Source organism: Ovis aries, chromosome 13 (assembly GCF_016772045.2).
Source record: "Ovis aries strain OAR_USU_Benz2616 breed Rambouillet chromosome 13, ARS-UI_Ramb_v3.0, whole genome shotgun sequence".
NCBI classification, from domain to species: Eukaryota; Metazoa; Chordata; class Mammalia; order Artiodactyla; family Bovidae; genus Ovis; species Ovis aries.
The window spans coordinates 59,604,621-59,676,317 of record NC_056066.1 but is presented as its reverse complement, the minus strand read 5'-3'; the positions used below and the strand labels follow the sequence as shown (position 1 = coordinate 59,676,317).

General features: G+C 44.9%; 2 protein-coding genes across 3 annotated transcripts; one reads left to right on the top strand and one right to left on the bottom strand.

Annotated features, from left to right (window-relative positions):
• The first annotated feature begins 13,348 nt into the window (after positions 1-13,348).
• PSMF1 (proteasome inhibitor subunit 1) lies at positions 13,349-53,233 on the top strand. 2 transcript variants are annotated; one of them, XM_027977033.2, is made up of 7 exons: positions 13,349-13,627; positions 18,672-18,824; positions 20,356-20,438; positions 23,011-23,193; positions 50,543-50,596; positions 51,785-51,943; positions 52,472-53,233. In XM_027977033.2, the coding sequence occupies exons 1-7, from the start codon at positions 13,499-13,501 to the stop codon at positions 52,521-52,523; spliced, it is 813 nt and encodes a 270-aa protein (XP_027832834.1). In that variant the 5' UTR covers positions 13,349-13,498; the 3' UTR covers positions 52,524-53,233. The 2 variants fall into 2 exon arrangements, with proteins under 2 accessions (XP_027832834.1, XP_042085884.1); XM_042229950.2 differs by lacking the exons at positions 50,543-50,596; positions 51,785-51,943; positions 52,472-53,233 and adding an exon at positions 44,412-45,961.
• A 1,591-nt stretch (positions 53,234-54,824) lies between these two features.
• TMEM74B (transmembrane protein 74B) lies at positions 54,825-71,073 on the bottom strand. Its single transcript, XM_060397004.1, has 2 exons — positions 71,059-71,073; positions 54,825-67,190 (listed from the first exon to the last, which is right to left on the bottom strand). Exon 2 carries the CDS (start codon positions 67,147-67,149, stop codon positions 66,448-66,450), a length of 702 nt encoding a protein of 233 aa, XP_060252987.1. The 5' UTR covers positions 67,150-67,190; positions 71,059-71,073; the 3' UTR covers positions 54,825-66,447.
• Between the last annotated feature and the right edge of the window lie 624 nt (positions 71,074-71,697).

The following is a 71,697-nucleotide window of genomic DNA, read 5'->3' as shown; positions in this document are numbered from 1 at the left end:
GGCTAAGGCCAACAATTTCTCCTTCTAGAGCTGTTTGTGTGTCCTGCCTCCTTGACTAGACTGTGAATCCAGCTCCAGGTAGAGTCCAAGAGATGTATTTGGAAATGTTCTGGCGCATGTGACAGGGGCCAGGCGGTGCTGTGGAAACAGGGCAGCTCTCAGAGCCTGCGGCAGGTCACTCTAGGGAATGAGGCTGCACCACTACAGCTGGCTGTGCCTTCGGCCCTTCCAGATCCTAAAGAACAGTCCAGGCCTATGTGGTGGCCCACTCTGTCCCTTCCTAATCTCCCCTGAGAAGACCACCCATGGTCAAACAGTTTGCAAGTGCTGGAACCCAGGAAGTCCAACTTTGCATGCTGCAGGCTTCATACTAGGTCTCCAAGACCTAGACTCAAGCCCAAGGTTTTCTTCTCAACCAGCGTGTGACCTGGGCAAGTTATTTAACCTCTCTCTCAGCTAGTTAACCTCTCATGAAGTAGTTAAGATAATTAGATAATGTAAGCCAAGTGCCAGACACATGGTAAGTCCTCAATAAACAGTGCTATTTCCCAAGGCCTCATTATCTCAAATAATGAGCCATCACTTAGGAGCCCCTGCCACGTGCCACTGTGGGAGGCACTTTGGTGACATCATCTCCAGGAATCCTCCCAACGACCCTTGGGGAGAGACCACTGTAGCCACTATCTGACAATTTGAGAAGTCATTTGCCCAAAATTGCACAGAGTGAGCAGTGAGGTTGAGATATAAACCAAGTTGCCTGACTCCAAGACCTGGACACTTTCCCCTACTCTATGCATTCATTAATTCACTCAATTCAACAAGTAGGACATCTACTATGTATGCAAGGTAACATTCTAAGAGGTAGAGATACAGCAGTGAATCAAACAGACACAAATCCCTGTGCTCCAAAAACTGATGTTCTAGCTACAGAAATATCAAGAAAAGCTTTGGCCTTTCGGGGTGAGGCTGGTCACCCATCCCCACCTGCCTGACCAAGGTGTGGCAAGTACCTGATGGGACTTTGGGGATGGAGCTGGACACGGTTGGGTAGTGAGTAGGGGGAAGGATCAAGGGCCAAATCTATGAAAAGATGAATGTGAATATGTCTGCTAAGAGAAGTGGGGGATGGCTTCAGAAACAGCAGAGCAGATTCTCTGCGCCCCCGGGACTTGGGTCCCTGAGGACTATGTCTCTCTGAAGTCAGCAATGCCTACAGCTAAAAGCATGTATTTCCATACAAGAAAACTCTGACTACACTGTAGACAAAGCCTGCTTTGGTGTCTCCGATCTAGGGCTCCTCTGAACCTCCAAGTACAAAGAATCAGGATGAAGATGTATACCTTACTCTGCATGGCTGTCTTTGGTGGACTTTTGGGTAGGCCCAGGCGCCCCCTTGTGGCTTCCCTTGTCTGTGCATGGACCCTCCATGTGTCCCTTGGTTGGAGGGCCTAGGCCATTTCTCTGCTCCCAGTTTGAACCCCTTTCCCCTATTCTCAGCCTTTCCTGCCTTCAGCTGAGGCCTGAAAAACTTAGTCACAGTTTTCTCACACTTTACTGTGTAGACCTTGGAACACAAACTTGCTTGCAAGCCCTTGTGATGCTATCCGCAGGCACAGCCATGTGCTGGTGTACCACGCAGACATACCTTTGGTGCAAATCCTGACTGTGTCCACACTTAGAAGCAACTGTACAAACTTGCTGCGCCTTGTGCATGTGTGTTCAATTGCTTCAGTCGTGTCTGACTCTTTGCAACTCTATGGACTGTAGCCCGCCAGGCTCCCCTGTCCATGGGATTCTCCAGGCAAGAATACTGGAGTGGGTTGCCATGCCCTCCTCCAGGGGATCTTCCCAACCTGGGGATAGAATGTGTGTGCCTCTTGCATCTACTGCATTGCAGATGGATTCTTTACCCACTGAACCACCAGAGAAGCCCTGCTTAGCCTTACTTTTCTTTTAAAAAATGAAGATCATAATAGTTTCTACCTTAAAGAGCTATGAGAATTAAATGAGATAATACTCATTGGCCAATTTATCTGTTAAAGCCTCAGTACCATTCCTGTTCTACACACACTCACACACACACATGCATACACAAAAATTCTGTGCTGACTTGCCATCAGAGTTCTAGGTTAGCTTCAGACAATGAGAGGCAGCAAAGGCACGTTACTGCTTCTCCAACAGTAGCAGCAGAATCAAGAGTTCTAGGATTCGATTTTGCAGACACCTCTGCAGGCTTTTCTCTGAACACAGCCTCAGGACAGGAGGCAGCTGCCACTTCCAGACTCTCTGAAAGCTACCTCCAGCCTGATCTTTACATCTCAATGCACCCAATGGCTTTGTAAGCCCCCAATTTTTCATATCAGATCCATTCCAGCTGGATGTGGAGTAACTAGGGCTCTCATTCATGGTCCTTGGAGTCAACTATAGCACAGCTACCTTGGCAGTTTCTTATAACATACACTACTACCATATGACCCAGCAATCCCACTCTAACAATGTACCCAAGACAAATGAAAACATATGTCCAACCAAGACCTGCATTGTTATTGCTGTTCAGTCACTAAGTTGTGTCTGACTCTTTCTGACCCCACGGACTGCAGGGCACCAGGCCTCCCTGTCCCTTACTGTCTCCTGGAGTTGCCCCAAGTACATGAACGTTAATAGCAGCATTATTCACAATTACCCCGAACTGGAAATAACCCAAATGTCCCTCAGTAAGATAAACTGTGATACAGCCATAGATCTGAATATTATTCAGAAATAAAAAGGAAGGAACTGACACACACAGATGAACCTCAGACACTAGGATGACAGATTAAAAACCAGGCAAAAAAGAGTGTATGTTTTATGCGTCAGCCATGGAAGGGTGCCAGTCTCTCTTCAAGAAAGAAATTGCCAATCACCTGTGAAGTTCTCTGACAGCCCATAGCTGTAGCTCCCTTGGGATAATGCTGAGGCCACGCTCTTCATGGCAGGTCTCCCAGTGACAGGTCGCTGAGGGAGTGCAAAGGGGTGCTTGACTGCTCCTGCCCCATGTGGGACTCTACGGGAATCTGTGTTCTGAGCCGGCTGAGATTTACTCAGAACTGCACCAAAACCTGAGGCTCTTCCTGCACAATTTTCATTTCTTCCCCCTCTTCTTTCACAGGTGTCAGACCTGCATCATGGAATGAAAATCCTTCTCAGCTACTCCTGCTTTTGCTCCCCTTTCTCTTTCATAAGCCTTCTCTGCAATAAATCTCTAGCACTGCTAACTCCATCCTGAGAGCTGCTTCCCAGGATCCCTAACTCACATTCTTTTCGATGAAATTTTAAGAAGGGCCAAATTAATCTGTAGAGATAGAAAACAGATCAGTAGCCAAATGAGCAAGAGGTTGGAGAGATCAATTGCAGAGGGGCATGAGCAAACTTTTTGGAGTAACACGAATGTGCTATATCTTGACTATCACGGTGGTTACATTGGTTTATACATTTTTCAAAACCTATTGAAGTGTACAATTGAATTGGTAATTTTATTGTATGCAAATTATACTTCCATAAAGATTTTTTTTTTAATCTCTGCTTTCTAGAAATATCTAGACCATGTGGTGGTTACAGGATTGTATACATTTGTCAAAACATAGAACTATACACTAAAAAGAAGGATTTGTACTATGGTAAGTTTTGTTGTTGTTGTTTAGTTGCTAAGTTGTGTCCCCCTGTTTTGCAACCCCGTTGACTGTAGCCACAAGGTTCCTGTCCATGGCATTTTCCAGGCAAGAATACTGGAGTGAGAGGCCATTTTCTTCTCCAGGGGATCTTCCCAACCCAGGGATTAAACCCACATCTCTTGCATTGCAGGTAGATTCTTTCCCACTGAGCTATCAGAGAAGACCTGTTAGATACAAGTTGTACTTTCATGAAAAAAAGAACGAATCAGGAAAGTAATTTTTACTGGTTATCTCAAGTGATTATTACTTTAATGCTTCACTGCAGAACTCACACTTCTGTTTCAAAAATTACCACAAAGCTACCACAGTAATCAAAAGAGTGTAGTACTGGTATAAAGGACAAACACATAGACCAATGGAACAGGAATAAGAGCCCAGAAATTAACCCTTGCATATATAGTTAAATGATTTTTGACAAGGGTGCCAAGACCATTCACAGGGAAAGGACACTCTTTACAACAAATGATGGTGCCAAGAAAATTGGATACCCATATGCAGAAGAATGAAGATGAATCCCTATCTCACACCAAACACCAAACTTAACTCAAAATGGACCAAAGCCCTAAATGTGAGATCTAAAACTATGAAACTCTTAGAATAAAACAGGGTAAAAGCTACATGATATTAAATTTGGCAGTGATTTCCTGGATCTGATACCAAAAGCACAGGCAATGACAAAAAATAAATAAACAAATTGGGCTTGATGAAAATTTAAAACTTTTGTACATCCTAAAACTCGATCAACAGAGTAAAAAGCAACCCACAGAATGAGAGAAAAATATTTGCAAATTATGTATCTGATAAGGGATTAATACCCAGAATACATAAAGAACTTTTAAAACTCTACTAGACACACACACACACACACACACACACACACCCCACAGACACAAAATCTCAATTCAAGATCTATGTGAGGGAAACTACAAACAACTCTGATGAAAGAAATCAAAGAACTAAATAGCGAGATATTCCATATTCACAGATTAGGAAGACTCAATAGTATTAAGATGTCAGGTCTTTCAAACTTGATCTATGGATTCAGTGCAGTCCCAATCAAAACCACAACAAGTTATTTTGTGGATATCAACTTATTCCAAAGTTTATGTAGAGAGGCAAAAAATCCAGAATAGTGAACACGATATTGAAGGAGATCAATTACCTGACTTCAAGACTTACTATAAAGCTACAGTAATCAGGACAGTGTGGTACTGGTGAAAGAACTGACAAAGAGATCAATGGAACATAGCAGAGAGCCTAGAAATGAATCCAAATAGATACAGTCAGCTGATCTTTCACAAAGAAGTAAAGGTGATATAATGGAAGAATGATAGTCTTTTTAACAAACAGTGCTGGAACACTTAGATACGCACATGCAAACAAACAAAAGGATCTGGACGCAGGCCTTACATCTTTCACAAAAATTAACTCAAAAGGAATCACAGACCTAAACATAAAACACAAAACTATAAAACTTCTAGAAGACAATGTAGGAGATGTTATGTAGACAACCTGGGGTCTGGTGATGACTTTTTAGATACAACACCAAAGGCACAATTCATGAAAGAAAGAACCAATAAGCTGAACTTCATTAAAATTTTAGAAGTCTGCTCTGCTAAACACAGTCAAGAGAATAAAATGACAAGCCATAAACGGGGAAAGAATTTGCAAAAGTCCTATCTGATAAAGGACTTTAATCCAAAATAAGCAGAATTCTTAACAATGAGTTGTTCAACAATAAGAAAACAACCAATGTAATTAAAAATTGAGCCAAAGACCTGAACAGATACCTCATCATAGAAGATATACAAATGGCAAATTAGCATATGGAAAGATACTACACATCATACGTGATCAGAGAAATGCAAATGAAAACAATGAGCTATTACTACACACCTATTAGAATGGCCAAAAGTCCAAACACTGACAACATAAATGCTGGTGAGAATATGAAGCAACACGGACTCATTCCTGGTGGGGATGCAAAATGGTACAGTTATTTTGGAAGACACTTTGGCAGCTTCTTACAAAACTGAACATACTCTTATCACACAAATCCAGGAATTATGGTCCATGGTATTTACCCAAAGAAGTTGAAAACTTACGGTCACACAAATGCCTGCACATGTATGTTGATAGCAGCTTTACTTACATTTGCTTAAACTCGGAAACAACCAAGATGTCCTTCAGTCAGTGAATGGGTAAACAGGCGCATCCGGATAGTGGAATGTTATGTGTATGCTCAGTTGCTCAGTCACATCTGACTCTTTGCAACCCTACAGACTTTGCCCACCAGGCTCCTCTGTCCATAGGATTTTCCTGGCAAGAATACTGGAGTGGGTTGCCATTTAACCCTCTAGGAGTGGGATGTAATGCAATGCTAAGAACAAAAACAGACAAACAAAAAAATGAACCAAAAAAAAAAAAAACCACCAAGCTCTCAGCCATGAAAATACATGGAGAGAACTGTAAATGTGTATTACTAAGTGAAAGAAGCCAGTCTGAAAAGACTACATACTGTATGTGTAACAGTTTGGAAAAGGCAAACTATGAAGAAGTAAAAAGAATGGTGGTTACCAAGGATTAAGAAGGAGGGAGGGATAAATAGGTGGAGGGGAAAGGATTTTTAAGGCAGTGAAATTACTCTGTATGAATCCATGATGGCAGAAACATGTCATTATTCGTTTGTTCAAACCTACAGAATGTACAACACCAAGAATGAACCCTGATGTAAACTAAGAACTGTGGTGATAATGATGTGTCAATGTAAGTTCACCAACTGTAAAAAATGTACCATTCTTTGGGGGATATTGATAAAGGGAGGGGCTATGCATGTGTTGAGGAAGAGAGTATATAGGAAATTTCTATAACATCCTTTCAATTTCTGATGTGAATCTGAAACTGCTCTAAACAATAAAGTCTATCCCAAAACAATCTAATCCCAAAATGGGCAAAGGACTTGCACAGACAGTTCTTCAAAGGAGATATACAAATGGCCTATGAGCACATGAACTGATGCTCAACATCGCTAATCATTCAGGTCAGTTCAGTCGCTCAGTCATGTCCAATTCTTTGCGACCCCATGAATCACAGCACACCAGGCCTCCCTGTCCATCACCAACTCCCGGAGTTCACTCAGACTCACGTCCATCGAGTCAGTGATGCCATCCAGCCATCTCACCCTCTGTCGTCCCCTTCTCCTCCTGCCCCAATCCCTCCCAGCATCAGAGTCTTTTCCAATGAGTCAACTCTTCGCATGAGGTGGCCAAAGTACTGGAGTTTCAGCCCTAGCATCATTCCTTCCGAAGAAATCCCAGGGCTGATCTCCTTTAGAATGGACTGGTTGGATCTCCTTGCAGTCCAAGGGACTCCCAAGAGTCTTCTCCAACATCACAGTTCAAAATCATCAATTCTTCGGCACTCAGCCTTCTTCACAGTCCAACTCTCACATCCAGGGAAAATCAAAACCATAAACGGATATCAGTTCATACCCATTAGCGTGGCCACTATCAACAACAAAACAGAAAATAACAAATGTTGGCGAAAATGTGGAGAAATGTAAACCGTTGTGTACTGTTGGTGGGAATGTGAAATGTTACAGCCCCGGTGGAAAACAGTATGGTGATTCCTCATAAAATGAGAAATAAAATTACCATTGGTTCAAGAATTCTACTTCTGAGTATATATTCAAAACAACTGAAATCAAGGTCTTGAAGAAATAATTGTACACACATGTTCATAGAAACATGGTTCATAATAGCCAAAAGGTGGAAGCAACCCAATTGTCCACCAACAGAGGAGTAGATAAGCAAAATGTAATAGATATAGACATTCCATTGTATAGATAGATAGACATGTAAACAGATATATAGATATACATCTGTCATTTGTTGTTGTTTAGTTGCTAAGTTGTGTCTGACTCTTTGCAAACTCACAGACTGTAGGCTGCCAGGCTCCTCTGTCCATGGGATTTTCCAGGCAAGACTATTAGAGCAGGTTGCCATTTATTTCTCCAGGGGATTTTCCCAACCCAGGGATTGAATTAGCATCTCCCACTTGGCAGGCAGATTCTTTACCACTAAGTAACCTGGAATTCCATATATGTGACATATTAATAGATATATACATATATATATATATATATACATATGGAATTTTATTCAGCCTTTAAAAGGAAGGAAATTCTGACACATGCTATAATATGGATCAGTCTTGAAGATACTTAGCTGTGAAATAAGCCAGTTACAAAAAGACAATACTATATGATTCCACTTAAATGAGGTATCTAGAGTAGTCAAATCCTTTGAGACAGAAAGTAGAACGGTGGTTGCCAGGGACTAGCAAGAGGGGAAGATGGGGAGTTCATGTTTAATGGGTACAAAGTTTTAAGTTTTGCAAAATGAAATGAGTTCTGAAGATGAATGTTGGTGATTGCACAACCGTATGTATATATTTAATACCACTGAACCATATAGTTCTAAATCATTAAGATAACTAAATTTTGTTATATGTATTTTACCACAATAAAAAACTTTCAAAAAACTAACAGAGTTATATTAAAATTATATAATACATATATTCTTAAAAAAATTATCGCCTCTGGGTGTCAAATATGCTGGGCACCCCATTGACAAGGCAAATGGGAAGTTCAGATACTACTGAATAGTATCAATCATGGAGGGCTTCCTGGAGGAGGGGTAGTGGTTGGACTGATGTTAGGCTAAAGGGGCAGGATTCCAGTGGTGAATGATTCCACCTCACTGTTCATCTGGATCCGGCTTCTCAGCTCACTTTTTCACAGTTTCCAGGGAGATAGTTTCCAAGGAACTTGGAATATGCACATTGCTGTCACTTGGCAACTAAGAACTGGTGGGTGCATCAGCTTGCCATGTTCTTCCATCATCCTGGGTTCTGATCTCTGGCATGGACTCTGAACAGCCCAGGCAGTGGGGGCCCAGCCAGGGAGGCACCTTCTACCAGCCTTCCTCCTCAGGCACTCACAAGCCTCACAGAGACAACTGAGACTCTTGTTGATGGCGGTAAGTCCACAGAACGCTAGATGGACTGGGGGCATGGCACAGACAACCTTCAGCCCCAGAGGATTCCCCCATTTGCTCCCATTCATGGAGGACCCTGGAGGACCCCAGGATCCAGTGTGAATGGAAGACAATTCTGGTCTCAAGGGATTCCGAGCCTAGTGCAAGAGACAGAGCTCACTTCATTCTTTCGGTATCCAGATGCTAGTGCCTACTCCATGCTGGCTGCTGGCCCACAGACCTTGAACTGTGGCAGACCGGAGTGAGTGAACAAAACACCCCGGGTGCCTCGCCTTCAACTGAAACAACTCTGAGACATGTCCTACACTGCTTCCCAGAGTTGCCTGGCAGGACTGAGCTTCAGGTGCCCACAGGTAGCATCCTGGCATGAGCACATAGCATACATTGGCTCCCTTCCATTCCCTGTCTCACTTCTCTACTCCCTAACTGCTATTTCCTGGAATCAGCTCCCCAATAAACCACTCAAATCCTCATCTCAGGCTGGCTTCTGTGGGAACCCAAGCTAACAGGGATGATGTATCACAAGGAAACAAACTTCTGTGAGCTGTAACCAATTGTATGCAAAGCAATGGCTAAACCAAGGGGAGCCACCTGCCCAGGTTCAGGCAATGGTGGAGGTGGTGGGGACTTTACCTTTAAAACACTTGAAAGCAGTAATATAATGGACCAACAAGCAGTCTACTTTTCTTATCACCATGAACCAGTCACTCTAACCAACTTCAGTGATAAAATTCTCTTCCCCACTGAACATAATAGATCTCACTGTCCATGCCCACCCTTTGGCACCCCACTGAGGCTACCTGCACTAACAGAGAGTAACTGACTGTGAGCAGAGGAGATGGGGGAAGATCTTACTCATGCAAAAGTGACCCGCCAATCACACAGTACCAGCTGCCTGGTACAGTCCTCCAAGTGTCCCTCTCATGGTAGTTTTCACACTGGGTTATCTCTGTCATTTTTTTAACCACTAGACAGTGAGCTCCATAAAGGCAGGAATTAAGGCTTGGTTATCTGGGCCTGACTCGTAGTAGACACTTAGGAACGGGGCTGCTACTTTTGTGCAGTGCACAGCTTCCATCACTATTCATGGTGATCCAGCCTATGGAGGTTTTGTGAATCAGTGAATGAATGAATAGGTGAGAATTTTCAGTAATGGGGAAGGACACTGCAGAAGGGATACAGTAAGCAAAAGTAGGAAGCTTGCAAGTGCAAACTTTCTCAGTGCAGAGGGCAAGTAGCTTGCGTCACTGGCAGCACCACCAATACACGTCAGGAGTTCCATGGTCATCAGCTTTCAGTTTAGTTCAGCTCAGTCACTCAGTCGTGTCCGACTCTTTGTGACCGCATGAACTGCAGCATGCCAGGCCTCCCTGTCCATCACCAACTCCCGGAGTTCACTCAGACTCACATCCATTGAGTCGGTGATGCCATCCAGCCATCTCATCCTCTGTCGTCCCCTTCTCCTCCTGCCCCCAATCCCTCCCAGCATCAGTCTTTTCCAATGAGTCAACTCTTTGAATGAAGTGGCCAAAGTACTGAAGTTTCAGCTTTAGCATCATTCCTTCCAAAGAAATCCCAGGGCTGATCTCCTTTAGAATGGACTGGTTGGATCTCCTTGCAGTCCAAGGGACTCTCAAGAGTCTTCTCCAACACCACAGTTCAAAAGCATCAATTCTTCAGTGCTCAGCTTTCTTCACAGTCCAACTCTCACATCCATACATGACTACTGGAAAAACCATACCCTTGACTAGATGGACCTTTGTTGGCAAAGTAATGTCTCTGCTTTTCAACATGCTATCTAGGTTGGTCATAACTTTCCTTCCAAGGAGTAAGCGTCTTTTACTTTCATGGCTGCAATCACCATCTGCAGTGATTTTAGCACCACCCAATGTGTGTTTGACCTACCTGCTCTCTGCCTCAGACATGTTCAACCAGAATCTCTGCAAATGGGATTCAAGAACCTGGGCATCCCAGGGGAACCCCAAGAACACAAAATTTGGAGAAGTACTGGGCCAGCTAACAAAATGGGTAGTGGATTTCAAAAGGGTGAAATTGGCCCCACTAGGCTGAGCCCAGGCCAATATTTCATTCATTCACCATTCATTCATTCATTCATTACAATAAGTATATATTGAACCAGGGAAACATTAAAGTACACCTGTGCACTAGACAGACGTGGTCCCTTCTCCCTTGTCACAGTTTAGTGGTAAGCCAGTAGTCAAATTATTAAGGAAATAAATATTTAGCATAGTGTCAGGTTATGATTAATGCTTTGCAGGAAAGACAGTGAGGTAAGGGATTAAGATAAAGCTATGACAAAACTAGACAGCATACTAAAAAGCAGAGACATTACTTTGCTGACAAAGTTCTGTATAGTCAAAGCTATGGTTTTTCCAGTAGTCATGAATGGATGTGAGAGTTGGACCATAAAGATGGCTGAATGCCAAACAATCGATGCTTTTCAACTGTGGTATTGAAGAAGACTTAAGTGTCCCTTGGACTGCAAGGAGATCAAACCAGTCAATTCTAAAGGAAATCAACCCTGAATATTCATTGGAAGAACTGATGCTGAAGCTAAAGCTCCAGTATTTTGGCCACCTGATATGAAGAGCTGACTCATTGGAAAAGACTTTGATGCTGGAAAAGATAGAAGGCAGGAGGAGAAGGGGACAACAGAAGACAAGATGGTTGGATGGCATCACCAAGTTAATGGACATGAGTTTCAGCAAGCTCCAAGAGATGGTGATGGACAGGGAAGCCTGGCATGTTGCAGTCGCCATGGGGTCGCAAAGAGTCAGATATGACTGAGTGACTGAACAATAAAGGGGTTGAGATAGGATGTTATTTAGCTGGGATGTCAGGGAAGCCCTCTGCTGAGGCTGAGAGGAGGTGAGGGAAGGAGTCACCTAAAATGAAGGCATAAACCATGTAGCTGTTTGGGGAAAGAGCAGTCCAGGGGGAGGCAGTGGAGGTGGGAGAAAGGGATTAGATTCAGAATACATTCTGAGGGTGAAGTCGGATCAGATGTGGGTGTGAAAGGTGAGGGAAGTCAAGGTTACTACAGTCAGGAGTGCAGAGGATGAGAGGGGAGTTGAAGGAGTTAATGTCTGAGAGAGAGGTGAGGGTGGGGAATGCAGACCAGATGATGGTTCCTGCAGACCAATGGGAAGGACTTACTTTTCTTTTGAGTGTGATGGGAATCCCAGGAGGTTTCAAGCAGAGGAGAGATGTGATCTGGTGTGTATTTTAACAGGATCTCTAGTTGCAGAGTGCAGAACAGACTTTCAGGAGTCAGAGATGGAGTAAGGCAATTTAGTGGTTGGTGCAGACATTCAAGTGGGGGATGATGGTGGCTTGCAGGAGGGTGGTGACTGGGACCGGAAAACTAAATTTATCTGAGTAAAAACAGTAAGTGGTACAAATCAGGAAGAAGACAGTCAAATAAATGACTGACATTTGGAAGTAGATCAGCTCTGCAGTCAGCTGTTGCGTCTTCTTGGGGGAAGCAGCTTCCATTCTCCAAGTGAAAAGTGAAAGTGTTAGTCTCTCAGTTGTGTCCAACTCTTCGAGACCCCTGTGGACTGTGGCTCGCCAGGCTCCTCTGTCCATGGGATTTTTCAGGCAGGAACACTGGAGTGGGTTGCCATTCCTTTCTCCAAGGGACATTCTCAACCCAGGGATGGAACCCAGGCTTCCCGCATTGCAGGCAGATTCTTTTCCATCTGAGCTAAATTTGCAAAATGGGAATGATAATGGAACATATTTCATAAAACATTTGATAGAGTGATATGAAGTTTTTCACCCAGGATCCAGCACACAATAAATAATTAATATTCAAAGAGCCAGACTGCTAGATTGCAGTACCATCTCTACTGTTCACTCATCTTGGTCAAATACACTCTTCTGTGTGTGTTTGTTGCTGTTGTGTAGTCCCTAAATTGTGTTCTACTCTTTTGCGAACCCATGGACTGTAGCCTACCAGACACCTGTGTCCATGGGATTTCCCAGGCAAGAATACTGGAGTGGGTTACCATTTCCTTCTCCAGGGAATATTCCGGACCGAGGGATAGAACCTGCCTCTCCTGCTTGGTAGGCAAATTCTTCACCACTGAGCCACCTGGGAAGCCCCATGTGTCTGTTTACCCATTTGCCAAATGGAGCTATCAAATACCAACTTTATAGGGTTGAGTCTTGAGGATTAAATAAATTAATACAAGCAAAACATTTACAATAACGTTCCATGGAGCAAGCACTGCATTAAGTGCCGACTATTTCTATGAATATGTTTTAATCTTATTTCATAATCTCTTCTCCTACCAGCATACACCCACCCTATTTTGCAGAAGTCTGTGACTCAAAACAAAGGTAGCCTCTCTTCAACGATGCCACAACCTACGTATAGCACACCTACCACCTACAGAGAAGATGGAGATCCCAGCTTTGAAAGACCTCGCTCCCAGGGGTCCTGCCCTGCCCATGTTCTGCCTGGCGGAACCTTTAAGAGTCTTCCTTCTGTTTCCAGCCGGGCGCTCTCGTAAGGGAGCGCGGGAGTTGGAAGTTACTTCCGGTGGCCACACCTCCGCCCCTGGGTGTCTCCATTTTGGTCGCGCAGGTTGACATTAGACCACGACCTGCGGAGTAGCGGAGAAGAGTCAGGAGTATTGTGAGGGCCCTGTCGGCTCACCGCACTTTCTTCCTCCCTTCCTCCGCCCGCAGAAGCCAGGGTCGCCCATGGCTGGCTTGGAGGTACTGTTCGCGTCGGCTGCGCCGGCCATCACCTGCGCGCAGGACGCGCTTGTCTGCTTCCTGCACTGGGAGGTGGTCACGCACGGCTACTACGGCTTGGGTGCCGGCGACCAGGTACGCCACGGAGCCAGGGTGGCATGGGACCATTGTGGAGGCGGGAGGCGTCTTCTGCCCGAATCCGGAGAACAGAGGCCTGGTCCAGAGTGCCCGACCTTCCCCCTTCGCAGGTCCGGGCCCTGAGGCTCATGACACCTTTGATACCTGTAGTCTGCGGCTCAGGGAGGTGCTCTACTGTTGCATTCTAGCTGGCACAACATGATTTGAAAACCCTTGGTCAGAAACGCCCTCCAGCACCGGCTGGCGTTCTCCCAGGCTGAGATTGTGCCCTCTGGCACCGAGACGGGGATAATGAGCTCCCTTGAGCACTCCTCACCTACCCGAACCCCACCGAACTCCTTCACAAGCAGCTGGGTGGGGAGAGGGCTGTATTCAGTACCACCCTCCTACTGTACTGGAGCGTTCACCTGGATCCAAGCACCATATAGAGGGACACCAGTATAGGGGAGCGCTTGGACTCAGCTCCAATCAAGAGCAGAGGGCTCGACACCCTTCACTCTATACTGCAGGGCCCTGTGCTGCCCACTCACCGTTGTCGTCTTGAACTCAGGCTCCAGGCCAACAACCGCCTCCCCAACATGCACCCACATGCATCCTGGGTGTGAAGGCCAAGTAAACTTTCCTTCACCATAGCTGTCCCTACAGTAGCAGCCTCTCCTGCTCATTCTCAGACTCTGCCTCTTACAGCTGGGGGCCTTGTTGCAGGCCCCACAGAGCCCCAGGACTGCCGGGGCCAGCCTGCCTCACTTGATTCTTTGCTGTAGCATTCTCCCATCTTCCCTGCCCCTTCCCTGCGACTCTCCCTCGCACTGTCATGGTACACATCAGCTTCCTGTGAGCACTGACTTGGACCCCTTCCTGCACAGATCCTGTCAGCGGAGACACTTTGACAGCTTAGAGACCTCAGTCCGTGTGGATCATTGCCTGCTCTTAACCGCCACCTTTCCCCTGTCGTGTACTCCAGGCTTCCAGGTTTTAAGAAAGAACATGATTTGGTCTAAAAAAAAGATCCCTGACTGAATCTCAGAGGTGCACACTGTTTACCTTGCCACGTGTTGAGTTAATGCAAAACAAAAAGTTGCTGGCTCCAGACCTCTTGGGGGAGGCCCCAGGAGAGTGCAGATGGGGCTCTGGAAAGCATTGCCCACTGTCCATCTGTCCACCCCAGTGTTAGGTCAAGCATGTGCCCCTGGGGGATGGGTGTTTGTGTTGTACACTAGAGCATGGTGTATTTCTGCTTCTCTCTGCCCTTAAATGCTTCTGGGGCTCAGGTTGTGCTTGTCCTCCTCTCACTTCTGTGTTTACTTTCATTCAGAATAGAAGCCTTTTGGAGGAGTATCTTTCCTATTAGTTTATTCAGGAGAGGTTTTAGTTTTCCAGCATGGGGCCAGCAGACTCAGCTGACACCAGCAGTGTTTGCAGAGTTCAGAGACTGTTTGTCTGAAGCTCCACCCTTCTAGGGGTGATAAGAGAGAGAGGAAGGTCCTAAAATTGTCTACTTGATCATTTACTATGTTGACAGTTAAATAGAAAGCTAAATTGTCTCCTTTTGTCTTTGGTTCTGTATTCTCTCGTTCAGGAAAATTGTGTACATAAAACTTGATTAGAAGAACAATGCATTTTCAATCAAAAATTCAGTATGGAGTTTGGATTTCTCTCTTGAAGTCAGCACCACACCTCGTAAGAACTTTACAGCTCTGTCAGGTGGTTTAGGTGGCCAGGGAATAGAGATGGCCATAGGCTTGAGTTCGAGGATTTAGTGTTTTGTTGTAGGAATCTAAAGATTATGACAAAAGAGGAAAATGCCTGAAACGATCTTTTTGAGACACATTTTAGCCGAGGGATACTGGGATGGACTCACCTCCATTAAAGAATACTTCCAGCCCCAGGATTTTGCCTAAGGGGACAGCTATTTTTACTTTGTGAGGTGGGCATCTTTAGCCATAACACAGGCAACCAGGAGCTCTGAATGCCAAACCCAGCTCTGCACCTGACTTACCATGACCTTGGGCAAGTGTCAGCTCCCTCTTGTTGTTTAGTTGTTAAGTCATGTCCGACTCAGCTACCCCATGGACTGTAGCCTGCTGGGCCCCTCTGTCCATGGGATACCCCAGGCAAGAATACTGGAGTGGGTTGCCATAGCCCCCTCTTAGCTCTTAGATTGTTTTCATCCAAGCCAGTTAAACTACACAACTATGTACTTTGGCTACTTTCCAGTTGTAGCTCTTTGGGAGGTCTGATATTGATGTCCTGGTCTAGAAGGCAGTTGAATGCCATGTTTGATTTGATATCACCAAGGCCAGTCTCTTTTCAGTCCCACCTTTTTTCCAGTATCAGGGCAGGCACTGAGCTGGGGAACACTGGTTCTGCTGCAGTGAGAGGTATCAGCCGCGCCAGACCCCAGTAGTGTCTCTTGCTCTGGAAGCCAGATGTTACAGGGCAGTGAGCAGGCCCAGTTATATATATTCCAAGAAGAAATTCTGGTGGGTTGAATGCTGTACATGGAGAGTATAAATATAAATTCAGAGGCCCTTGATACAACAAAGACAAGTCATATTATCAAATTCTTGGCTTCCAAAGTAAACCATAAATCCAGGACACTACACGTGTTACAGGAAATTTACCCAGCTAGGGGTGAGGGGATAATTTCTCTTTCTTAAGCGGAGTTGGCTGATAAGTTTCACTTTTGTTTTCTATCACTTTCATTTCCCTGCTTCAGGCCTGTGAGTTTCCTTGTCATTCAGCCAGTTTTGAAACCAGGCCAGTTGCAACATCTTGAATTTTACTCGGCAATGCTTTCCTCGTTTGATTTCTGAGGCCTAGAGGTTACCAAAGAGGAGAGGCCCACAGTCTCTATTCTTGGCTTCCTGTTGTCCTTGATACCTGTGAGGTTTGTGTTCCTAGACATTTGTGTTTTGTTGTTGTTTTTCGTCTTTGGTCCCACTCCTTCCCACTATAGTCTCATGAATACAGATCTTCCCAGTCCACTTGCTCTGTGTTTAGCTATAGACGTATGCATCCATGAAAATAATATAGTGGGGGTTTTTTTTCATGTGTTTTAATTATTCTTTTTACACAAGTGCTACCCAGCTGTAAATCTCATTTTTTTAAAAAGTTTCTTTGTCATGTTGTTTATTTTTACCTATAATACTGCAATTAGATCTAGTTGTTTCTTCTCACTGCTGTACTGTGGGCATATTGTGCAATTTGCCTCCGCTTTGGTGACCCCAACAAGCCCTTGTCATATTCCCTGTGCCTCTGTGTACAGAATTTCTTTTAGAAGTGGAGGTTTGGGGTCATGGGGTAATTGGCTTATCTGATGGCATTAAATATTACCAAATTGCTCTCCAAAGGGGGTTGTGTGAATGTCAGCAGTCTCCAGCAGGACTTAGAGGTTGCCATTCTCCTTACACCCACACAAACGCCTGGCAAAAAATAGAAAAATGGATAACAGCAGTCGGGTGGGTGGATCCCGGTATCTCTGAACATTAGTCAAGTTGAACAGCCCTTTATACAGGGTTAGCTGCTCTAACCTTTTGCCTGGTTTTCAAGTGAATTGCCAATTTTTATTGTTCACTTTTCAGGCATTCCCTTTTTGTACTAGTTATTCATTCCTTTTCATTTGCAGCCACGGCGCATAGCTCATCCTAGCCTGTGGCTGCCTGTTCACTTCGTTAGTAGTAGCGGTTATTGATCGGAAGCTTTAAATTATGAGCAGTGTCAAAGATAGCATTTTTTTTTCTTTTGTGGACCTTGTTTAAGAAATCTTTTCCCACCTGGAAATCAGGTTTTGGGTTTTTCTATAGAAATAGTTTGAGAACTGTGTCACAAACATTAGTGTGTAAAAGGAAAGTCCTCGGGTTTGTTTGTTTTTCTTTTAAGAAAGGAGGACATCACAACTCCCAGTGATGCATTTTTACATCTATTTGGTTGGCAAAAATATTTTAACTTGGACAGTAGCAATGTTGCTGACCACTTGAAACAAGAACTTTGATACATTGCTCATGAGAGTGTAAATCCATACTTTGGGAAACAATTTGACTTTATCTTATAAATTAAACATTCTTCCCCTAGATATATTTTATAGAAGTTCATTTCTGTGTTACTGGATGTGAGCTACTCTGTGTACAAGAATGTTCATAGCAGCGTTATTTTTAATAGCATAACAAATAAGTTGGAAACACCCCTCATATCCATCAAGTGAGTGTAACTTGCAGCGTGTTCATGCAATGGTGCATTATGTGGCTGTGAACTACGTAGCAATGGAACGCACTGTGCGTCAACTATAGTTACGGATGACTCTCAAAACAGTATTGAATGAAAATGACAAAAATGATGCCATTTAGATAAAATTCAAAAACACTTGAAACAACTTATTTTTCGGATTTGTATATAGTAACATAACTCTAAGGAAAAGGAAGGAAATTTTTAAAAATACAGACTAGTGACTACCCACAAGGGAAGAGGAGGGAGATTCATTAGGGGTACACTACTCAAGCCATGTTCTTTGTCTTCAGCTGGTTGTAGATACCTAGTTGTCCATTTTATAATTCTTTTTTTATCTTGTACATATGCTAGATTTTGTGTTTGTATGAAAGTTGTTCATAATTTTTGTTAAACCACTACAGTAGTCTGGAGAGGTGTCATTAGAATCTACTTTTAGTCACTACTTTCATGATGCCTTTGCAGTTGGCCGAAATTCCAAACTTTGAGAGACACTGTCTTTAGAATTTCACGGTATTGCTTGAGATGACTGTCTTTATTCTTGGCAGGGAGATGGAGAGAAAATTATTCAACCAAGACTGTAGCTTCTTAACAGGTTCCAGTGCTGTGTCACAAAGGCAGTCAGCAGTGAGGGAGAAACACTGGAGCTGGAGTCCAGAGACCACAGATCTCTCACTTGCTGTTGGACCTTGGGCGTTTTACTTCTCCCGACCTCCATGTCCTCATCTGTAAAGTGAGGGAACAGGATTAGATTATCTGTAATTTCCTTTTTTCAGATCTGAAGTCATGATCTTTCTCCTCTCTGGTGTCTTCTCAGCCGGGTCCCAGTGATAAGAAATCAGAACTGCTCCCAGTGGAATGGAACAGTAATAAAGACCTGTATGTCCTCCGGTATGAGTCCAAGGATGGGTCCAGAAAGCTCCTCGTGAAGGCTGTCACCGTGGAGAACAGCATGATCATCAATGTGCTGGTGAGACTAGTCACAAAGAGTCTGATGTTGGGAATGGACCTTGGGATCGCCTTTTTGAAACCCATTAAGAGCCCTTGGTGTATGTGAAGCCTTTACCTAGTGATCCTACTTCTGGAACTTTATTCTGAGGCCACGACCCTAAATGTAGAGATGCTTTGTGTTCAAAGATGTCTACTCCTACTCCTTATTATTGTAAAAGGAAGTGCTTGCCATCACAAAGGAACAGTGAAGTAAATTAAGGTAGATTCATTCAGGGACAACTTGGGAGAAAACAAAAAAAGCTTATTGTAGCCCTAGGGGACTGCTTTTAGTTCTTTAGACTTTCATGGCTCACGGCTTTCTGCTGCCTCGAAGCCTTTATCCTTCTCGTTTTTCCCTCCTGGAAAGCTCTTCCTCTCCACCTTTGCTGCCTCACACAGGTACAGCCCTTTAGCCTGACTGACTCCCTCTTGTTTTCTTTTCACTTACTCAGGAAGTTCAGTCAGTCCTTACTGCTTCCTCTTGTCTGTCAGAAAGATCTAAATTATGCCTCTGCTTGGTCATTTTAGTTTCCTGCCTGGTACTTGACACGGTTTGCAATTAGTTAATTACATTTATGCTTTGGTGTAATATTTTGTATTCTGCCACTATAGCAGAATGTTCTGTAGTCTATATAACATGCGCTGTGAGCACCCTGAGGGCAGTGACTCTCTAAATTTGGCCTGGTTGTCTGGATTCATATAAAGATATCAGGCAGTCTGTAGTGTTCTGCACTTTGCATTTTTACCTTGATATGTCTTGAAGGTCTTTACATGGCAATGCAAATGACTATGCCTTATTCATTTTAACCACGATGTAGTATTCCATAATACAATAATTTATTTACCCTTCTTCCTTTTGATGATCACTTATATCGTATATCACTCAAGGTTCTTAGTTTGAAACAACGGACTCCCTTTAGGTTCATTTGAATAGTCGGGTTTATTAAAAGAACTGGGATAACTGAGTTGTCAGAAGGGCTGGAGAGGCAGTTCGAAGGCTGAGCTTCCAGGGCATTGCTCCAAACCATGCTGTGGAAACCAGTGCTGCTGCCGTCAGCCCAGGGTATTAGGTACTGGCTGGCTGCCAACCCAGGGGCCCCCTTCTCATGAGCCACTGATGTTGTAGCCCCTGTGTCTCTGCTGCTGCCCATAATGGCAAGATGTCTGCTCCTTCCTCAGCCTGTTTATCCACGTTACTCACCACCAAGTTGAAGTTGTGCATCTGTTTGGGACTGCATTCACATGTTTGATTTTAAGCTGCAAAAGGGCTTGGGAAGGAGGTATTTCTGGGCTCTGCCTCAGAAAGGCATTATTCCTAAATCAAGAGTTGTCCCCAAATGCTCAACGTGTATTTCTTCTGTTACAAACGGTCCCTGTATATGTCTCTTGGTGCCCATGTGTGTTTCTTTAGGTTGGATATAAAATTGTTCTTCTCCCCCCTAGTCGCCCACTTACTCACTCATTAGACCAGAAATACCCCAGTCTCTCATTTTCTGTTTTCATTTTTCTAGGAACATGGCTCACAGCAAGTGTCAGATTTGACCCTGAACTTGAATGATTATATCGATTCAGAACATCTGGTTGACTTCCACAGGTATTTCTAAGCGATGGCTTTTGCCTGGGAAAAAAGAAGAGAGAACCAATGGCCAAACATAAGGAATGGACTTGAGGTGTTAGAGAATGGAGGAAGGTTAACGGAAGGATCCTTCTCTCCTGGGCACTCTGTTCTTTCTGTTTTTAATTTATTTTAAGAGAAGATTCATGTGGAAAATGCCCCATGAAATTAAATGATGCAGTCAATAGACCACAAGTCTGCAGGGTAGAGATGGGGCCAGGCCAGTGACCTCTTAGGATAAAGTATACCTACTCTGGTACACTCCATTCCCCAGTTTTTTGTTTTCATGGACTTTATTTTTTACAGCAGTTTTAGGTTCACAGCAAAATTGAGCAGTAAGTGTAGTGAGTTCCCTGGGACCTCCCTCTTGCCCCGTACTCTCAGCATCCTGCAACAGAGTGGTGCGTTTGTTATAGTTGAGAACCTGTGCTGACACACATTATCACCCAGATTCCCTTCTTGGTGGTGTTGGGGTATGTTTACTTTTGTAAGAAACTGCTGCACTATCTTCCTTGGTAGCTATACTATTCTGCTTTCCCACCAACAGTAAACAAGAGTTCCTGTTGGTCTGCTTCCTTGTCAGTGTTTGAGATTTTGGTTGTTCTAACAGCTGTGTAGTGGTATCTCATTTTTGTTTTCATTTGCAGTTCCCTGATGACATATGATGTTGAATATCTTTTTATATGCTTTTCTGTTGTCTTTGCATTTTCTTTGGTGAGGTATCTGTTCAGGTCTTTGATCCATTTTTTAATTGAGTTGCTTTCTTAAGGTTGAGTTTTAGGAGTTCTTTGTATACTTTGGATAACAGTCATTAATCATACATGTGTTTTGCAAATATTTTCCTGGAGGCTAACTTGTCTTTTCATTATCTTGACTCTTAATTTTGAAATTTGCAACCCCTCAGAAAAGAGGGTTTGCAAAAAAATACAGTGAACACCCATATACCCACCACCTAAGTTGACCAGTTTTTAATGTTTTGCTGCATTTACTTCTTCTGTATGCTTTTTTGTTCTTGAGCCATCTGAGAATTATTTCCAGACTTTATGAACCTGAAGCCCTAAATATTTCAGCATGTATCTCCTCGTTCTTACGTAGATGTCCTCCTGTATAACCTTAAGGCAGTCATCACACTCGGGAAACTTGGTTTTGACAGATTAATGTCATTTTGTACAGAGTCAGTGTCCAGGTTTCTGCAGTCATCCAAGTAGTGTCCTTTCTGGGTAGTCTTTTAGTTTTCAAGTTGAGGTTTTTGTTTTTTTTAACCCAGCCAAATATCACACATTGTGTTTATTTTCATGTTTTTTCAATTACCTTTAATCTAGACGTTTCCTAGACTTTTATTTTTCTTAGCATTGCTATTTTTGAAGACTTGAGGTCAGTTGTTGTATAGAACATTCAGATTGTTTCCTTATCATTTGATTCAGGTTGGACATTTTCAACAAGAATTCTATGTAAGTGAGGCTAGGTTCTTCAAAGTGTTTCATGTCAGGCTCATGACATCTGTCTTATAGATTTTGTTCAGTTTGGTCGCTTGATTATGACAGTATTTGCCACCTTTCTCTCCAGTAAAGACGTCTGATTTCCTTCAGATTTTGATTTACATTTATGAAGTTTGCTTTTTTTTAATTTATTTTTTATTGAAATATAGTTGATATACAGTATTGTGTTGATTATTGCTGTACAGCAGAGTGACTCAGTTATACAATGTAGACATTCTGTATCATATTCTTTCCCATACGGTTTATCACAAGGCATTGGATGTAGTTCCTTGTGCTACACAGTAGGACCTTCTTGTTTATTCATTCTGTATATACCAGTTTGCATCTGCTCATCCCAAACTCCCAGTTTGGTCCTCTTCCACCCTCCCATTGGCAACCACCAGTCTATTTTCTGTGTCCCTGGTTTATAAGATTTGTTTTTTGACTCAGGATATGACTCATTTTAAAATGACAGATTTTTAGGAACTCCATAGAGTCCTGCTCACTCCCTGCTACCTCAGTCTGCCTTAACGCTTCAGTGATAGCTCACATTGCTTTTCTCTCACAGACAGAGAAAAAGAGGCCTAGAACAGCCTTCCAAGGCCCCTGAGTTAGTGACAGGATTGGACATTAAGCCCCAGAGCCCTGCCTACTTGGACCAGGAACCTGGTTATCCTTCCCATTGGAGCCTTTGCCTTCCATGACTCTTCCCATGACATGTGATGAACACACAATGAGGCTGAGGGCAGGGTGGGGTGGGGTGGGCCCAGAGGAGTCAAGGCCCTGTGCCCCTACACCCTCACCTCTTTCTAATGGGGTGGTAAACGAAAAGGGGCAACTCAGATGCCTAAGAAGCTTAGGCCCAAATCGCGGAGACAACGCCGGGCCATTGCCCCCCTTACCCAGGTCCGCCGGGCGGCCTGTTCCCACCCTTGCGAACAGTCCAAACGCTATCAGGGCCGTCGCCGCCATTGTCGCCGCTGCCGCCACCACCGCCACCACCGCCACCAAAATACTGTGCGCAGGGTTGCCAACCAGCAGAAAGCAGCTGACGCCTCGTCTCCTTTCTTCAGGGTCTACAAGAACAGCGAGGAACTTCGGTCTCGTATTGTGTCTGGGATTATTACACCTATTCATGAGCAGTGGGAAAAAGCCAATCTAAGTCCCCACCGGGAGTTTCCCCCTGCCACTGCCAGAGAGGTGGACCCACTCCGGATTCACCCACAACACCCACATACCAGCCGACAGCCTACTTGGTGAGTGCACAGCCCACAGAGGGCAGCCCCAGCTTCTCTAGAAGGATTCTATCCGTGACCATCCTGCTGCTTGACCCCTCTCTGGACCCCCCAAATCTCTTCAACAGAATTGTCAAGAGTCTTGGAGATAGGAAGTGGAGATCTGAGTGGAGCAGTGAGTTCTTATACTGCTGCTAGTCACCCCAGTATCTTAAGGCTGCCTGCATCTTTATTTTAGAGGCTGCACAGAGCCTCTCACTCCCCAAAGGGTCAGTGCCTCTGAGGCATGCGTGTAGTACTCCAGAGCTGCTGCCCAGCTGGTTCAGTTATTCATTCCAGAGCTGTTTGTACAGGACTCTGAATCAGGCTTTTGGGCAAAATGCAAAGATGCAGAATTACTGGAGGTTCCTGGAGGGGATGTTGTCTCAGTGTTCCCTTTCTTTACATTTTACTTCATTGTAGCCCCCAATCTCTTTGACAATGTGAAAACTTTTCCAAAACAGCATGAGGTCTGAAGAAGTCACATCTAAGATCTTTGCAGATTAGGATGGCAGTATTTAAGACTGGAGACTTCTGCTCTGAGAGAAGACAAGGAGCAGGGATGCCGTAGTCTCTAGCTGAGATGGCACTTCCCAATTTGGAGTCCACAGTGCGGTAGTAGTGGTGGGCTTGGCAGGGTTGAAAGAGAGGGCTCACTGTGCAGCCATAATAAGTACTCAATAAGTATTAACTGCCATTGTTAATACTACTGTGTTACAGTTGTATACCTTTGATTAATTAAATGGGAACTCTATTACTATAATAAGTAGTAATTGGCAAGTCTCTTTGACAGTTTTTGGAAATACTGGTTTCTGTGGGCAGAATGGAAATTGATAAAAAGTCTTGAAAGGTTGGGAACAGCTTGTCTGATCTAAACCCCTTATTTAAGATGACTTGCCTAAGGTCACCAGCCAGTAATAAAGAGCCAGAGCCGGAGCTGGGGGTTCAGGTGTCCTCACTCTAGCCCAGTGCTCTGCTGTGATGTAACCAGAATATGTTGACAAGGTTGAAGGATAAGCCCTAGACAGCAGTCAAATTGGGGAAGACTTTTAGATCTTATTAAGTGGATAGTAATTCTCAGTTCTCTCAGATTTACTTCCCATATCAAAACAAATATTCTCTGAAATCTCCTTTACTCTCTGAAAATGGAGTTCATAGATAATCTAACTTACCAAATGCACAATTTCAAAAGGGGTAGTATTAAATATAATATAAATGAGAAATAAATAGTAAATAATAAGATAATGTTTGTTTCATTGTGTAGATGCCTGAGCATAATTAACCAGAAAAGATATGCACTTGTATGTGGGGTTATCTTGAATTTGACAGCATTTACAAATCATATATCTGACAAGAGACTTGTATCTAGAGACACATAGATACGTAGAGAACTTTACATTTCAGTAATAAAAAGACAACCCAATTTCAAAAATGTTAAAGGATTTGAATAGACATTTCCTCAAGGAAGATGTACAGGTGGCCCATAAACATGTGAAAAAAACGGAAGTCAAAACTACCGTGATAAACTACTGGTTTGTGCACGTCTTCATGTACAACTTTTGTACAAGAATGTTCATAGCAGCGTTACTCGTAATAGCCTAAAAGTGGAAACAACCTAAATGTCCATCAGCTGATGAATGGATAAATGTGATATATGCATACAGGGAAATATTTCAGCAATAGAAAATGAAGTACTGATACTGATACACATCACATCATATATGAACCTTGAAAACATTGTGCTAAGTGCAAAAAGCCATTTATGTGAAATGTCAATAATAGGCAGATCCACAGAAACAGAAAGATTATTTGGTTGCCAGGAGGTGAGATGGAAGGATTAAAGAGCATGAATGGGGGATGACTGCTGATGAGTACAGGGTGTGTTTTTAGGGTGTAGAAAATATTCAAAAATTAGAGTAGTTGCACTTTCTGTAAAATCTGAAAACCACTATGTTAACTGGCTGAATTTTGTGGTACATGAAATATCTCAGTAAAGCTGCAAAAAAATTTTAAAAGGTCCTAGCTTTGTCTTATTTGGAAGCATGAATATATAACAATTGAAATAAGGCTCCTAGGATCAGACTATAAGAGAACTGATAGTAATAGCCCATGATTGAGATTTTGTATTTTCCCTTCAACTGGAGAGTGGTTTGATAATACCCTAAACAATATTTTTTGAGACCAACATTATACTAGCAAAAGGAATTTATTTAAAATTAGTAACTGAAGTCTTTCCCCCTAAGAAACAAGGCAAGGATATCCTCTCTCACAAGTCTTACTTAGCATAGTACTGAAAGTGTTGCCACCACATTAAGACAAGAAAAAGAAAAGGCATACAGATAAGAAAGGAAGAAATAAAAGTTTACATTCATAGTTGACATAATGGTCTACATGGAAAATCTCAAGGAATCTACCAGAAAAAGAATACTATGAGCCTAGTAAGGTTGTAGGATACCAGCTCAATATCCAAAAGTCAACTATGTTTCACTGTATTAGCAATAAACACATGGAAATAGACGTTTAAGATACAATATAATAGCTTTTAGCTCAGCTGGTAAAGAATCCACCTACAGTGTAGGAGACCTGGGCTTGATCCGTGGGTTTAGAAGATTCCCTGGAGGAGGGCATGGCAACCCACTCCAGTACTCTTGCCTGGAGAATCCCTATGGACAGAGGAGCCTGGCGGGGCTGCAGTCCATAGGGTCGCAGAGTCGGACACAGCTGAAGCACAGCACAGGCCACCATTTAGAACTACTGAAAAAATACTTAGGTGTAAATCTAACAAAACATTTCAGATTTTTATGCTGAAAACTGTAATCAAAGAAGACCTAAATAAATGGAGAAACATCACATGTTCCTGAATGGAAGACAACACAGTAAAAGTGTCAGATACTCCACAAATTGATACACTCTGTGTGTTAGTGGCTCAGTCGTGTCCGACTCTTTGCCACCCCATGGATTGTAGCCCTCCAGGCTCTTCCATCTATGGAATTTTCCAGGCAAGAATACTGGAGTGGATTGCCATTTTCTACTCCAGAGGATCTTCTCGACCTGGGGATTGAAACCACATCTCTTGTGTCTCCTGCATTGGCAGGTGGATTCTTTCCCACTGCACCAAAGATGTCAAATACTCCACAAATTGATACAGTAGTTTAGTGCAATTCCTGTCAAAATCCCAACAAAAACTTCTGAAGATAGAGCAAGATTATTCCATAATTTATATGGAAAGGCAAAGGAGTTTGGAGTAGTTAAAAATAATTTTGAAAATAAATAAAGATGAAAAAATCACTATACCCAGTATTCAGGCTTATTATATACCTACATTAGATGGACAGACTCATAGGTCAATAGAACAATGTTGTTGTTGTTCAGTCATTTGAGTTGTGTCTGACTCTTTGCGACCCCATGGACTACACCATGCCAGGCTTCTCTGTTCTCCACTATCTCCTGGGGTTTGCTCAAATTCATGTCCATTGAGTCGGTGATGCTGTCTAACCATCACATCCTCTGCCATCACCTCCTTTTTTTGCCTTCAGTCTTTGCCAGTATCAAGGTCTTCTAGTGAGTTGACTCTTCATATCAGGTGGTCAAAGTATTGGAGCTTCAGCAACAGTCCTTCCAGTGAATAATCAGGGTTGATTTCCTTTAGGATTGACTGTTTTGATGTCCTTGCAATCAAGGGACCCTCAAGAGTCTTTTCTCTGGCACTATGATTTGAAAATATCTGTTCTTTGGTACTCAGCTTTCTTTATGGTCCAGCTCTCAGGTCCGTACATGACTACTGGAAAAACCATAGCTTTGACTGTAAAGACCTTTGTCAGCAGTGATGTCTGTGCATTTTAAGTCTTTGGGCTGCGAAAGGCATTTGGAAATATGTAGGCATTGTTCTACGCCTAGAAGGTGGGGATAGAGGCTGGGAATAGTGCCAGCCAAGCACAGGCCTGCTGCAGACAGAGCCAGCCCTGCCCCATCCTGCTCTTCATGTTCTTTTTGGTTGGCTAAAACTCCTGGCCCGCTAGCACTGGCATTCACCCTATCCTTGAAGATACTACCATGCAGTTCAGTTCAGTTCAGTTCAGTCGCTCAGTCGTGTCTGACTCTTTGCGACTCCATGGACTGAAGCACGCCAGGCCTCCCTGTCCATCACCAACTCCCAGAGTTTACCCAAACTCATGTCCATTGAGTCGGTGATGCCATCCAACCATCTCATGCTCTCGTCCCCTTCTCCCGCCTTCAATCTTTCCCAGCATCAGGGTCTTTTCCAATGGGTCAGCTCTTTGCACCAGGTGGCCAAAGTATTGGAATTTCAGCTTCAGCATCAGTCCTTCCAATGAACATTCAGGACTGATTTCCTTTAGGATGGACTAGTTGGATCTCCTTGCAATCCAAGGGACTCTCAAGAGTCTTCTCCAACACCAAAGTTCAAAAGCATCAATTCTTTGGTGTTCAGCTTTCTTTATAGTCCAACTCTCACATCCATCCATAACTGCTGGAAAAACCATAGCTTTGACTAGACGGACAAAGTAATGTCTCTGCTTTTTAATAAACAGTCTAGGTTGGTCATAACTTTCCTTCCAAGGAGCAAGTGTCTTTTTTAATTTCATGGCTGAGATCACCATCTGCAGTGATTTGGGAGCCCAAAAAACCAAAGTCTGTCCCTGTTTCCACTGTTTCCCCATCTATTTGCCATGAAGTGATAGGACCAGATGCCATGATCTTAGTTTTCTGAATGTTGAGTTTTAAGCCAACTTTTCCCTCTCCTCTTTCACTTTCATCAAGAGGCTCTTTAGTTCTTCTTTGCTTTCTGCCATAACGGTGGTGTCATCTGCATATCTGAGGTTATTGATGTTTCTCCCAGCAATCTTGATTCCAGCTTGTGCTTCATTTCTTCCAGCATTTTTCATGATGTACTCTGCACAGAAGTTAAATAAGCAGAGTAACAATATACAGCCTTCTCCTTTTCCTATTTGGAACCAGTCTGTTGTTCCATTTCCAGTTCTAACCGTTGCTTCTTGACCTGCATACAGATTTATCAAGACACAGGTCAGGTGGTCTGGTATTCCCATCTCTTGAAGAATTTTTCAGTTTGTTGTGATCCACACAGTCAAAGGCTTTCGCATAGTCAATAAAGCAGAAATAGATGTTTTCTGGAACTCTCTTGCTCTTTTGATGATCCAGTGGATATTGGCAATTTGATCTCTGGTTCCTCTGCCTTTTCTAAAACCAGCTTGAACCCATGGAAGTTCTTGGTTCATGTACTGTTGAAGCCTGGCTTGGAGGATTTTGAGCATTACTTTGCTGACGTGTGAGATGAGCGCAATTGTGTGGTAGTTTGAGCATTCTTTAGCATTGCCTTTCTTTGGGAATGGAATGAAAACTGACCTTTGCCAGTCCTGTGACCACTGCTGAGTTTTCCAACTTTGCTGGCATATTGAGTGCAACACTTTCACGGCATCATCTTTTAGGATTTGAAGTAGGTCCACTGGAATTCCATCACCTCCATAAGCTTTGTTTGTAGTGATGCTTCCTAAGGCCCACTTGACTTTCCATTCCAGGATGTCTGGCTCTAGGTGAGTGATCACACCATCGTGATTATCTGGGTCTTAAGATCTCTTTTGTATAGTTCTTCTGTGTATTCTTGCTACCTCTTCTTAACATCTTCTGCTTCTGTTAGGTCCATACCATGTGGTTATATTTCTCTAATTCCAAGATTATTGGTGTTTTTTAAGTGCATATCCCCTTTACCCTCCTTTTTCAACCCTTTGTATCTCTATCACCTGGACCTATATCTTGCACATTTTTGATGAGTTCTCTATCCAGCAAATGTTTCCCTCTGGATTCAGAGATCCCTGGGCCTGGGCCCGTACTTTTGAGGCGTGTGCTGTCCCTCTGGTATGGGAGACAGGTGAATAAGAGTTTATATAACTGCCAGGTTATCAGGGATTAGCACAGAGATCCTCCATTGGTGGCCTAGGAAAGGCTTCTTGGGGGTTGCTGCCTGAGCTGTGTGTTCATGGGGAAGAGGAGAAGTTTTCCTCAGGCTCCTTTTCATTTTTCCTTTTCATGTGCCTGGATTATTTCCTCAGATTCCTTTCTGGGGAGGTTGTTCCAGGCTCTGAGACCAGCAGTCCAGTGGCATCAAGATCTGAAAGCATGCGGTTGTCTTTGAATTTTGGTTTGAGAAAGAGTTCATGTCAGAAACCTGGGATATAACAGCTCTGAAGGATAAGACTAGGTTTTGCAAGGATCCTGATGCCAGGTGTACCTGATGTACCTGAATCTCCCCAGTGGACAGTTGGAAATCATTGGAAGAATACTGATAGAGGGAGGTGATGTCCTTGCTAAGGATCGTGGTGGATTGGAAGGGATGAGGCGGAGGGCCAAGGCTTATCACTCCTGTGTACCACTTTTAGCAGGCGGGACTTTTTTCCCTTCTTTCTGCCACCTCACCCACCTCCCCTGTCAAGGAGAGAGTATCATATGGCAGTTAGGAGTACAGGCTTTGCAGCTTGATCAGCTGGCTTCAAACCCTGGCCTTGTAGCTTTGCATGTCTCAGTGAGGACAGGTAGCCTTGGTTTTCTCATGAGCAACTTGGGAATTATTGTACTTGTCTCAGGAATATGATGATAGATGTCATATTGAGCTCATTGCTCAGAATATAGTAGATGTTCAAGAAATACTCCATGGATCTTATTCAGGTAGCAAGCAGAGATGAGAACAATACTGAAGGTGTAATGACTAGATGGTCCCCTAGAAGAGAGAACTTTCTTTTATTGTTTTTAAAATAACATAGCCTACTCCTCTGAGAAAAGGATTTGATGCTTGTAGAGCCACTTAGGTGTGAGAATATTGACGCAGAGGGTGTGCTGGGCAACTGCATTTAAGCCCAGGACCTCTATGGACATTGTTTCCATCATGAGGACACGTTCCTTATGGTGGCCACCGCTTAACCTAGGGTAGGAAAAACTGCTGTTTCTTGGCTGTCCACCATGTGTTGACTGCCATCCCAAGTGTTTTCATTTATGGTTGCTCACCTTCCAGACAGTCGTACGTAGAAATCAGCAGCATCCCTGCTTTTACAGAGAGGGAGACAATGGATGAGGAGAGGCAGCATAGCTTGCCAGAATATTCTAACCGAGATGGTGAGGACTGGGCTTTGCCCCTACGTGGGACTCAGAAGCTTATGCTTTCCACATTGCATGCTTCCATTTTAGTTCATGTAATCGGTTTGTGTACAAGTTCAGTGTAGTGACTGCACACTGATTATGGAGAAAAATGTATCCCCTACCTCTCCCGCCAGTGAGATCTTTCTCAAGCAAGCTACGCTTCCAGGACCAGGACACTGAACTGGAAGGGGAGGCGGATGTTTAGGAGGCTTTCTGTCAGCCACTAGGGAATTGACAGATCTTGGCTCTGTAGTCCCCTTCTGCCTCTACGCCCACCCATTGCAAGCCACCTTCCGCTGACAGCGCAGATGGCTATAAAGACGACTTCTTTGTGAGAGCCCCATCACTGCCGTGTTTTTGGGCAGCTAGGTGCTCACACTGTCACCTTTTTGTTTTTTTTCCACGAATGCCAGATTTAAGGGTAGGGCCTGAGGGCAGGAAGAAGGGAAAGAATGGGTCAGCAGAGGACTGCTGCAGGATGTTAGTTAACCCTATCACTGAACAGCCTTGTGTTATGTTCTGAGCAGGAAACAATAGCCTCTGCCCCTTTGTGTAGCATACAGTTTTGTGTCTCACCCTGAACTTCCGTACCATGTTGCCTATCCCACACCTGGAAACCTCCAAATCCAAACTGAAGTTGAGATGTCTTGCTTCAGTAAGTGTGTGGTGACACGTGTGTCCAGAGCTTGTCAGAGGATACTGGTTTGCTGGTGTGATGCTGGCATAGAGGGAGACGACATTCCATTACAATGGAGAATTGAGGATGCAAAGTAGGTCTGTTCTGCTGAGATCTCTTGGGAAGAATTACTGAAAACAGCCCATCTGTGAGGGAAATTTTTTTTTACTCTAAGCCTAACTTTTTTTGTTGTCATTATGATTCTAACCCATTTCCCTTTGCTCCATCTGTCCTCAGTCAGGAAACTGTATGCCCCAAATCTTGTTCTCTGTTTTGAAAAATCAATTTTTCCTGTGTTTAACCAGCTTTGCTAAAACTAAACCCTTGCATATAAAGCTCTTATGTCATTCAAAATTCATTTCTTAATCCCAGTCAGTCTGTATCTTTATATATTTTTAAAATATTCCCAATATTTGTGTTCCACATTTTTTAAAATTTTGTTTTATTTACTAAAGTAATAAACGTATTTTTTTTAGTATCTGATATTTTGTTCTGCTGATACATGCTATACTATACCTCGTCTCCATTGGGTATTTGAAGAATGTCCAATTTTTTGTTTTAAATACTAAACTATGAACATCTGTATAATAAAATTTTATTTCCTGAAGTTACATTTCCTATGCTGGCAGATCTCAAATTTTTTTGTCTCAGGAACTCCCTTGCATGCCCCCAAATTACTTAGGAACCCAAAAGATCTGTTTGTTTGAGTGATATCTGTCAGTATTTACTACATTATAAATTAAAGCCAAACTATTTTAATTATAAATTAAAATTTAAATATACATTTATTCACTAAAAATAATAAACCTCTTGTGTGTTAACTTAAATAACAAATTTTATGAAAATACTTTTCAAATCAAAAACTTAGTGAGAAGAGTGACATTGTTTTCATTGTTGCAGATCTTCTTAATATCTGGCTAGAAGTCAGCTAGATCCTCATTTCTGCTTCTGCATTTAGTCTGTAGCTGATTATGTTTAAGCCTTAACATAGACAAGTTGTTGGAAAAGAGAGGAGTAGTTTAGTAATTTTCAAATAATTGTGCATCTTCTATTTTGTATTACACCAAAACTTGGTAAGTGATAGTTTCTTTAAGGTGTTAACCTAAAACAATAAGTGAAAGTGTTAATTGCTCGGTTGTGTCGACTTTTTGTGACCCCGTGAACCGTCGCCTGCCAGGCTTTGCTGTTCGTGGAATTCTCCAGGCAAGAATACTGGAGTGGGTAGCCATTCCCTTCTTCAGGGGATCTTCCTGACCCAGGGATCGAACCCAGGTCTCCTGCTTTGAAGGCAAATTCTTTACCGCTGAGCCGCCTGGCAGACCCATTTGTAGAGAATAAGGGGAAGTTGGTAGTTCAGTTCAGTCTTTCAGTTCTGTTGAACTCTTTGAGATCCCATGGACTGCAGTACGCCAGGCCTCCCTGTCCATCCCTAACTCCTGGAGTTTACCCAGACTCATGTCCATTGAGTCGGTGATGCCTTCCAACCATCTCATGTTCTGTTGTCCCCTTCAACCGCCTTCAATCTTTCCCAGCATCAGGGTCTTTTCCAGTGAGTTAGCTCTTCCCATCAGGTAGCCAAAGTATTGGAGTTTCAGCTTCAACATCAGTCCTTCCATTGAACACTCAGGACTGATTTCCTTTAGGATGGACTGGTTGGATCTCCTTGCAGTCCAAGGGACTCTCAAGAGTCGTCTCCAGCACCACAGTTCAAAAGAATCAATTCTTCGGTGCTCAGCTTTCTTTACAGTCAAACTCTCACATCCATACATGACTACTGGAAGAACCATAGCCTTGATTAGACGGACCTTTTTTGGCAAAGTAATATCTCTGCTTTTTAATGTGCTGTCTAGGTTGGTCATCGCTTTTCTTCCAAGGAGTAAGCGTCTTTTAATTTCATGGCTGCAGTCACCATCTTCAGTGATTTTGGAGCCCCCAAAAATAAAGTCTGCCACTGTTTACACTGTTTCCCCATCTACTTGCCATGAAGTGATAGGACCAGATGCCACGATCTTAGTTTTCCAAATGTTGAGCTTTAAGCCAGCTTTTTCACTCTCCTCACTTTCATCAAGAGGCTCTTTAGTTCTTCTTTGCTTTCTGCCATAACAGTGGTGTCATCTGCATATCTGAGGTTACTGGTATTTCTCCCGGCAATCTTGATTCCAGCTTCATCCAGCCCAGCATTTTTCATGATGTACTCAGCACAGAAGTTAAATAAGCAGAGTAACAATATACAGCCTTCTCCTTTTCCTATTTGGAACCAGTCTGTTGTTCCATGTCCAGTTCTAACTGTTGCTTCTTGACCTGCATACAGATTTCTCAAGAGGCAGGTCAGGTGGTCTGATACTCCCATCTCTTGAAGAATTTTCCACAGTTTGTTGTGATCTGCACAGTCAAAGGCTTTGGCATAGTCAATTAAGCAGAAATAGATGTTTTTCTTGAATTCTGTTGCTTTTTTGATGATCCAGTGGATGTTGGCAGTTTTATCTCTGGTTCCTCTGCCTTTTCTAAAACCAGCTTGAACATCTGGAAGTTCATGGTTCACATAGTATTGAATCCTGGATTGGAGAAAATTTTGAGCATTACTTTACTAGCGTGTGCGATGAGTGCAGTTGTGTGGTAGTTTGAGCATTCTTTGGCATTGCCTTTCTTTGGGATTAGAATGAAAACTGACCTTTTCCAGTCAGTTTTCCAGATCTTCTGGCATGTTGAGTGCAGCACTTTCACAGCGTCATCTTTTAGGATTTAAAGTAGGTCCACTGGAATTCCATCACCTCCACTAGCTTTGCTCATAGTGATGCTTCCTAAGGCCCTCTTGACTTCACATTCCAGGATGTCTGGCTCTAGGTGAGTGATCACACCATTGTGATTGTCTGGGTCACGAAGATCTTTTTTGTACAATTCTTCTGTGTATTCTTGCCACTTCTTAGTATCTTCTGCTTCTGTTAAGTTCATACTATTTCTGTCCTTTATCGAGCCCATCTTTGCATGAAATGTTCCCTTGGTATCTCTAATTTTCTTGAAGAGATCTCTAGTCTTTCCCATTCTTTTCTTTTCCTCCATTTCTTTGCACTGATCACTGGAATGCTTTCTTATCTCTCCTTGCTATTTTTTGGAACTCTGCACTCAAATGGGTATATCTTTCTTTTTCTCCTTTGCTTTTGGCTTGTCTTCTTTTTCACAGCTATTTGTAAAGCCTCCTCAGACAGCCATTTTGCTTTTTTGCATTTCTTTTTCTTAGGGATGGTCTTGATCCCTGTCTCCTGTACAATGTCACGAACCTCCGTCCAAAGTTCACCAGGCACTCTGTCTATCAGATCTAGTCTCTTAAATCTAATTGTCACTTCCACGGGGCTGTTATAAATCAGAAGTCTGTTGGAAGAAACTGGAAGTTTACAGTGTGATGGCTTTCCATTGGCTGAGTTGTGCCACTCTCTCATTAGCTGAGCTATTACCATCACTGAGGAAATCTTTCTTCCTCCACTGAAAGTAGTAAGATAAGTGTTACTTCCTGCAGGAAATGGAAGATACTCTCTTCTTGCTGGAGTCTTTGTTGATGTCCAGCGATACCTACTTGAAAGCTCTCCCTTGTGGCCTCCTCATTCTATTTTAGTTAGGTTTCTCTTCATTAATTTTCACAAAGGGTTAGTTCCAGTGTAAAATTTGAATTCATATCAGTGAACTTTTTGTATGTTATTACATTAAAATCCACTGGTCTATCATGCCCTTTTAATGGATCTTTTACCAGTGCATGCTGTTGGAAGATCATGTATTGGTTGTTTGGAAAATGCTGGTTCACTGGTATGTGCTGATCCACTAAACATTGACACATTTTATTACACAATATCTAAAATATCATATTCATGAGTATTACTAATCTCAGCATCTGTATGGGGAACCCATCAAGTTAGTGATGAATGGTTGTGGTGGTGTAGTCGCTAAGTCATGTCCAGCTCTTGCGACCCCACGAACTGTAGCCTGCCAGACTCCTCTGTCTATGGGATTCTCCAGGCAAGAACACTGGAGTAGGTTGCAGTTTCCTTCTCCTAGTGGTAAAAACAAATTTCCAAATTGCAGATTTTCTTGAAAGCTTGAATTTTATCATTGGCAACATATACTATCAGTTATTTTCCTTGAAGTAATAGGTTCCATGGTTTTCAGGAAAGTATCTACTGTGTAGCTCAGTCTGAATAACTTTGGTTTGCCATTTTATGTAAAAATAGTTTTCCATGAAAAAAATGGCTACTTTAACTAGCAGCTTAAACTGCACAAGTTTCTCTTTGAGACAGCCATTGTATTTCTACATGCAACAAAAGTGCTTTATGAATATTTCCTGTTTCATCACACAGAATATTAAAAAGAAGTGTACTCAAAGATTGAGACTTTAGAACCCTTGGTAATTTTTTACCACTTCTTTAAGGACATTTTGATGGGAAAATGGATGGGGTGGGTGTAGTTGGAGTGGCTGGTGAGTCAGATTACCATGACTCCTACTCACTGATGCTTTTGATTTTGTGTTTTTGTTTATTTTTGGCTGCACTGGGTTTTAGTTGCTGCGAGTGGGCTTTCTCTAGTTGTGGCGAGGTCTGCTCTTCCTTGCTATGCACAGGCTTCTCATTGCAGTGGCATCTCTTGTTGCAGAGTACGGGCTCTAGAGTGTGCAGGCTTCAGTGGTTGTGGCATACAGGCTCAGGAGTTGAAGCATACCGGTTTAGTTGCCCTGAGGGACGTGGAATCTTCCTAGATCAGGGATCGAACCCCTGTCTCCTGCACAGACATGTGGATTCTCAACCACTGGACCATCAGGGAAGTCCTCATCGTTGCTTTTGTACCATTAGTAAAAATATCAACACAGTGAAGAAAGCAGATAGTTTTTAAGATTAAATAGTTTTGACCTCATGGACCCTCTGAAGTGTCTCAGGAACCCACCAGGGGTCCATGGACCACATTTTTAACATCTTTTTTTTTTTAATGTTTACAAGCCCATTTGAATTTACTCCTTTGTGAAGAGTCTATTCAAATCTTTTGCTTGTTTTTCTGTTGGATTGTCTTGTCGTCTTATGATTTGTAGACATTGCTTATATAGTCTGGATTTAGTCCTTTGTCAGACATATGTACTACAAGTGTCTTCCCTCTGTAGCTTGCCTTTTCACTCTGTTAAGGGTGTTTGTTTTAATTAAAACATTCTTAATATTTTATGTAATTCGATTTATCAATACCTTCCCTTTATATGTGGTGCTTTTTTGACCTGTTTGAGAAAATTTTGCCCTATCTATGGTCATGTAGAATTTCTCATATACTCTAGAAGCTTTGTTGTTTTACCTTTTATATTAAGATAATCCATTTGAAATTACTTTTATGTGTATTGTGAGATAGATACATGTTTTACCATATTGATATCCAGTTGATCTAGCACCATATTTGGAAAAGAATTATCCCCTACCTGTGCCACCTTAATAATTTTCATTTTTCATTACTTGTGATACAATAATAGTTGCCCTCATTCTTTTCATTGTAATGGAAGTAATCTTGATCCTTTTGGTTTTCCCCCCCATGGATGGCAAAGCTGGTTCAGTAATATTTATATGACTGCTATATAGAATGCCAACTATTACAGAAATTGCTAGGCATTTCATCCATATTCTCTTATTTAATTCTCTCAACCCCATGAGATTGGTAAGGGCTACCCCCCTTTTACAGTTTACATGAAACTGATGTTCATGTGTAAGTAACTTGACCACAGTCATTCATGAACAGAAGTTGTGTTATAATAATAGAATATTGGATAGGGACTCAACCTTCAAGGAGTTCACAGTTGATTAGGGCTGATTGCTCTTTTTATTCCAGACCGTAAGTGTTTCTAAAACAATTAAAGAAGTATGTCTCAGGTCTGTTGAAGCTCACAGAAGGGTGATTATTTTGAAGGGTTGAGTTGGGACAGGATATAGAAGGAAGGGCTTCACTGAGATAATGCATGATGAACTAAATTTTAAGGGACTAATAAAAGTTCTGTAGTACTGGGAGTAGTTGGTATTTGTGGCCACGAGAAAAATGGATTCAAATGGGGCTATGAAATCATCTTGTCATTGTGTGTGTGTGTGTGTGTGTGTGTGTGTGTGTGTGTAGGCAGGGGAGTGACCAAGAGGTTATATGTTACTTGTGTTGGTGTGTGAAGGGAGAATAGGTGAATGTGGGAACCACATCACAAGGGACCTTATGTGCTAAGGAGCTGGTTTTGATCCTGGGGTAATGGGTGCCATCAAAATGTTTTGGATAGAAAGTGATTCATTTGGGACCTTTTTAACCATTCCCCTCCCCCGCCCAGGGAATCCCACTTAGAATGTCAACTTACATCAAAGTGAAGTCGCTCAGTCGTGTCCAACTCTTTGCGACCCCATGGGCTGTAGCCTACCAGGCTCCTCTGTCCATGGGATTTTCCAGGCAGTAGTCCTGGAGTGGATTGCCATTTCCTTCTCCAGGGGATCTTCCCAACCCAGGGATCGAACCTAGGTCTCCCGCATTATAGACAGACGCTTTACTGTCTGAGCCACCAGGGAAGTCAACTTACATAGTTAATATTTATTAAGCCTTTACTGTGTGCCAAGCTATTATTACACTACGTATAGAATATAGTCTCTCTTAATCTTTGTTAGCAAGAGAATGAGAGGTACCTGCTCTTGTTATCCCATTTTTTGGGGGAAAAAAAAAAAAAAACAGACACAGGTTAATCAACTTGCCCAAAGAAACAGCTCATAAATATTGGTGTGGGATTCAGCCCTTAGTATTTTCTCCTTTTGACACTTATATCAGCCATTGCTTCAGAAAAACTATCTTGGCTTGAATTATTCCAAGAACAAAGAGAAAGCTGGTATGGTTGGAACATGGTGAGATATGGGGATAGGAGATGACTCTGTAGAGATAAGCACAGGACAGTTTGTGTAGAACCTTGGGGTCAAAGTCAGGAGCAGTGGGAAGCCACTAGGTGTGTTTAGCAAGAGAGAGACTTGATATCATTTCCTTTTTTTTCTTTTAATTCCTCTGGCTCCTTTGTAGAGAATGGATTAGAGAGGGACAAGAATAGAAAAAATAAGATCAGGTAAGGAGCTGACACAGTCACTCTGGCAAGAAATAATGGTGGTAGATGGTGGCAGATACAAGGACAATCTGGGATATATTTAGAAGTACACTTTACAGGACTTGCTTATGGGTTGCTTAATGATGGGAAGAAAAAACCAGGATGATGCAAGGAGGCTTTTTTTTAGCCTAAGTCATTTCTAATTTGAGGCTACCATAGCTTTATGGAACATGCTTTTCATGCAACTTAGAACACAGCTCTGAATTTTCTTAGCATGCATTCCCAGCAGTAGAATTAACTACATTAAGGACTAACCTGTAAAGAGCAATATTGCATAGGAACCTGGAATGTTAGGTCCATGAATCAAGGCAAATTTGGAAGTGGTCAAACAGGAGATGGCAAGAATGAACATTGACATTTTCGGAATCAGAGAATTAAAATGGACTGGAATGGGAGAACTTAATTCAGATGATGGTTATATCTACTACTGTGGTCAAGAATCCCTTAGAAGAAATGGAGTATCCCTCACTATCAACAAAAGAGTCCAGAAGGCAGTACTTGAGTGCAATCTCAGAAATGACAGAATGATCTCTTGTTCATTTCCAAGGCAAACCATTCAATATCATAGTAATCCAAGTCTATGCCCCAACCAGTAAGGCTGAAGAAGCTGAAGATGAATGGTTCTATGAAGACCTAAAAGACCTTCTGGAACTGATAGCAAAAAAAGATGTCCTTTTCATCATAGGGAACTGGAATGCAAAAGTAGGAAGTCAAGAGATGCCTGGAATAACAGGCAAATTTGGCCTTGGAGTACAGAATGAAGCAAGGCAAAGGCTAACAGAGTTTTGCCAAGAGAATGCACTGGTCTTAGCAAACACCCTCTTCGAACAACACAAGAGATGACTCTACACATGGACATCACCAGATGGTCAATACTGAAATCAGATTGATTATATTCTTTGCAGCCAAAGATAGAGAACTCTATGCAGTCAACAAAAACAAGACCAAGAGCTGGCTATTGCTCAGATCATGAACTCCTTATTGCCAAATTCAGACTGAAATTGAAGAAAGTAGGGAAGACCACTAGACCATTCAGGCATGACCTAAATCACATCCCTTATGATTATACAGTGGAAGTGACAAATAGATTCAAGGGATTAGATCTGATAGACAGACTGCCTGAAGAACTGTGGACAGAGATGCATGACATTGTACAGGAGACAGGGATCAATACCATCCCCAAGAAAAAGAAATGCAGAAAGGCAAAATGGTTATTTGAGGAGGCCTTACAGATATCTGAGAAAAGAAGAGAAGCTAAAGGCAAAGGAGAAAAGGAAAGATACACCCATCTGAATGCAGAGTTCCAAAGAATAGCAAGGAGAGATAAGAAAGCCTTCCTCAGTGATCAATGCAAAGAAATAGGGAAAACAATAGAATGGGAAATACTAGAGATCTCTTCAAGAAAATTAGAGATACCAAGGGAACATTTCATGCAAAGATGGGCACACTAAAGGACAGAAATGATATGGATCTAACAGAAGGAGAAAATATTAAGAAGAGGTGGCAAGAATACACAGAAAGTGATAGTGAAGTTGTTCAGTCATGTCCAGCTGTTTGTGACCCCATGGACTGTAGCCTCCCAGCTCCTCCATCCATGGGATTTTCCAGGCAAGAGTACTGGAGTGGGCTGCCATTCCCTTCTCCAAAGGATCTTCCCGACCCAGGGATCGAACTCAGGTCTCCTACATTGTAGGCAGATGCTTTACCATCTAAGCCGCCAGGGAAGTCCCAGAATACACAGAAGAACTATACAAAAAGATCTTCATGACCAAGATAACCACAATGGTGTGATCACTCACCTAGAGCCAGACATCCTAGAATGTGAAGTTAAGTGGGCCTTAGGAAACATCACTATGAACAAAGCTAGTGTAGGTGATGGAATTCCAGTTGAGCTATTTCAAATCCTAAAAGATGATGCTGTGAAAGTGCTGCACTCAATATGCCAGCAAATTTGGAAAATTCAGCAGTGGCCACAGGACTGGAAAAGGTCAGTTTTCATCCCAAAGAAAGGCAGTACCTAAGAATGTTCAAGCTACTGCACAATTGCACTCATTTCACATGCTAGCCAAGTAATGCTCAAAATTCTCCAAGCCAGGTTTCAACAGTGCATGAACCTTGAACTTCCAGAGGTTCAAGATGGATTTAGAAAAACCAGAGGAACCAGAGATCAAATTGCCAACATCCGTTGGATCATCGAAAAAGCAACAGAATTCCCGAAAAACATCTGCTTTATTGACTATGCCAAAGCCTTTGACTGTGTGGATGACAACAAACTGTGGAAAAGTCTTCAAGAGATGGGAATACCAGACCACCTGACCTGCCTCCTGAGAAGTCTGTATGCAGGTCAAGAAGTAACAGTTAAAACTGGACATGGAACAGCAGACTGGTTCCAAATTGGAAAAGGAGTACATCAAGGCTATATATTGTCACCTTGCTTATTTAACTTATATGCAGAGTACATCATGCGAAATGCTGGGCTAGATGAAGTACAAGCTGGAATGAAGATGGCTGGGAGAAACATCAATAACCTCATATATGCAGATGATACCACCCTTATGGCAGAAAGTGAAGAAGAACTAAAGAGCCTTTTGATGAAAGTGAAAGACGAGAGTGAAAAAGTTGGCTTAAAACTCAACATTCAAAAAACGAAGATCATGGCATGCAGTCCCATGCCATGGAAACAGTGGAAACAGTGACAGACTTTATATTTTGGAGCTCCAAAATCACTGCAGATTGTGACTGCAGCTATGAAATTAAAAGACACTTGCTCCTTGGAAGAAAAACTGTGACCCAACCTAGACAGCATATTAAAAAGCAGAGACATCACTTTGCCAACAAAGGTCCATCTAGTCAAGGCTATGGTTTTTCCAGTAGTCACGTATGGATGTGAGAGTTGGATTATAATGAAAGCTGAGTGCCAAAGAATTGATGCTTTTGAACTGTGGTGCTGGAGAAGACTCTTGAAAGTCCCTTGGACTGCAAGGAGATCCAACCAGTCCATCCTAAAGGAAATCAGTCCTGAGTGTTCAATGGAAGGACTGATGTTGAAGCTGAAACTCCAATACTTTGGCCACCTGATGGGAAGAGCTGACTCACTGGAAAAGACCCTGATGCTGGGAAAGATTGAAGGCGGGAGAAGGGGACAACAGAACATGAGATGGTTGGATGGCATCACCAATTAGATGAACATGAGTTTGAGCAAACTCCAGGAGATGGTGATGGCCAGGGAAGCCTGGTATGCTGCAGTCCATGGGGTTGCAAGGAGTCAGACACGACTGAGTCAGAACTCAGCTGAGCTGAAGGACTAAGCCTCTTTTTAAAGATTTTGATACACATTGCCCAGTTGCCTTCCTAAATGGTATTAATTAGCATTCTCCCTCTATTTTGATGTCATTTGCCTATCCTTTTCATTGCTGGAGTTAGTCTCCTTTTTCTTTTAAATTATTTAGAAAGGCATCATCCTTATAACATTTGTAAACTTAACTGAACCCAAATTCAGTTTTTGTTGTTACTTCATTCCTTGCTGGCTGTTGACTGGAGACCTCTCTCTCATCTCCTTAAACTTCTTGCATTTCTCCTCACATGGCTGCCTGCATATTTAAAGCCAACAGCAGTGTGTCAGATTGTTCTCATGCTTCAAGTCTTCCCTTCCACCTTTTCTTCTGCCACCAGCCAGAGAAAGTTCTCTGCTTTTAAAGGTCCATATGATTAGATTAGCTCACCCAGATAATCCCCCATTTCTGAGGACCTCTGTGCCATAAAACAAATGTGGGGTGATTTCTTATCACACACACAGATTCTGGGGATTAAGAAGTTATGGAAGATTGAGAAGGGGCCATTTTTACCAAACGCAAAATACAATACCCCTTCCCTAGAGTTCTGAGGACTCTTGTGCCATTACTGTGTCAGCTCAGCCTGAAAATATTGTCTAAATCTCTTCTACTTAAAGGACCCAGATCTCACCTTCTAAATCATCTAAATTGGGTATAGTGGAAGCCCCTGGGTACAACTGCTTTCTGTCTCTTGTCCAGAGAAACAAATTGTCTGTTCCCATCATACACTGGTTGGATGGGCGAAGGATAACACTTAACTTTTTTCTAACATGGAAAAAACATGAACATGAAAGTTACTAATTACAGCATTATTTATAATTACACACACCAGAAGCAATACTAATACCTACATTAGAAGAATTTTAAAGATTTTCTTCACTTCAGTGAATATTGTTTGGTCATTAAAAATTTTAGTAGCAAGGACAAACAACATGAGAAATATAGGATGCAAATGGAGGAAAACAGATATAATTGTACTTACAATTTTCACGTAAGCATATAAAAATATGCTCATAAGAAGACTAGAAAGAAATAGCAAAAATAATCATTGTGTTAGAGTCAGATGATGGGTAACATTTTTCTTACAATTTTTTAGTATGAAATATGCATATTTTTCTTTTAAAAATCTTTCTTCAGTTCAGTCACTCAGTCGTGTCCAACTCTTTGTGACCCCATGAATTGCAGCACACCAGGCCTCCCTGTCCATCACTAACTCTGTCGCACAAACTCACATCCATCGAGTCAGTGATGCCATCCAGCCAATCTCATCCTCTGTCGTCCCCTTCTCCTCCTGCCCCCAGTCCCTCCCAGCATCAGAGTCTTTTCCAGTGAGTCAACTCTTCACATGAGGTGGCCAAAGTATTGGAGTTTCAGCTTTAGCATCAGTCCTTCCAAAGAACACCCAGGACTGATCTCCTTTAGAATGGACTGGTTGGATCTCCTTGCAGTCCAAGGGACTCTCAAGAGTCATCTCCAACACCACAGTTCAAAAGCATCAATTCTTCGGCGCTCAGCTTTCTTCACAGTCCAACTCTCACATCCATACATGACCACTGGAAAACCATAGCCTTGACTAGACGGACCTTTGTTGGCAAAGTAATGTCTTTGCTTTTGAATATGCTGTGTAGGTTGGTCATAACTGTCCTTCCAAGGAGTAAGCGTCTTTTAATTTCATGGCTGCAATCACCATCTGCAGTGATTTTGGAGCCCATAAAGTCTGACACTGTTTCCACTGTTTCCCCATCTAGTTCACATAGCTTAAATGCAGTATTTTCCAACCATTCTCAATCTCCCATTCACCTTTGAACTCATAGGATATCCTTGGGATTAGGAAAGGGAAAGGTGTGGTGCTCTGCTTGCTCAGAACACATAGCTGGTGCTCTACTTGTAAACACTTTCTTGTCTACAGTTATCAGCATCTCCCAGTCCTGAGTTTCCACATTTGGCAGGACAAAGTACAGAAACCTCGATCACCATGATTCCCCAGCTGAACTTGTATCCTTACTGGGAAGCAGCCTAGCTATTTGAGGTCCCCAGACCAGCAATGTCAGATCACATGGGAGCTTTTACAAAATGAAGCATCTCAGATCCCATTCCTGATCTTCTGAATTAAAACCTGCATTTTAGCAAGATTCACCCTCCGATTCAGGTGCACATAACAACTTGAACAGAACTGGCCTAGGTGGTTCAAACAATGCCATGAAAACCAAATCAGGGGTCAGGGGCGAGAAATCTTCAGGTAACTGCTGCCGGAAGTACTGTGAAAACACAGCCGGCACTCCCAGAGAAGTGTGATGTGCAGATGGAGAGTTTGTGTTCACGCCTGGTAGTCACAATAGTCACCAATGAGTGCAGACCAGCAGCTGTGTTCAAAGCAAATATATTGGTATGGTAAGCAGACAACTGGTATGTACCAGTTAAAAGCCTGGGTTTGGAAACTTCTGGTCCTAGAGTAAGCACACTCCATCCTGACTTTCCCATTGATTGCAGCTATACAGAATGCATGGAGCAGTTATTTGAGGATGCTGAAAAATAGTAGCAGGTACATTGGGAGAGAAGATCAAAGGCCGAAATACCAATAAACTGGCCTCTGGTATGAACTCAAGGAAGCCCAAAACGAAGAGTTAGATCTTGGCATGGAAAGAGAGCACTCCAGGAGAGTCCTCCATTCTGGCTAAAGTACTGAGAATGGGGTCTAGTGCTTAGAGAGGGTGGGAAGAAAATCTCCCATGTATTTTCTTCCTTTTTCCCAAAAATTCCAACATGTGACAGTCCAGAAACACTTAAAACTGAAGGAAAAGACCCTTCCTTTCCAATAAGACTTGTCTCAAGAGTATGAAGTGAACCACTGCTGCTTTTTATCCTCTCTTTGTTCTTCCTCCACTTGATACAGGTATGTGGACATAGGCACTGTCAGGGGAGGTACATGGCAGAGCAAGGTAAGTAGTGCCTCAGCTTTCTGGCCAGAGGACCAAAAGAAAAGCCCCAAGGACCTAGAAGGTACCAAGGAGATATGTTAGTCGCTCAGTCGTGTCCGACTCTTTGTGACCCCATGGACTCCTCTGTCCATGGAATTCTCCAAGCAAGAGTACTGGAGTGGGTTACCATTTCCTTCTCCACCAAGGTGATAGATCATAGAAAGGGAAGGGTTCAGAAGGCAACTCTGTAAAGTTTGTGGACTCCAGGCCTTCTCTGCACAATGTACATAAGTGGATGTGATTCTTAAATAGCACACCAAAAACTTTGGGAACAGAACTGTAGTATCGCCCACTGCCAGGTCTCAGACTGACCACTGGATAGCACATATGTGGTACAGAACTAGATAGCACTACAATGGCTTTGCAAACACAACTGACATTGAAACCTGAGCTTGAATCCCAAACCCAGCTGGTTGATTGCCTGCTAAGACAACAATATCAGGATTCTCCTAAAATCTCATAACAAAATATTAAAAGTTTTGGGGACTACAAAGAATCAAGAAAATTTCAGCTCATAAAAAGACAAAACAGACGCCAGTATTCCAAGGTGACACAAATGTTGGAATAATTAGCTGACAGATAAAGCAGCTGTTACAAAATGCTCAGAGAAGTAAGGGCAAATAGTCTTGAAACAAATGGAATGATAGAAGATCTCAGCTTGAAAACAAGATTCAAAGAATAACCAAATAGGAATTTTAGAAATGAAAAATAAAATAATCAAAATAACTTCACTGGATGAATCAGTAGCAGAGTAGAGAAAACAGAGGAAATATAAGTATGGAAATAGATCAATAGAAATTATCCTATCTGAACAACAGAGAGAAAAAATGTTTTAAACAATTTCAGAAACCTGAAACAATTATGAAAGGTCTAACACTGGGACCATGAAAGTCTTAGAAGGAGAAGAGAAAGAGTGTAGTACAGAAAAATTATTTGAAGAAAATAATGGCTAAAAACTTCCCAGATTTGGCAAAAGACATAAACGTACAGATTTTAAAACCTCAGCAAAGCTTAAACAGGATAAACCCAAAGAAGTTCATGCTCATACATAATCACATTGCTAAAAATGAAAAAAAAAGTCATGAAAGCAACTAGAGAGAAACATGTGTTGCTTATAGAACAGAATAAGAATTTGCAAAAGAGACACAGATATATAGAACAGTCTTTTGGACTCTGTGGGAGAGGGAGAGGGTGGGATGATTTGGGAGAATGGCATTGAAACATGTATAATATCATACATGAAACAAATCACCAGTCCAGGTTTGATTCATGATACTGGATGCTTGGGGCTGGTGCACTGGGATGACCCAGAGGGGTGGTATGGGGAGGGAGGAGGGAGGGGGGTTCAGGATGGGGAACACGTATATACCTCTGGCGGATTCATGTTGATGTATGGCAAAACCAATAGAATATTGTAAAGTAACCTCCAATTAAAATAAATAAATGTATATTTTTTAAAAAAGAATTTGAATGATTGTGGTTTCTCATCAGAAAACCAGAAATAAGTTGATCATTAAATGGAGAAAAAAAGAAGTGTCAGAACAAGAATTCCGTATCCAACAAATACATCATCTTACTTCTGAAGGATTTTAAGATATTCTTAGTATAAAGGATACTAAGAGAATTCATAGTCAACAGATTTTCTCAGAAGAAATTGCTAATAAAAGTTCTTCAGACAAAAAGGAAGGGAAATCAAATAGAAACTTGGAACATCAGGAATAAAGGAAGAGCAATAAAAATAGTAAATATTTAGATAACTATAATAGGCTGTTCTCTAGTTCAAGAGAATTAGAATATGTTTAATTTGTTGTTGTTCAGTCACTAAGTTGTGTCCGACTCTTTGCAACCCCATGGACTGCGCCATGCCAGGCTCCTATGTCCTCGACTATCTCCTGGGGTTTCCTCAAACTCTTGTGCATTGAGTCAGTGATGCCATCCAACCATTTCATCCTCTGTCATCCTCATCTTCAATCTTTCCTAGCATCAGTTTCTTCCAAAGAGTTGGCTCTTCCCATCAGATAGCCGAAGTATTAGAGCTTCAACTTCAGTATCTGTCGTTCCAGTGAATATTCAGGGTTGATTTCCTTTAGGATTGACGGTTTTGATCTCCTTGCAGTCCAAGGGATTCTCAAGAGTCTTCTCCGACACCACAGTTCACAAGCATAAATTCTTTGGTGCTTAGCCTTTATGGTCCAGCTCTCACATCTGTTCATGACTAATGGAAAAACCATAATTTTAACTCTGTGGGTCTTTGTAAGTGTAAAGTATTGTCTCTGCTTTTTAATACATTGTCTAGGTTTTCATAGCTTTCCTTCTAAGGAGCAAGTGCCTTCTAATTTCATGACTGCAGTCACCATCCGCAGTGATTTTGGAGCCCAAGAAAATAAAATCTGTCACTGTTTCTACTCTTTACCCCTTCTGTTGAATTATGAAGAGAGAAAACAGAAGAAAGAAAAAAGGGAACAGTTGGAAAAGCAATAGTGTAAATGGCAGACCTAAATATAAACATATCACATTAAATGTAAATGGTCTCAACATACAAATTAAAGGAACATGGCTTTTGATGTTGGGCAAACCGGGTGTAAAATTTACATTCTTGGCTACTTACACCTATGTGGCTTGTGTAAAAACACTTGCTACTTTGAGCCTCAGTTTCCTCATTTGTAAAATAAGTATATGGCCTCAGAGGGCTGTTACAAAGATGAAATAAGGTAATGTATATAAAGAACTCTGCACATCCATCTGTTTGAAAAGTAGAGGAGATGCATATTTGCTCATATATGCAAAGTATCTTTGGAAGAACATACAAGAAGCTGATGTTAGTAGTTGTCTGTGGGAAGACCTGGTAGGCTGGAGGACAGAGCTAAGAGGGAGATTTTTTTTTTAACTTGTACAGGTCCAGAATCTTTTATCTACAGCTCTGAAATCAAAAGAGCACTGAAAAAAAGTGTTGCTGTTTTGTTTTGTTTTTTTCATAAGATTAGTGCCAAACCTTTTTTGGTAGCACAACGTGACCTGAAGTGGCATGAAGTTCCTTATATATTCATTTTATGTGAATTCTTATTCATTTTGCAGAAATTTTAGGGTTTTGTTTACAGGGTGCTACATAGTAATATTTGGTATACACATATTTCTAAAATATGAAAAATTCTGAATTCAAAAACACATTCAGCACAAGATTATGGATCTATGTAGCCTTTGAATTTTGAATTCAATCTATGTATTGTCTTGAATTTTGAAACTGGTGAAGGCATTACCTATTCACAAAATTAAATCTTAAAAACTAAATTTAGCATGGTGCCTGACACAAAGCAAGCTGTCAGTAAATATCAGCAGCTGCTGTTATTCCATTCTTCCAGGCTTTCCCTGTCAACAAATCTGTTCATGTCCAATACAACGTTTCACCATCACAGCAGACCCTGTGACTGTTACTGCTTAGATTTTACATTTTTAAAGACTGAGGTGCAAAGATTTTGTGACAGATGCCTGCCAACCAGCCAGGCAGCCCCGCACCTAGGGTCCCGAGGTTTTTTCTATTAACTAGACCACCTCAGCCACAAGAATGGCATCAGCAGGATTTGTGTGCCCAAGAGAGCCAAGTTGTTTTTATCTAAGACCAAAGGAGAGAATGAGGAAATTATGTGTGGTCAGGATCACCCCCAAATCCCATTAGACAGTCCCGTGGGCCCAGCCAGGCAGATGTGCCTATAGCATTTAGTGTACCAGCATTCTCCATCAGGGGTTTCCCAGGTGGCTCAGCTTTAAGAACCTGCCTGCTGGTGCAGAAGACGTAAGAGACGTGGGTTCAGTCCCTGGGTCAGGAAGATCCCTTAGAAGAGGGCATGCACCCCACTCCAGTATTCCTGCCTGGAAAATCCCATGGACAGAGGAGCCTGGCAAGCTAAGAGTCAAATGTGACTGAGGTGACTTAGCATACTCACACTCTGCTTCAGTTGATTACCAGATGAAGTTTTAGGGACTTGATTCTAGAGACTGTACCAAAATTACCTTTTTTTTTTTTTTTAATCCTGAGAGCCTCATTCAGCACATTCAGGACTGAGACTATATTATAATAGATTCTGGGTGTGTTGTATATGAAGAGCTCACAGAAGGGTGCTTGTGTTGCAGTTAGACTATGTTGAGTACGAGCCTAAGGGATATACCATGACCATTTGAAGTACCCAAATTGTTGGGGTTGGCTTGGCAACTGCCTTTCTTATCTGTTGTTATTTCTTCTCTCCTCACGCTCTGTGGCCTCAGAGAGAAAAATAGAGATGGCTCCATGTTTCAGGAGGCATCAAGGCTCATTTCTCCAAGTCATTGTTACAGTTGGTTCTGTTTGTTCTCTGTAAGGGGGCAGCTTGTGGAGACAGATAAAATGCTTCCTGCCCTCCGCACCACCTGGTCTCGCCAGTGAGGCAAGTTATTGGGAGGCCACCTGAAAGTTTGACTGCCAGCTCCGTGGACCATGGCTTGGAAACAATAACCTCCATCAGGAAAAATTGCTTCCCTTGGAAACCATGTCTGCCTAATCACTATGTCTTTTCCAGCTCATTGGTAGAACTGACTGGAGAAGCACCTACTTTTGGATTTTTTCCCAGGTCTTTAATTAATGGCTTCTTACTATAAGCTTCGATTAGCTGCTATTTACAAAGCTTTTCTGAGGTCTGCCATGCCCTAGAACTGTCAGGTTTGTATTGCTTGCCAGGGCTCCAAGTAGATTCCAAAGCATACTTTCAAATACCAGATCTTTTTTGTTTCATTATATCCATAGCCAGATCCTTCATAGAAAAAGTAGGAAAGTATAAAGAGGAAATGTCACCCAGGTATAACTGTCACTTTTTATTTTCAGTTATGCTTCTTATTTTTTTTATGCACACACATTTTTCCTAGGCTATTGATAATCCCATTTTCTCTACACTAGAATGCTAGAACATAAGCACTTTTCCACATCATTTTTAAACATTCTAAGAACATTTGTTCCCATGGCTCCACGATCTACCTGACTGGTCCCCATTTGTGACCAATCCAGTGCCCTTGGTTAAAGTCTGTATGACGATATTTGAATTTCTTTAAGATGGATTTGTTGTTGAGTCACTAAGCCATGTGTGACTCTTTTGTGACCCCATGGCCTGTAGCCCACCAGACTCCTCTGTCCTGGGATTTCCCAGACGAGAATACTGGAGTGGGTTGCCATTTCCTTCTCTAGGGGATCTTCCCCATCCTCGTACATTGGCCGCAGATTCTTGACCATTGAGCCACATGGAATCCCTTATGATGGATACCTAGGCATAACATTATCAGACCATGAAATGTAAAGATACAAAAGGCTCTTGAGAGGCAGTTACATTGTGTGTGTGTGTGTATGTCTGTGTGTGTGTATTAGTATAAACTTGGTTTCCACAAAGCATGCACTAATTTATGCTTCTGGCTCCTGCAGTCTCAGTGTGGGGAAAAATTGGTTCTTGGTGGGGGGTGGAAAAAACCTTAGAAATTTTGTGGCTATCCAGTGGTTTCCAGAGCATAAACTGATATACAGTATCTGCTTTTAACATTTCATGCAGAGGCCATAATGAGAAAAAGGTTGAGAAACAGTTCTAGCTGTATATGAGCACCCATCTCACTCCATCCTTGGAAGCTTTTAAATTTGAGTTTTTGGTTTGGGATTAGAACAGTATTTTTCTGGTCTAAATGTTCTTAATTCTTTGTACAGACTTTAGGAACCTGAGAAAGGTTTGAATAAAATAAAATGTATGTGTTTCCCACTGTTCATATTTTTATCTTTCTACATCATTAGGAATCCTCCGTGTTTCTAGCTTTGTGTCCAGCTCTTTTCACGTTACTGTGATATGTAATGTTTTCAGTGGTAGTCTGTGCCAAGGACCATGTTGAAATACCCCTTGTGTTATGGTCTTAGGCAGGGACTTCCCCACCTCCATGCCTGGAAGTACACATGTGTCCCCCACAGGCATCGGCTTTGGACCTCTGGGAGCCCAGGCGCCAAGCTGCTCTGCGACTTTCAGTAATTGTCCCTTGTTTGTTTCAGGTGTGATCCCCTGGGCCCATTTGCTGTCGGGGGAGAGGACCTAGACCCCTTTGGGTGAGTACTGCTGGGGAGGTGGCAGCAACACGACTTGGTCTCGTGGCCTTTCAGCCCCAGCTCATCTTCCAATTTTAGAACTTTCTGTCAGTCTTCCTTTGGGGTGAAGGAGGCATTTGTTGCCGAGTGGCTGAGGAAGCACTGCCACTGTTCTGTTCTGCCATGCCTGGAGCAGTGCAAGAGGGCTCTCAATGTTGGGAGCAACTGAGCAAGCCCAGTGGGCAGTTCCACTGTTGTTTTCTGGCCCCGCTTGCCCTGGTGGAACGATACCCCCGGGGGGAGGTCTATCAGGTGAAGACTGGAAAACACACAAGTGGGTTACAGACCTGAGGTCAGTTGTGGGCTCTTCAGAGGTCATGACCTCACTTGATAAGGGAAGGTCACTCATCCCCACTAGACTCTGGGGTAGTTCTTGTGAAGTCCCCAACAGAGTTATAGCCTCAGCTATGCACTGCACTGTCTTTGCTCAGTGCTTCTAGATTTTAAGCTCTGCTGCAAATGGTGTCCCCAACTTGAGTGTTTCATTTTTAGACAGTGGGGGAAAGTAAATCTTAAGCTTGAAAAAGTAAGCTTAACTTAACTTTTTAACTTAATACTTTTGCTTGAGCTGAAGTTAAGCTCAAACTTTGACCTCAAAGTTTGGGGTAACATCACCTTCTTATTCATCCTAGTTTGCGCTATAAGGTCAGATCCATAGAACTCCATGAGGGATGGGTACTGTCAAGAGTCAGACTTGGACAATCAAGTCATAGAATGCCCAGAGACCCTTCAAGAAAACCACACACACACAAAAAGCTAGTATTATAAATTGTCTCAGTTCATTAGCCCTTAGACCTAAAGCTGTGCCTGGAAGAGCCTTGTTTTGGTTCTGCATTCGCCTTGACAAGTTCTGGCATGTGTTCTTGATCAAATCGCGGCCCCCTGCTTGGCTGCAGGGCATGGCGGGGGTCTCAGTGTTGTGGGGTCCTGGAGCTTGTAGAGCTGAAAGCGCAGGCCATGATGGCCAGAAAAGGTGTGTTCTTGCTCTTGCCCACTTCCTGCTGGCACTCAGGCAACCATCCACGCACATCTGTGTGAGCCATCCAGAGTTGGTATCTGAATCATTTTTACCTACATTCTCATCACCTTCACTTCTTCTCCAACAGCTGCTTGCCACACCTGCTTACCCATCATTCCTTCTTGCCTCAGGTGTCGGAGAGGTGGCATGATTGTGGATCCCCTGAGATCTGGCTTCCCAAGAGCACTTATTGACCCATCATCAGGACTCCCAAACCGGCTTCCTCCAGGCGCTGTGCCCCCAGGAGCACGCTTTGACCCCTTTGGACCCATTGGGACCAGCCCATCTGGGTAGGTATTCACTCAGGGATGCTGAGAGGTAGGACCCGATAGCGGCTCAACTCAGCATTGCAGGGATAAAGGCATCTGACACCAAGCACAGAATTGCCAGTAGTCCCAGGCCTTGCCACCGAGAGAGTGGAGCCTCCTCCAGGCCCCTGTCTGGTGCTCCCTGAAGCCTTCCACGAGCTTCCCATTCCTCAGTGGCTCCCTTCCCCAGCTTCCCTCCAGGAGGACTCAGAGGAGGGGTTGCTACTCACATTTACTGGACTTCTTGTATGTGCCCGAAACTTGGTGAATTCTTATGTCAGCACTTGTGGATAGATATTTCACAGAGACAGAAATTGAGGCCCATAGTGATGAAGTAACTTGTCCAACATGGGAAAATCAGAATTCAGACCAACTCTGGAGCACATGGTCTTTAACTCCACAAATCACCACATCATTCTGGAGGCAGGCTCCCTCCATGCAGGATCCTGTCTACCTGTGTGCCCCTGACTCTTCATCACCCCAACTCACCAGCCCCTCTTTCCATTCCAGACCTAACCCAGACCATCTGCCCCCGCCGGGCTACGATGACATGTACCTGTGAAGGCCTCAAGAATGTAACGTCCCAGCCTTCCCTCCACTGTCCTGGAGCTGCCATCGCGGGCCCCATCAGCACCCATTTTCTTGCGGGCTGGGGACAAAGGACTCTGTCCATGTGTTTGGAGGCCGGCTGGGATTGCCTCCCCACCCCCTACCAGAGCCAGGGCACCTGCTGCAGTTCTCCACCTGGCTGCATATAGGTCCCAAAGAGAAATCAGTGTGTGTCTCACCACCAGCTCCTCTCCACTTCCCAGGGGAGACTCCGGCAACATATGCCCTTGACCCGATGCAGTTCCAGCTGCATCACTATAAGAACAGAACCCATTTTGGATGTTATTATTAAGAACCAAATGTCAATACAGAAATCATGTTGCCGGTCTCCCACTCTTCTTTACTGCACAACTCCTTCCATGTATGAGACTTGAGAGTTTGGATCTTTGAGGGGCTAAAGGACTCTCTTAGGCATCTTCCTTTCGTGACTTGCTCTCGCTCCTGATACCACTGAGATGGGCTGGCTGCATGGATGAAAATGAGTGGCTGGAACCCCCATAGGCCGCAGGGATGACCTCCACAAGGCCAGGCGCACTGCAGAACGACTGCATCTCTGGAAAGGGCAAGACGTTCCAGCTCTGCTTGTCTGAGCCTGTCCTCTGGGTCTGTCGTGCCTGGGCAGTGGCCGCCTACGAACAGAGGAATAAACAGGGCAGACCTAAAGGCTAATCTCTTTTTTACCACTAACTTAACTGAGTGACCCTATGCAAGTCCCTTCCCCTCCCAGGGCCATTGTGCCCACCTGCGAAATCCGAGGTGCCTTTCTTGCTCTAAAACATCCTGGTGTCGGCTTCTATGCACGATGATCCCTAGTAACTGGGGCAAAAGGTAAAGAGTGAAGGGTAAAGGCTTTGTGTAGTGCTTACCTACAGAGTCTCCAACTCTGTGCCTCTCGCCCACCGTGAGGCCCCGACATGAGCATAGCAACGCAGTGCTGGACTTAGGGACAAGCAGGGAGCCTGGCCTCTGGAAGCCAGTGTGTGAGAAGGGTGAATGGAGGAGTTGGTGATACAGGAAACAACCCAGGAAGGCATTCCACCCCCGGGGAGCCCCAGCCTCTGGAAGCCTGTGCCCTGTGTCCAGGCCCACCTGACCTTTGGTGTTCTCCGGATCCTTTTCAGCCCGAGGCCTGACAGACGTGGTCAGTGATGAACCCCTGTGCTGGAGTGGAAAGAGCACCCTAGAGCACCAGACTCAGAGGCAAGAGATGAAGGCACTAGTCGTTTTCACTCCACCGTTACCATTTCAGCCATGGGTGGTGCCTTTCATTTTTCAGCTCCTTGGATTCCTTTCTCTAAATTAGGAGATAGTATTTATTTGTGGGCAGAGGAGGGACAGGGGAGCCTGGTGGGCTGCCGTCTATGGGGTCACACAGAATCGGACATGACTGAAGCGACGTAGCAGCAGCAGCAGCAGAGAGCTACCAGAGCCTTCCTAAGGCATCTGCTAACGTGCTGTATAGCCTGGAAGTGCCTGTCTGCTGTGCCCAAGAGTGGGTTACAAGTAAACTAGAAAGGCATATATGCGCAGGGTCAATCCAAGATGCCACCTGGGTGTAGTTGGGGAGGCTAGGGCTTCCTGGGCATTTCTGGCAGGCCGCATTTCAAGCACTGATTTAGTACAAGACCACTGTAAAGCTTTTAGAACAGCTCTGCTCTGGAAAAAGACCCAGAGGTCAGGCAGAGCTGCAAATGCAGTCATCAATGGACATCTTCCCCAAGAGCCAGCAAATGGGTGAGATGTTTTTGTTTGGAAGCTGGATCATACCTTCTACCAAAAGAACTTGAGGCAGTTTGCTCATAAAAGCATCCTTTATTATAAAAAGAAGCATTTAAAGGAACATCAGACAAGCAGGGGAAGTGGATAACTTTTAGGACCCTGATTCAGGGGAAGGACAAGATTAAAACAATAAATTCACCACTTAGATTTTCTAATAGTGAAAGTGGAAAGGACAGTCATAAGCATAATACTGTTTTCTGAAAACAGAAACTTCAGTGATTCATCTGCAGAATCAGTCATTTTTTGAGTGGGACTCCTTGCATCAAGGACACTGAGGAACGCAGACTGTGCCTTAGTTATGTGTGGGGAGGTGAATGGGACCTTTAGGAACTCCCGAGTCAGCCTGTCAGTACATGTGTATCTAGGCCACTTCCCTCCTTCCAGCCATGAGTAACCACCAAGCAGCCAGAGGGATTGATTCAGGTGTATGTTTTGTGGAACCTAGAAATACCAGTGCTTAATAACCTGTTCCTCCTTTTTAAAAATAACAGCTTTATTGAGAGACAGTTCACATATGCATAAAGTCCATGTATTTTAAAGTGTACAATTCAGTGTTTTTAGTACATTCACAGTGTTGTGCATCCATCACCATATCTGAGTTCTGCACATTTCATCATCCAAAAAAGAAACCTCATACCCATTAACAGTCACTCTCCATTCCCTTCTCCCAGCCCCAAGTAACCACTCGTCTCTTTCTGTCTCTAAAGATATGCCTATTGTGGACAGTCCTTACACGTGGAATCACACAATATGTGGTCTTTCACGTTTGGTTTCTTTCCGGTTAACGTTGGCAGGGTCCATCCATGCTGTAGCGTGTATCAGTGATTCATTTTTTTTAATGGCTGAAAAATATTCCACATTTCCCTTATCCATTTATCAGTTGATGGACAGGTTGTTCCAACTTCATGGCTATTATGAATAAGGCTGCTATGAACATTTATGTACAAGTTTTTGTTTGGTCATATGTGTTCCGTTCTCTTGAAGTGGAATTGTGGGATCATACGGTAGCTCTGTTTAATTTATGAGGAATTGCCAGACTGTTTCCCAAAGTGACCGTGCCATTGACATTCCCATTAGCAGAGTGTAAGGGGCCTGGTTCCTCCCATCTCCTCACCAGTACTTGTTAGTCTTCTTGTGTATAAGTATCCTAGTGGGTGTGAAGTGGTACCTCATTGTGGTGGTGTCCTCTATTTTAAAAAAACAAGGAATTCTGACCTAGGTCAAACAAGACAGAGGCCGCAGACTCTGGCTTTGGTGATAGCCACCCGGGGGTGACTGACTGGTGAGATGCAGAGGAGTTAAATTTTGACTTTTGGGGAAGTTTCAGGGCTGGATATGATTTAGGAGAAAGGTCCTGTCTGTAGGGAAGTTACCATGACCTTTCCAGGTCTGGTGAGATTCATGGTACCACTTTTGCTTGTTTTGAAATAATTTGTATTGACCCAGCGGCTTACAAGTAAAATTAACATCTAGTTCTAAATCTTTGTTTTTTGAAGTGACGCAGACCACGTGTACCATCTCTGGCAGTCTCCTCATCCCCATCTCTTCTTCCTTGCCTTGTGTCGTTCCTGATTCTTAGAGCTAGCTGTGTTTTTCCCTGCATTGCATTTATCTGCTCGTCGTGAGCTGTCAGCCTCCATGGTGAAGTCACTGGTGTCAAGACCCTGACTCCAAGCAGGTATTACGTTCAAAACATTTTATATTCCCGTGCTGGATGGCTAGTACCTGTTGACATGCAGTTAGAAATCGGGTAGCAAGCCTTATGAGAACCTCATTCTTTGAAATCCAGATTCCTTCATAGCTTCCTTTTCTACTCATTAATGACATTCTATTACTGATCCTTGCCTCTTCACAGAAGAAAACTTAGAGCCTGTGGAGCAGTTACTGTCTGTCACCGTGTACTCTTGACTGCTTTGGGCAGTTCCGATGAGACAGGTCCCACCACCAAGGAGATGAAAGATCCCTCACATAAATACCCTCAGCTTTGTCTGATATAAAACTTACATTCTTAAGGCCTGCTGTTGACTTTTTGCACCAAAAGAGAGATTCAAAGGCAGGCATTCAAGCCCCCAGCCCGTTTGTCCTTGGGCTACCCTAAGTCTCCAGCTGTGCTGAGCCCTGAGCCTCACCCAGAGGGTAGGTCACAAGTAGGAGTGTGGCAGGCAGTGAGGATGGTGGCTATAGAGGAGTGGCAAGACCCAGGCGACCAAGGATACTAGGGTGCAGAGAGCAGCCCTGACAGGGCTTTGAACATGAGGTTTGCCCTGCTAGTGGCAGGTACGAGGTGGAAGGCCCAGCCTCGGACGTTGGGTGACCGTGGGAAAGGCCAGGTTCCATACTAGCCACATAAGGTGAGTGTTGGGTGACGGGGTTCTGAAAGAGGAGAGACAGGGAGGGCTGCAGGAAACAGAAACTACTTTAGCTTTTTGAAACAAGAAGGTTTGGATGCAGCAGCAGCAAGATCGCATCATTGTCTTGATCTGGGGATCAGGAAACTCCAGAGCCACCCAGCAACTGCCTGGGTCTGTGCCAGAAAGTAAATGCACCTTGTACTGCCACCTTGACCCCCCTCCCCGACTTCCTCTCACCTCAGTTCCAAGTGCAAGGCTTGGTTGCATGCATCTGATAGTCGGAACCTACATCAACTTTTAAACCATAGCTGCAAAGGAGCCTGGGAAATGGTCTTTTTCCCTTTTCCTGCCTGTCCCAGGAAGGCACGTTTGGAACAGAGATCTGACAAGCCAGTCTCCTGTGTATTAACATCCCTATAGCATGGGCCTTGATAGAGATGAGCACCACAGCCAGGCTTCTCCAGCTTGCCCAAGCCTCCCAGTCTCCTGAAATGCTTGCTTGAAGGACACAGTATATCTTGGGCCCCAACCCAGACCTGGATCCAGATCACTAGGAAGGGCCCTTAAGTCCATTTTTTGTAAGTTCCTCAGGTGATTCATCTGGCCGACCTGTTTGAGAATTCCTGAGAAGGGAAGGGAAGGCTATACACATCCTTGCTACTCAAACCAGCAGCATCACCTAGAAACTTGTTAGAAATGTGGAATCTCGGGCCCCACCCAGGCCTATTAAATGAGAATCTGCACTTTATCAAGTTGTCCAAGTGGTTTGTGTGCACTTTAAAGTCTGAAACTCTCTAGTGTACAAACCTTATATCTTCTCCCTTTACCTGGATAGCAGGTGAAAAGAATTGTCAGTCTTGGTTGATGACATACTATGACTAATACAAGAACCTCCTCATTTTAACTGTTTTCTGTGTTACCTCCTGTAACCTCTCCATTCCTTTCTCCCATATCACTCAAAATGTGTTTTTTTTTTTCATATGTTTTAAAATATGGGTGTACCCTTGTAAAATAGCATACATCATATCTAATATAAGGAAATACTATCCCCATTTTTTCCATGCCAGAAAAAGAGGGTTTGGGAAGTTTCAGTAATTTGCTCAAGAAGGCAAGCAGGGTTCTTGGAATCAAGCAGGAGTAGTTATGACTCCCAGTCCTCCCTTTGCTGGTGTGTGTCTTTATCTGCAAAATGAGCATCACATCTACCTTCAGGATTGTTGCAGGACCCAACCAAATAATGTGTCTTACAAACAGATAGCAGGAGCTCCGTGGGTACCAGCTATCATTACTGAAGCCATATGAGTAGATAAGACTGCGGGTTCATGGACAAGAGAGCTTCCCTGGTGGCTCAGATGGTAAAGAATCCACCTGCAATGCAGGAGACTTGGATTCAGTTCCTGGGTTGGGAAGATCCCCTGGAGAAGGGAGCAGCTACCCACTCCAATATTCTGGCCTGGATAATTCCAAGGACAGAGGAGCCTGGTAGGCTACAGTCCATGGGGTTACAAAGAGTCAGACATGACTGAATGACTTTCACTTCATGAACAAGAGGAAGGAAACCTTGGGCTGCTATTCAATGAAGAGAATAACTATCTGATGGCTTCAGTGTGCCAAACTCCTCCTAGTCTCGTGTAGTACACCTGGCTATTCCCAAGGTAAACACTGGTAGCAGCTTAGTTGAAGTGGTGCTGGGTTTGTTCTGTCAGGGGTGGCAGAGCCGTGATGAGGACCCTAGACAGCCTAGTTCTAAAACTGGTGCTCTTTTTAGTAGAACTGCTATACCTAGACCCCACATCTTGTCCAGAGGAGGAACATGGACAAAATCCACTCCTGAAGCCAGAAAACAAGTCAGGACTGATATGAGAAAGGAACAATGCTGCATAATTCCCAAGATGGCCTAAGACTCCGAGGTTAGACCTATTGCAAAGTGTATCTCATGTCTCTGAGCACTTCCACCTACAGCCACAGCACCCAAGCACCCAGGTTGGGAGTACCTGAAAGCACCCAGCCCAACCCCCATCCCACAGAGGAAGGAACAGGCCCCAAAGCCTGTCAGGGTGACCTCCTGAGAGGCTTCACTGGCCTAGTTCTGGCCTTGGGCTCCGTGCAGGGCTCTGTCATCTGACCCCAAATGATGCTCACCCCAGCCTTTTGACTTTGGTAGGTTAGGAGCTACTATCCCCATTGGACAGATGAAAAAGCATATCCAGAGCAGTTGAGTGACCCCCACTCTGCCACAAAGACCACAAAGAAATTCTAGCCCCAAACTTACGTATCAAACATTACCCCCAACAGTCATGTTGGTCTCTTTGAGTGACAAAAATATGACCCCAAAAAAATTGTCCCTCCCTCTTCCTTTGCTCCCCTCAGCCAGGCTGTAAGAGAAAGGGGCCATGCAGGATCAGCACCCTGGTCAGCGCCCACCTTGGCACAGCTGCCAGAGGAAGCCTTTGGGCCAGGGTAGGCCAGTGTCGACTGCTCCCCAGTCCAGGATGGCCCTCCTCTGGGACAGGCAGGCATCCCAGGAAGGATGATCCTAGGTATTATGCCTACAAGATGGAGCCCTGCCCTCCCCGCCTCCAGATTAGAACCACAGGAGCACAGCGTCATCCTCTAGGCTTCTTGATGTCTATGACATAAATTCACATAAGAACCCTAAGAAGAAGAGAGGGGGCCTGAGCCATGGGGCCCCTGGGCAAGTCCCACTTCTCCCCTTGGTTTTCCCCAGTAGTAAAATGGGGGTAAAGGTGGACTTGATCTTCCAAGGATCCTCAAAGATCCCGCTGACCTATGAGATTCCATGATTTAAGTAGGACATGGGCCTGTCCAAGTTTGCTGCTGCCCCAACTGTCCCCTCTTACCCCACCCAGAGCTTCCCACTTGGCACCTAAACGACAAGCCTCAGTGGCAGCCTACAGCCCAGATCTGCAAACATGCCCTGGCCGGCCTGCACACTATTATAGTTGAGTCTGCTATTTACTAGTTTTTGACCTTGGGAAAGTCACTTTGCCTGCCTGTGCCTCAGCTTACTCATCTGTAAAAGGGAATTAATGATAGCACCCACTCTCCAAGATGGTTGTGAGGTTTAAATGAACTAGCAGATGCAAAGACTTAGAAGAGTGCCTGGCACAGAAAGAACACTGTATTTCATTTAAAATTTGATCATCTAATGTGTATAATACATAATGGGTTCACTGAAATGTAGAAACTTGAAGTGTTTTGTTTTATCCAACTAACCTCTGTCAGATCCCCCTTTCTCATCTCAACATCTAGTATCCAACCAAAAGCTGAATGGTCACTTTGATTTTCAAACTCAGTCCAGTCCTATTTAAACTTACATCCAGTTCCAAGAGGTCTCTCCTCTGACCTCTTTTGAACACTTGCTGCTCCTCTGTGGTGGGATGGGAGGAGGAAGGGAGAAAAATGAAGAGTCTCTTCACTAGCCATGGTGATGGGGTGGGGGGGTGTGCTCTTACTCTAATTCATATTGGGGTTTTGCTTTTTGATGCTAGAGTCTTTGGTAGACAACATGCAAAATTGGGGTGGGGGGGTGCCATTGAGAACTTTACCCAGGACTCTCAGTAGTGAGGGTCTCTCTCAGTCCATAAGAGGTTCTCAGCCCATCTGCTCCTTGAGGTAATATCCTGGGCTGCATAGCCACCTGCACCATCCCACAGCTCCAGCCTCCCCTCACCTGCCTACATCAACTCTTGGAGCCCTGGAACACTAGGGTCCTTCCACCTGCCTTCAAGAGCCTCAGAACACTGGGAGGGATTGCAGGGCTGCCCTTCTTCCTCCCTGAGTCCCACTACCCTTCAAGCCAGCATGGGCTGTTCCCATGGGTCTCCCACATCAGAAATTCTCCAGGTCAGAAGCAGACCTCATCTCCGCATTCACACTAATTCTGAGCCCCAGAATATACTTGTCAAGCCCACTCAAGAATACTCTCCTTACTTCTTTCATCTGTTTGGTGCTATACCTCAAAACCTAGCACAGAATGGTAAGTAAGTCCTTTGTGAAAGAATGAAGAATCTTAGATGAGAAACACTCAAGTGGTCTGCAGGTACTGTATTTCAGTGAGCCTCCAACTGGGAGACAGTCTAGAGTGCTTCTTGAGGGTGCCCCCATCTCTCTGAGTGACTTGGTAAGCCCTGGGCCAAGGAGGGGGTGGATGACTGACCCTAGCAGGTGGCATCTCATTGGACACTCCTTTGTCCTCAGTTCTGGTCTGTCAGAATTCTCAGGCAGTGGGATAATCCTTTTTACCCATGCAAATGTCCAGATGTCCAGCTGCTCTTAAAAAGCAGGAGCTCTGACAACCCTGAGCCCATCCATCAGGGCAACAGCCAATCAGCTGAAACAGACACCCCTTTAATCCTGCCACTGCTGTAGATTGCCACCTGCTTCATTAGTGAATGTCACCTGCCAAATTCTATGGACATTTGCATTTGGGCCCCTGCTTTCATCTTTGATACAGGAGGGAAGACACTCTCAAGAGGAGAGTCAGATGGCTGGCAGGTGAGTCAGCAATAGTAGTAACACACCTGTGGGTGTAACCCCCAGGAGTGGCTTTAGTGAAAGGAGGTGTAAACACAGAAGAATTAAAAAAAAAAAAAAAGAGGAAGATAGGGAGAGATGGGATGAAATGAAGAATCAGGAAGGGGAGAGAGATGGCCTTTCCTGAGTACCCTTTACCCTAAGTCATTATTGTCTCAGATGCCTGCCACCCAGGAAGAGGTTGGCATGGCAGGCACCTTCTTCCCCTGTCCTCCCTGCTCCTCTGGGGCCAGCTTTCTTGCCAGAAGATCGTTCCACTCACTAACCTTCCCCCAGAACCCGGAGATTAAGTTGGCTTGATCTCAACTTAATCAGATCCCTCCTCTGCCAACACTCTCCACCCCTGGCCACACATACACAGCTCCCTGTGCACTGTCCTGTTTCTCCAGACAATCTGTGACCAGCTCAAGGGCAGGGTCCACGTGGGGCCATAGGACCTCCCCCAGGGAAGAATACAGAGTAGGTGTAAATGAACAAGCAAATGAATAGTTAACATTATTGAGTGAATTACTAAGTGCCGGGCTCTATGTTCAGTGCTTTATAGATATCTCATTTACTGCTCACTATGCCTTATGGGGAAGGTGCTTTCATTTAACAGATGAGGAAACTGTGGCTCAGGGGTATCAGGCATCAGCTAAGCATCCAGGCGGGCTTCCCCAGTGGCTCAGCGGTAAAAGAATCCACCTGCAATGCAGGAGACATGGTTCAAGTCCTGGGTCAGGAAGATCTCCTGGAGCAGGAAATGGAAACCCACTCCAGTATTCTTGCCCAGCTACAGGTCATGGGGTCACCAAGAGCTGGACAAGGCTGAGCGACTGGGCACACATGCACACAAGCCTCCAGGCAATCAGACTCCAGAGCCAGTGCCCTTATGCTTCAAGTGATGGGTGGTCCTCAGTGACATCCCTCCATAAGGGCTTCTGCCCCCTAATCTCTCTAAGACTGGAGTAGGGAGAAAGCCCAGAAGGACTTGGTCCCCTGGGAGGAGGAAGGCAGTAATCCTGCTACCCTCTGTACCATACATATCTCTTGGGCCTGCCCATCTGCTCCAGGACCCAACCCAACCTAGGAAGAGGGTTGATCTGGGGAAGAGGGTGCTGGGACCAAAGAAAAGAGGATGCAGCAAGACCATCATTGCTACTCTCTTTAGCCAGGCTCTGGCCACGGGGGCGCAGGTTCTCCTCCAAGGAGAGGGGGTTGGAAGCCTCAAGACTAATCCTACCCAAATTCCACTATGTTTCTCCCTGAAGACACCCAACACCCAACCAGTAAATGCTAACATACCTCCACTGACAAGAAGCTCCCTACCATTCCAACCCAGGCAAGATCTCAAGCTTCTCCTTCCCTTAGCTGAAACTCACCTCCTCATGGATATCAGGAGGAGCCCAGTCTTTTGGGAGAAACCAACATACCCAACCCGAGGGCATCTCCTTAACTCTGTCAGTGCCAGTGATGCTCCCCTTTCCTCCAAGACAGATCCCTTAGACAGAACCTGCCTCCTGCGGCTTCATAATGCCTCCTTTCCTTTCCCTCCTCTTGCCCCTCCAAAACTCTCTAGACTCAGCACCACTGTCTTAACTTTGAAAAGCCCTCTTCTGTGTTTCCTGATCCCCTCAGTCCCCAGAGAAGGTGATTGGTTGGGAATGTTTCCAGTCTCTCTCTGGAGCACCAGAGAGGTGGGATGATTCGCCCAAAGGCCCACAAGGAAGGGTTGCCTTCCAGGCAGAAGGAGCAGCAAGTGCAAAGGCCCTGAGGTGGGCATGTGCCCGCAGGGAGTGAGCCTAGCTGCAGTGAAGTGAGCAGAGGCTAGGATGGGACAGAAGGTCAGAGCAGCACAGGGGCCAGACTGTGTAGTGCTTTCATAGGCCACCATGAAGGTTAGACCTGAAGCCTATGAAATTTAGGGAGTCATCCTTTTTGGAAAAATCAGAATTATAAATAATTGTGATTTAGGGCCTTGGAAGGAGCTTGCACAAGTGAGAGGCCTTGTAAATGCATCCTTGACTGGCGAGAATGGTAGCTTTTGCCTAGAGTAAGAGGGAGCCATAGGACAGTTTGGAGCAGGAGCAACCTGACTTAATTAACTTTTGAATAGGACCCTCAAAGTAGATCAAACCAGTCAATCTGAAAGGAAATCAACCCTGAATATTCACTGGAAGGACTGATGCTGAAGCTGAAGTTCCATTACTCAGGTCACCTGATGAAAAGAGCCAACTCAATGGAAAAGACCCTGATGCTAGGAAAGATTGATGGCAGGAGGAAAGGGGATGACAGCGGATGAGATGGTTGGATGGCATCACCGACTCAACAGATATGAGTCTGAGCGAACTCCAGGAGATGGTGAAGGACAGGGAAGCCTGGAGTGCTGCAGTCAATGGGGTCACAACAAGTCAGACACAACTGAGAGACTGAACAACAAGGATCCTCCTTGCTGCAGAGTGGAACAAGAGGTGAGGTGGAGAGTGGGCAGGAGAGGAATTAGGACTCAAATGAGCAACCTGGACTGGGCAGTTGCGACTGAGGACTCAGATTCCAGAGATGGAACCAATGAAATCTGCTGATCAGTAGGGTGGGAGGTGAGAGAAGAAAGTCAGAAGGGTTGACTCTGAAGTTTTAGGCCTAATCCAGTCATCTCCAACCAGGGTGAGGAAGGAGAGTGATCATGGAGACAACCTCATACACTCAGGCCTACAGCTTATCTCTGATTTTTCCCAACCTCCCTCTCTCTGAAAAGAGGCCGAGGATGAACTTTCATTCCTCCCACTTCACAGAGACAACAGTACTCAGGATACTTAGAGAGGTACAATACCTTGCTCAAGGTCACACAGCCAGGAAATGGTAGACCCTGAAGCCCAGGTTTTACTGACTCCAAAATCAATATCTGTTCTCTTATACCAGGAAAAGCAAGGTCTGGGGACCCTAGTAGCTTCTCAAGTAGGAGTTGCAGTTCCTACAGGTGGGCACCTTCCAGCCACCACAGGGTCCCCGGGGGCCACTTCATAGCTACACCCAAAAAAAAACCTGCAAAGAGAGTTCTCAGCATCCTACACCCTGCTCCCTCCTGACCCCGTTTCTCATCCACTGGCTGGGCCATCTCAGCTGCAATCTTGGGGAAATGTTTTTGGCATCACTTAAGTTTTCTTAACTCACTGATAAAGAAATGACTGCCTCCATCCATTTTACACATTTTCTAAAGAGTACATGAGGATGCAAAGCAGGCTTCTCTGCTTTAGAGAAAACCTGAGGTTCCTGGAATTTTACCTTCTAACAGATTTACTCCCTAAACACGATTCACGGCATTTAAACTGATAGGAATTGATGGTCCTGGATGTATCCACTCAACAGGTTTAGTCTCAAAAAGAGTCCCCCATTATCACAATAATCTATTTGGCTTGGATTGATATTTTTTTTATTATCATTATAGATTTGAAAGGCCTGAGCCCATCACTTTGGATGTTCAGTTCATCTACCTAGCGTGGCTCCTGTCACTTTGTGCATCCACTCCTCGCTTGGAGCCTTGACTTGTGAACCTTTCACTATCTCGAGGCTTTGTCCTTTTCAAACCACACCTCTTCAACAGCAGAAACAGAATCTGACAGGCCAAGATGCATAGCCTTTGTCCTCTCTAGCCCTCCCTCAGCCCCCTGCTCCTGGAAAATCCTGCCAGCAGAGCAGATATTTGATCCGTCATAGAAGCGATAATGTTACACCATCCAGATGTTCAGCTCACCGGACTGAGGGCTCAGGTTACAGATAGTCAGGGCTGCTCTAGCCTCATGCCCACCCCACTCTCCCACCCCCAAGAATCAGGATGAGCGACCCACATGGCCAACTGAGATGGAGTACACAGAACCTGCAGGGGTTTGGGGGCTCACTGAAATGACCCCATTAGAGTCTTCAAACCAGTGACCTAGAAGGTATATATTCTCAAAGCCCTCTAGAGCCTTTCAGAATGCATGATGCCCTCCCCTAGTCCTCAAACACCTTTATCTCCTTGCCCACTAGGACCCACTTCCTTTCCTTGTCAGTAGTTTAAAGACAGTCTAGGTGGAGCCTAGAAAACATTTGACAAGAGAAACAGAACAAATGGTGATTAAGGTGGCTAGAATTTCCAGGCCACCAGAATGCGTACCTGATTTCTTCCCCAAGTAAATTGGGGCTGCACTTTGCTGCTTAGGGGTGTTGGGAAAGGAAGGTTACGAATTCAACATTAAAAAAAAAAAAGTTTCTTTCCCGTTTCCAGAATAAGGTGATGCCTAAGAGACATACTATTGGGGAAGGGGCGGTAATGAAGGGCCACACTGTGTCCACAGAAATATAGCAAAGCCCTCACCCTTTCTTATTTGAAAGACCCCCTGCCCCTTGTCCAGGGAGTTAGTGAAAACTGCGCACATGACTGTAAAACTTGTGCTAGTCACTGCAGGTAATTCGATACCAAGACCAAAACCAGGCTGTCACAAACTGTATTTAGCCCAGCCTAACCTGAGGACTTAAGGGCTCCTTTAGCAGGACCGTGGGAGATGCTGGCTTGTGTAAGTGGTGGCAGCCCTGGTCAGAAAAATGGCACGGAGAATGGTCAGCACACGCTGACACTCTCCTCCCCGGAAGGAGTGGCCACATGCAGACACTGGGCTCCTGTTCCAGACGGGAATTCCTAGGGCAGAACTGGAGGGGCCACCCCTCTCACATCGCAGTCAGGGGGACTGAGGCCTAGAGAGGAGAGGTCATCCCAGGGATGACTTCTCCCCTCATCATGAAGCCACCTCCCACCTTCAACGGTCAGGGCTGCAAGGGGTCCTTCCGAGGTCACCCAACACCCATAGGTGGCTGATGAGGACAGCACAGATCCCGGAATTCCCCAAGGCACGGGGAACAGGATGGGCAGCCTTTCAAACAGCTCTCAATCCACAGAAATGCCAAGAAACCTCATCCTCCAAGGGCAGCGGTTTCCAGACTTTTGTATTTTTAGCAGCAGAAGCCATCCTTCAACCAAAACCTTATGCAAAACCTCAGGCTACAAAACAGACAGAGGGGCCGCTCTCCTAAGCGAAGCCTGGACCAGGCCCCAAGCTCCCCTTTCTGCACCCACGACTCCTTCCACAGGGCCCTCGGTGGAGCTCGGTCTAAAACCCCAGCCTTGGGGGCCTGGTCACCCCGAAGCTGAAGCAGCCAGACAGAGTGAGCTCTTACTTAAGACCCCTGGAGAGCGTGGCTGGTCTCTGAGACCTGGACAACCTCGTTCTCCACCAGGGCCTGGCCTCCGTCCCCATGGAGCTGTCTCATGCGCAGGTTGATAGAGCCATAGGTCTTCCTGGAGCCCCTGCCTGGGACAAAGGCGGGCCGGCGGTACAGCTCGCCCTTGCACAGGGAGACCGTCAGCAGCACAGACAAGAGCATGCCGCCCACTGTGAGCAGCCCCAAGCCTGCGATGATGCACTTGTCCAAGTGCGAGCCCAGGCGTGCATAGTACATCTCCAGCCGTTCCATCTCCCGCGCTGACACTGTGTCCGGGTTCACGCGAGCCTCGCGGGGGATGGCATACGCAGTCACTACCAGGAGGATCCCGCTCACCAGGAAAACCAGAGCAGAGACGAAGCCGTAATCCACAGGGCGGCTCACAGGCTCCAGGCCTGGCCCCTCTTCTGAATGCAGGGACGTGTCGTCTCTCTGGGGTCGGGGCTGCAAGGGGCCAAGGCCCCCAGGAGGGCTGGGGGAGCGGCCTGGTCTGGCATCCCCAGGGTCCTGGAAATGGGTCTCGTGTTCCTCTGAAGAGAAGCAGGCATTCTCCACACCCTCCCTGGGTGAGGCTGCTGGACCCAGAGATGCAGGTCTCCTTGGGGCCTGGGGACCATTGCTCAGTGTCTTCAGTTCCAGACCAGGGGGAGATGCCATTGGGAAGGCGGACCCCAGCTCATCCCTTGGCCCCTTGGTAGCTAGAAGAGAAAACAGAAGAGTGGAATTTAGCAAGCCTCTACTACTGACAGCCTGCGGGCCCCAGACATCACACAAGGCCTGCTACTAGGCATGTGGGTTTTGGGCAATGCCCGTATCCTCTCTGGGCCTCAGCTTCCCTGTTTATTGAATGATAGCAATAGTACTACTTCCTACTTAAAAGGGCTGATGTGAGGGTTGAGATAATCCACTAATGTCCTCAGAATAGTAAATTCTCAGTAAGTACTGGCAATGAGCTATTACTATGATGGAGGGAATTTAAATAGGGTAGATATCAGGTTCTAATCCCAGCATCACCACTTGAGCTTGGGCAAGTGAGGTGATCTTTCCAGACTCAATTTTGTGATCTGCTAAGTGGGAATAAGCAAAAGTGCTTCCCTCATAGGGTTGATGTGAGGATTCTGTTTCATAAAATAAGGTATGTAAGGCCCCCACCAGTTCAATTAATGGACACTGTTGTGATGAAATGAGGATATCTGGGGGCAGGGGAAGGGGAGATGAAGGTGGTTGTAAGAACAAAGAGGAGAAAGTTAGGGTAGCTTCTAGGAGTTGGTAGCATTTGAGCCAAATCTCAGAGGATAAGTGGGAAATCCCCCAGCAGCAAGACGGGACAAGGGCATTTTGGAGAGGAAGAGGGGTTGCCTTGGAGGTCAGCTGGGACTAGCTTTCTAAATTTTCTGAAAACCAAGCCAAGGAGCCAGGGAGGCAAGGCGTTGGGCTGGGAGGGTTAACATCCCCCTGGGTTTCGGAAAGCTCTCTCTGGCTGCTGCATGGAGGACAGTCAGGATGGGAAGGAGGACAGTTGGAGGCCAGGGGTCCAGAGAGGAACCCAGTAGAGTAGGGGAAGCATAGAGGCTGAGAAGGCAAAGAGGAAGGAAGAGCATATTTGAGAGCCATGACTGAGGTCAAGGCCAAATGCCTTTATATAAATAGAGATGGGAGGACCTGGATGAGGGTGGCAGAAGGGGAGCTGGGAAAGGACAGGGAAGTGGGCTCTCTGCTCACAGAACAGACATCCCACCCAAGTACCTGAGCACCTGCCCACACAGACAGACAGCACACGTGCCAAAGGAAACCAGCTTACAGCCCATGGGCCATGTTTGGCTCATAGGAGTTTTGCTTTTTCATGTTTCTGGTCTGGTGTTTTGTTTTTGTTTTTTTGTTTTTTTTTTTTTTTTGTGAAGCAGTTGCCAATATATAAAAAGCAAAAGATTCTACACTTTAAACCTTAGATGCCTGGCTTCTCTTGCAAAATGGATGAACCTGACGACCCTAGCCCTCTTTCCCTCACAGCCACACAGCGGGAGCTGATGATGGAGTCTCCCTCCAGCAGCTCTGGTGTGCCCCCAGCAGGCCCCCCTGGCATGTAAAACTCCTGACCACCATGTGCCCAGGCACACCCACACCCTGTGGGTACAGACATCCCAGACCCAAGTCCACACACAGCACAGAGACCCCCAGATGCAGATTGCCTTACATGCCCTACGGTGTCTACACACACATACACAGGATTCTAGACCTTTCTCTGCTTCCCTGTGCCCGAGTTTATTCTCCAAAGTTCCCTGGTTCAGTGTGTGTGTATGCGGGAAAGAGAGAGGATATGAGCAAATGAATGAAGTGAAAATGAATGAAATGAATGAATGAATGAAATTTAAAGACCCTCAGCGGGAAGGCACGTTTTTCGATCTTTCTGATCTTCCATCCAACATGGACTTGCATCAGACACCTCCTCTTAGCACACACAGGGCCTTTCATCTGAGTACAAAGCCTGTTTCCACTTACAACCCATCTCGATCACCACGTCCCTTCTGCCTGAGTTCCAATTTTAAAAATGTTTACTGAGCACCTACACTCTCTACTGGGCCCTACTGTGGACACTTCACTCGGGAGTATCTTGTGTAACCCTCACGAGCCCCATGAGCAGGTGTTACTATCTCCATTTTACAAAATGTAGCCAAGATCCTATGGCATACATGTGGGGGTCAGGAGTTGAATACAGGTTCCCCAAGAATTGTTATCACCTAAAAGCCTAAAAACCCACACACTCTCATGCCAGTGGCATCATCTGGCCATCCTTCCCTGGTCTTCCAGGCCACACTTGTAGACTCTCTACTTTATACTACTGTTGAACAGCAACCATGAGCAGCTTGAGGTCAGGGATACATCTGGGTCCACAGCCCCCTGCACAAGGCTTGGAACACAGCCAGTTCTCAGGAATGGTTTCACAACCTGCTCAGGCAGACAATCCTTCCCATACAACAGGATGGGGAGTCCTATTCCCGGACAGGCTCTGGCCAAACTGCTCCCACTTTCCAGTAAACCAAGAGGAGAGGTGTGTTCATTGGCTTTTCTTTTTTTTTACTTTTGGCACCAAACGCATTTTCCTGAGTGCCCAGCCAGTAACAGGGACTGGCAGTGACCACTCCTGCCCAGTTGGTGTCCAGAAGTGGTCCCCTACCTAGATCTTCAGCATCTTCTCTAGAACTCAGCCCCTGGAGGAGCCCAGGAACTCTCTTCCCAGACCAGCATATTGATGCCTCCATATCCCAGAAGAAACCCAGGACACTCAGATTCTTGGAGTAGGGCTCTTTCACCTGGCAGGAAGCCAAAACTTTTTCCTTAGGATGCCAGCAGAGTTAGGAAGAGAGTGGAGGAAAAGAAGATTCCTTCTTACACAGAGTTGCTATGTCTCTGACACACAGGTTCAGAGATACCTACCAGTTACAAGGGCATGCCCAATTACTCAAAACATAAGCAGAAACAGACAAGCTGACAATGATGCTGGTTGTCCACTGCTCACACCCCACAGCTGTACCAGTTACACTCCAATGTCATTTGCAGTCCAACAGGACCTGAAAGGTACACCTTGGTCCCACACTCAGACCCCCAGGGGCCTTTTCCATATGCAGCATCCACAGACACTGGAAGGCACACAATATAACCAGAGATCCATACACCACATTGGTATCCACGCCCCAAGAAAGGACAAAGCTGGTCACACACACACAAACACACACACACGAGCACCCCAAGAAATGATAGAGTTGGTCACACACACACACACACACACACAGAGTTCACTACTCTCAGGACTGCTAAGATCCACCAAGATCCGCCCAAGTCCAGCACCTCGCGCAGTGGCGTGCACTAACACGCGGGGAAAACAGACGCACAGCGGGCGTGGGTAAGCTTCACAAAACCCAGTCGACAGACACACGCACGAGTTGTACACAAAGCCTCGGGCGCTCAGATACGTCCACGCTGTGATACCCAAAGTTCCGAGCAGAAAGCTCCAGCACCCCGGCTGCCCGCTGTACCCACGCGCCCGCCATCCCGCAGCTCACACCCCCCTGCTCCTGCCCTTGACCACAAACGCCGTTGGGCCGGGCCAGGCCGGACCGGGCCGAGCGGCGCCGGGAGCCAGGCGGCCAGGCGGCCCAGGGAGGCCGGAATCTGCGAGGACCCGCGTGCGCCCAGGTTCCCTCGCCGCGTGTCCTTCGGCCCGGCCGCGAGGTCAGGCTAGCTCTCCTCGGCCGCCCCTCTCCGCCTCGGGTCCTCGGCCTCCCGCTGCCCGCAGCAGTTCCCTCTTGGCGTGCCTACCTGTGCCGATCCTCCCTCCTCACCTCCCCACCTCCCCACGCGGGAGGCAAGGGCGCCGAGCCGCCTCCGGGCAACCGGGAGGGCGCGTCCTCCCCGGGCGCCCGCCCGCCTTCTTCCAGCAGCCGGTGTTGGTGCTGCGGCGCAGCTCAGGGGGAGAGCGGGCCCGGCCGCCGCCTCCTCTTCTCGCCCTCGGCTCCCGCCCCCTTCCTAGCCGGGCCCGGCGCGGAGCCGCGGCCGAGGCGCACGTACCTGCTCGCGCCTCGCGGGGCCGTACGGCGGCGGCTGGGACCGCCAGGGAGGCTCCGGGGAGGGAGGCACGGGGAAGGGGCGGGAGCCGGGGATCGCCGAGCGCCGCGGCTCGAGCTCCGCCCGCGGCCGGCGAGGGCGCCGGGAGTCAGCTCCGGGAGGCACTGGGAGGCGGGTAACAGACTGGGGCGAGGGTGGGGGGACGCAGCTCCATCCTCCTCCGCTTCCCCTTGGGGCAGGTCTGGTTTCCCAGCACCTGGGTACCCAGAACCGAAGCCTCCAGCCGGCCCGGGCGCAGGGGCGGGGCGCGGGGTGGGTGCTGAAGAAGACCCCTCCCTCGGCCGCTGGCCTCGCCCCTCGGCTGGGGAGTCCCTACTGCGCCGGGTCCCCACGCTTACTCCGCTTCTCAGCCCCTCCCACACACGCAGCCCGCTGGAGGGACTCGAGGTCCTCTCCGAGGTCCTTAGGGCGGGATGCTCTTCTCCGGCGCGTGCGGCTCCGTGACTCGAGGGCGCCACCTGAAGGCGGAAAGAAAGCTTCTGATGAACCAACCCCTGTAGTGCCCCCTCCCCTGGGAAGCCCACCCGGCAACCCCACAGGCTCCCTCGCCCCAGGGGCCCTTCCAGCTGTGTTCTCTTGGCC

Bases quoted from the DNA above. Each gene is read 5' to 3' on its own strand.
- PSMF1 (XM_027977033.2), top strand. From the start codon at position 13,499: ATGGCTGGCTTGGAGGTACTGTTCGCGTCGGCTGCGCCGGCCATCACC. The intron at 18,825-20,355 runs GTGAGACTAGTC...TCATTTTTCTAG, and splicing joins GCATGATCATCAATGTGCTG to GAACATGGCTCACAGCAAGT. The intron at 20,439-23,010 runs GTATTTCTAAGC...TCCTTTCTTCAG, and splicing joins CATCTGGTTGACTTCCACAG to GGTCTACAAGAACAGCGAGG.
- TMEM74B (XM_060397004.1), bottom strand. From the start codon at position 67,149: ATGGCATCTCCCCCTGGTCTGGAACTGAAGACACTGAGCAATGGTCCC.